A 64,173-nucleotide genomic window follows, 5' to 3' on the forward strand; every position below is an offset into this window, starting at 1 on the left:
GTTCACTAATTCTATTAGCTTACCAAATGCACATATATATACATAAATCACAAAGTCACACAACATTTTAAGTCACTTATTACCATAGTAACTCCATCAATGGCTCATCGCAAGCCAGTGTTTTCTCGATAACATAAATACAAATTAAATTTGCACTCACCTGGTGTCCTTAGCTTGTAAACCTTACTAGCACTTCATATTACGTCCTTAAGCTTCTCCTTAGCTTTAACATTGTTTGATCTTGATTTCAATCATAATCTAAATGAACACCATTTACAAATCATATACATTTCAAACCATATTTTAGAATCTTACTAACGTACGCACACAATAAAAATAAATTCCTAAAAACCTTTTGATTCTCATTCTATAAGAATTTCATATCACATCATCAATGTTGACCTTAACACTTCAAATTGACCAATAAATCCCATTTTATCCAAATTCACCCAAACTTCACATAACATTCGTCAACTTTCCATTTTAACTACCATTTATGAATTCTTTTAGAATTCATATCAACTTTCCATTTTATTCCAAATAATTCTTTGCCTTTTAGCTTCAATTCAAGTTTCAAACAACTTAATTAAATTTCCATCATCTAATTTTCATCCCAATACCTCAACAACTCCACTATTACCACTTAAGTCGCTATCTTTCTCAATATTTGTCATTTAGTACTCAAACTTTGCTAACTTTCCAAAATAGTCAAATTTCACATTCTAACATCAAATTCAATATTCTAACTTCAAATTCTAGCATAGTAAATCATCTTTCTAACATTTGTACATAAACCCCATAATTTTCCATAATTATCAAATAGGTCCCCCCAACTTTCATAAATTTATAAAATGGTCCAGTTAAAGCTTGTCTTTCAAACATCATTTCTAAGCCTAGGGAAATGTTTTACAATTTTTCTCCAATTAATTCCTTAGGGTTGAATATCATAGTTATTAGGGTTCTTGATTTTCACTTGATTCAAGCATGGATTCCACCTTTAAACAACATTTCAAAGCTTATACAATCAAATCTCTAACATAATTTAACCAAATCACAATTTTCTAAAAAACCTTGGTCATGAACAAATGGTATTCCACCCAATTTCAAGTAGTTTTAATCATCATAAAAGCTTTAGAATTAATCTCCAACATCCAAAACATAAAAAACTTTCATCAAATCCTATATAAACCAATTTCCAAACTCATCATATAAGCATGATCTCCATGTAATATTCATACCCAATGATAGAGAATTTCAAAGGGGGTTAATTCTCTATCTAATAGCTTAATCCAAAAATCAATCAAATAAGCTTAAAAATTAAATTGAATTAATAGCCATGATGGTTCATGTTTCGGGCTGGAAGAAGCTGAAATTTTCTGATTTTTTTTCTTCAATTAAAACGTAATACACTTGGATTAATCTAATATAAATGAATTTAAAATTCTATTAATGTGAAATTATCATTTTAACCTTAATAAAATATCATAATTTCAACTTTCCATTGGAATATATTCCATTTTAATATTCCAAGGTCAAATATAAACAAATAAAAATCTACTTTCCACCTTTGCCCTTGCAAATTTTAAAAAAAAAAACACGCAATTTAGTCACTAAATTTTCTAATTTCATCTAAATATGTAAAATTGACTTCAACTCCATTGATCCACTTTAAATTTCATTGTTCTAAAATTTGGAAATAATATTTCCAATCTTTATCTATCATCCTTCAAATTTTTGTAAAAATTTGGTTCGATCTGATTATCCGATTTTCTTTCGGACTTTACTTCTTTATAGCTTTTAACATAAATTCCGGATCAAAATTTTGATTCCCATGAAAATGTAATTCTTGAGGTTTAACTATTCATTCATGAGGTCAAAATACCTAACTTTTAAAAATTACTCTTTTGGTCCTTAAACTTTTCTAACCCTCCACTTTGACTACTAAACTTTCAAATTTTATGTTTTGGTCACTAACCAAAATTTGGGGTATTACATGAGGCATGCCTATATTTTTTATGACCATATTTATTGCTTAAGAATATTATTTATGTTGACTAATATATTTGGCAAGCTTGATCTTATATATATATATATCTTGAACTCGTTTTGATTTAACAAAAACGGGATGAGATGTTAAAGTATGGGGGAGTAATTATTTTCAAGAAAATCTTAAAATTTTTAGGAGGTTTTGTTATATCAAAAAGGGGGATATTGTTGAAACATGCTTTGTATTTTGATATACCAAAAATGAATATATTTAAAGAAATTTTAAGATTATTTGCAATTCGATTTTCAAGTTTATATTCGATTAAATCGTTCGAATATTGAAATTATTTTCAAGGTCAAATACTAATTTTTTACTCCTTACTTGTTTTGAAAATTAAAGTCATATACTGGAAATAATTTTCAAACAATTTTACAAAGGTTTCAAACTTTATTTAAGTCAAAAATTGATTTTAAACCCTGCAGTACTGATACTGAAAGAATATGGATGGGGTATCGATACTCCCTTTGTGGTTTTGACAAAAATCGATTCCAGTATACCATTTTTGCACCGATACTCTCTGAGTATCGATACTCCTCTCTTCCAATGGTCAAATTTTTGTAATTAATGCAGGCAATACCGATACTCCAAGCCCAGGTATCGATACTCAAGGTGTCTAGGCGGCATTTATTGTAGGAAACTTCATCCCAACGGCTCAGCTCTATTAACTCCCATAATAACCCAAACGGCTAGAATTGAATAAGGAGGTATAAAAACAAGATTTCAAGTCATATGTGAAGATAAGAAATAAAAAAGAAATCCAAAGCAACCACATTGAGCCAAAATCAAAGTCAACATTCTTCAATATTATTTTTGCTTTCAAAGAACACTATTGTACTCATTTGTTCTATTTGTTTAGTGTTCTTTTTGTTCTTAAATTGTGCAAACAATTTCCTTGTAAGGTTATTCTAAGTTTGCAAATTTCTAATTTTCTCTTTGAGGAAGTGTTCTCAAGAATTTGGGGTATAATTTTTTAGGGAGTTGTAAGGTAACACCTTGCCCTCAAAGATTGATACAAATTAGTGAATTTGTGAAAATCTTTAGCATTGATAGCTAAGGTAGTAGATGTAGACTTTGGTTTAGAAAGTCGAACCACTCTAAAATTCTTGTGTTCATTTTCCTATTTTTCTTTCAAGCTTCCACCAAAATTTTTATTTGTCAATTCAACCCCTCTTGGCTATTTCATCCTCTTGATTGACTCAACAGTAACTACTAGCTTGATCGAAGCTTAACCCTAAAATTCTTGAATACAATCGAGAGAGTATCCCAATAAAACAATTGTAAATAGTAAATAGTTCAAAGATTCCATAAATTAGACATTTATATTTTCAGTAAAAATATGTAATCATAGAGCATGTATCGGCAAGCATAGTTTATAAACAGTAAATCAGGAATCAATATATCAATAAGATAAAACATTCATAAATTAAATCATGTATACAAACATATTTCAACAGATAAAACAGTCATGTAACACACAATGAACACACCTCAAATGGATCAGTATGGATTGTCTACTAAGCACTGACTACCACACTCTATAGCAATGCTCAAACCTAAACCATAATGAATATGGGATACTATGGAAGTAATGTTTAACACTAAATATTTATAGAATTTACAAAACTATATGAGTAATCACATGTTCACGAGGTCGAACAGATCGGGAGCAGTTGGGTCGAGCTCATAAGCAGTCGGGAGAATCACGAGTAGCTTCAATAAAATGCATTATAAATCACCCCTTGTTCTTAACATAAACGCACTTAAATAAAAAAAAATTAAACACATATACATGCTCGGGATTTAATGTTCAATTCAGATGCTTTCGTATTAGAATTTGACAAAATGGACTGCAAAACCGAACTTCTAACGTCGATAAACATAAAACATGACTTTTCATAAAAATCAACTTTTGGTCACAATCAACCCTAGTCAAAGTCAAAGTCAACTTTGAACAAAGTCAACGGTCTTAGTTAAAGTCAACGGTTCGATCCAAGTCAACATGTCAGACCAGTTTGAGTTGACTCAGTGCGAGTTAACTTGTTTGACCCAGTTCGAAAATAAACCGTTTGGTCTAAGACAAATCGGATTGGCTCGGTCCGATCTAATCTGATCGATTCTAGAAGATTTATGAACCGGTTTAACAACCTCACGTGTAGAGGCGACGCGTAAGATTATGAGGAAGATGACTACAGTTGTCTGAATGCACCTTGAATACAAACTTGCCAAAATTCACTCAAATATCATGCCAAACATCAGTGAAATAAATGAAAAATGCTTGTTGAAAGTTGACCCCTGACGGAATGCGGGGGGCAACAACAGCAAGGGTTACAACCACTTGTATTTTGATCAAAATTGTATGGGGAGTACAGTGGTGAGGGAAGTGTAGTCATTGAACCTCGAAATTGGCCTAAATCGAAGAAAATCATGGCGGGGGCTTAGAACTCCGGTAAAGCTTTGGAAGTTTTTCAACGGCAAACGTTGATGATTCACGATAAGCCAACGATAGGGTTTTGATCGGAAGGCGACGGGACCCTTTGGTGGCGACAATGTGCTTCACGACGGTCAGAGATGGATTCGACAGTGAAGGGATGATGGGAAAGACTTAAAGACTTCTGATTTTATGAAAATATGGTTTGAATCGAATGGAAATGATTTGAGGGTATTAAAATCTCAACCAAAAAGTTTAAAAAAATTCCAATTAAATTATAAATAGCCTCTAGTCCAGTGGTTAATGCATAGCACACCATACTTTTGATGTGGGTTCAATCCTAAGTACATCTTCTCCATTTTTTTTCTTGAATGTTAGGGGTTGGGCAAATTCGGGGTTAGGTCCCTAAATTGCCTAAAAGTTTGTAGAATGATCATACATTTTCAAATTTTAGCAAATATCCCCATAAATTAAAATAACTAAATTTAAATTAAAAATAAATAAAAATAGGGGTGTCACATTATCAAGCTGCTTGATTAGTTGGTTCGTGAAAAAAAAAACTAATGTGGTGCAAAAATAAAAAACATTAAGGAATAATCTCTTTACTCTTTTTTATCTCACCGTCATAATTATAATTAAATCCAAGAATATATCTTATTACTACTATTTTCTCATCTCCTTATTATAATAATTAATCTTATTGTCACTATTATTTTTACCTTATCGAGACAATTCAAACTCACCGTGGATCTACACTTGGCTCATATACAATTATAAGAAAAAAATATTTGTTTTGATTTAAACTTTTAATTTTATAGGTTATATAGGGAAAATATTATTATTTTCCTTTAAAATTTTAAAATTATTTAAAATAATATATATTAAAATTATTCATATTTATATTTATTATTAAAGCCAGTGGCTGTTTGAGTTGGTGTCATACGTAAGCTAGACACCTAATTTTAAAATTATTATAATATTTTTATTTGAAAGATAATATTATTATGAGAGTATTTTTTTTATTAATTTGGGATAAGTATAAGGTAATATATTTTTAAATATAACTCTTAACTATTTGACATTGAACGTTTATACTCCTAGCATCCCTGGTGCTCGAACATGAAACCTCAAAAAATAATAATAATTTATTTATCACTGAAATCGCTCAGTTTGTGCATTATAAGATTACTTAATATCATCATAAGAGTACTTTTTTCTATCTCTGTATCTTCTTATTTAATTTTTAAATAAAACAATTAAATATTAATATTTAAAAATCAAATACAAAACTCATAGATTCATATTATTTTTTCATTACTACATTGAATTAATTGATTATACATATAATATTATTATTCATCCACATTGTAAATATAATATATATATATATATATATTTCAATTTTACTCCACCAAACGAGTTGCAACTTGCAACTATTTTTTACTCTTTTTATTATTTAAATAATAATTGTTAATGTAAATATTTTAGATTTTAATCCAATTGTTATAAATAAAATTATGAGATTTCTTTTATAATAAGTTTGTGTTGCAAAGAGAGCCACTACACTAGCAGTGGGTTACTAGTGATGACATAAATAATTGCAGTGTAGAGAGAATTAGATAAGAAATATAAGTAAACCTTAATCCTACACTGTAAACTTTATACAGTAGAAACTCTTTAAATTAATACTTGGTAAATTAATAAACTCTCTAAAATAATAAATTTGTCCGATCCCGACTTGGGCCAATGTAAAAAATTGAAAAACTCGATAAAATAATAAGATAATAATTTTTCGTGAGATTCCTTTATAATTTTCGGTCCCAAAAAAATCATAAATTAATAATTCATAGAAACTGAAAAAATATATTACACTCTATTGAAATATGATTCAATAGTTGTCTGTTTTCCTTTAAAGTTCAAGTCTATTTGGAGCTCATTATTAATTTAACTCATCTCTTGCAACGTAATTCTAAGAGTCATAGACTAATTTGCCTTTTTGTTTGGTATGTACAGTATAATTACTTAAAAACTCTTTAAATTAATAATTATTAATTTATCGATAAATTAATAACTCTCTAAATTAATAAATTTCTCCGGTCCTGAAATTATTAATTTATAGAGTTTTATCTGTATACATATATGTGTTTGTGTATATATAGTTATACACATGAAGTTAGAAGTCATAATGATAAAAAAAATACCCTTAACATTTTACTAAATAGTCACTCTGGTCTTATTATTTTTTTTAGAGCATTTTGGCTCTCATTGTTTCATTTTTGGGACAAAAAGAGTCCTCAATGGTTGAAAATCATTAATCAACAAGCGGTTAACCCTCTAAAATAGGGGCATTTTTCCCTAAAATGAAATGTTGAGGGCCAAAATGCACCTAAAAGAGAACAAGGGCTAAAGTGACTATTTAATCCAACATTAGGAGACTTTTTGCCCTAAAATATAATGTTTGGGGCCAAAGTAACCATATAATCAAACGTTAGGGGCATTTTTGGGTATTACACCATGTTAGAATTAGATGAAAGGTTGCAGTCTATTTATAATGGAACTAGTGGATAATTGTATTTTGTTCACACAGACGGGTAATATTTGGTTATTGAATGAATATGGTGAAATAATTGGTTGGTGTGGTCCTTCTATAGAAGGGCTCTTGTCAAAAAGATGAATAGCCATCCAGATACCGACTTTGATAAAGTTTCTAGAAATGTTTTAGGTAAATCACCTTGCTGTTCTATATGTAGGAGATCACACTTCTATAATAATTGGTTGCTGTTCTTAATACATTCCATTCATTCTTATACATTTATTAGGTCTTGTAGCATATAATCCCTAACACTGAACCTGGGTTCTGTTATTCTAGGTCCGGGTCTTTTTCTCTGTACCTGAGAGTGTAGCTGCAAAAATCGAGCTACCGAGTTCTTTCTATAACCTATCATCTGAAGAGGTGAAGAGAGAAGCTGAGATGAGAAAGAAAAAGATTGCAGAATCCGAGCTTTTAATCCCTAAATCTTACAAGGAAAAGCAGGCGGAGGCTGCTAGGAGAAGGTATAGAAGGAGAATCATCCGCATTCAGTTCCCTGATGGAGTGGTGCTTCAAGGTGAATTTGCTCCTTGGGAGCCAACTAGTGCTCTGTACGAGGTTAGTCCTTTTTGTCTAGTCCTTCATATTACTCCCTATATGTTACTTTAATATAGCAAGAATGTCGTTCGTATTGCTCCGATGGAGTCGTTCATGCTGAATGTCTGTCGCGGTTATGATCTTGTTCATTAGTATTCCATTACTATCCTAGTTAGAATGTGAAATGAGTTGTGCTCTTTATGGTATTCAGTTTGTGAGCTCAGCACTGAAAGAACCCTGCTTGGAGTTCGAGCTGTTAGATCCAATACTGGTTAGACGGCGGGTGATCCCTTCGTGAAAGGCAGGACGCATGAGGAAGAGGATCTGGTTCCCTCGGCGCTTATCAAGTTCAAGCCTGTCGAAACAGATTCCATTGTTTTCACAGGGCTTTGTAATGAGCTCCTGGAAATCAGTGAACCCCTTGTATTCTGTTTCTTGGGAAAATAGAATATTGCTTAAATTATATAAATTGGTTCTAAAGCTGTTATTTCTTCATTTCTATATATATTTTTTCAATAAACCCTTGATTTTTTCCCACTTTGTACATCTGATTCTGTTAAAAAAAATTGTTGATTGCCCTTGTGTTGCAATCATGAATTGCAATTCCCAATATTGTGTTTAACTTTGTGAAGATATAGTTTTGGTTATATCAATAATAGGCTCTGAAAGATTGTATTTGTCAATTGGTGTTCTTATATACTGCTATTTATAATAGGGATAAAAGCTCAATATATCGTATAATTTTGATGTAATGTATCATTTGATACATGAATTTTGATTTGATGTAATTAGATGTATATATAAAAAATTTATGATGATTCAAATGTATATATAAAACCTTAATCTTGATTCAATTATATACATTTAATGAATTATGTATCTTTATTTATTTTTAATAAATATAATTATTATTTACCAAAAAATAAAAATAATTATTTGTATATATAATATTAAACGTTAAACGATATTATTTCAATAATTTATGAAATTTTAATAAAAAAAAATTATATATAAAATATACAAAATTAAAGATTATATATAATACTACATATTTTATCAAAAACTCGTATAATTTTAATATTCATCTCTTTGCTTCATATTTGTATATCAACATTTTACGAGTTATATTTAACAAACAAAGCTAGAAAATAACAGGCAGTTATTTTCAGCTTTCCTAGCCAATTAATTCCTGACCAAAAATAAAATCCATAGCAAATTACTGTTGACTTCTACTTTATTGCTCATTTACCACTCATCCTGCCATTTTTGTTTCTAAACATATTCCTCAAATTTTATACTTTAAATAAATTTCAACTTTTTTTTGAACAGCTATATACCTTTCTTTTCTTTCCTTTAAACAAAGAAAGCCGCTACCAAAGAAAACAATATTAAATTCCAATCTAAATTTGGATATATATATATATATATATAAACCAAGCTACACGATTAAGGGAATCATTATTATTCTCAGAAATCCAAGGGTTCAAGCACCAACGCATAATATTTGAGCGTTCGTTATCAAATGATTGAAAGTCTCTATAACGGATATCTCTAGAACAGATATCACGACTTGTAATCAAGTTTAATAAAAAAAACTAAACTAAAATCAATGTTTAACTCGTTCTTTTCTTCTAAATTAGTATTAAGAATGTTCGCCCATTCGATGGAACAAGAAAATATTTGTATATCCAACCACACGAGGCTCATTTCTAGTTACAAAATCTACATAAACAAATCAAAACCTAACCCACTCTTCAAATTTTACATGCATTTTTATCCATACATTTCAATAAACTCTCTATATCCACTACCTGTGATTGCAACTCAGGTGGATGGATTCTGAACCAACTTCGGATGCGTAGCAGCATATATCGAAGAGTTAATGTCGGGTTTCAAGTGTGATAGAAGATGTTGTACGTCGGAGCGTAGACTTTCAGCAGCTCTCCCACAAATAGCCAACACCTCCGGCCTTGGCTTGCTGCTTGCTTGCACTGGGCCTCCTTGTCCTTCATAGTGGATAATATGGTGACTGCAACATTATACGTTATCAAAGATCAATGTTTTTAACTACTTTTCTTATGGAAAAAACAAATGGCCTGATCGAACCGGGCAAAATACTTACAGGTAGTCGATGAGATCCGATATTTCTGATGCTTCAACTGGGACCGGTGGTTGAATGTTTTTCCCAAATACATCCACCAGTGTATTCAATAGTAATGACAGAATCTGGAATTAAATTAATGAAAATTAAGCATACAACAACTAATCATGCATTGTTAAATTTTTGTAAACCTTGTATCACCCAATGTTTTCACCTTTCCCTTGATTTTTGAGGTAAACATGCTATACAATCTCTAATAGCAATATACCAACCATGTCAACATCCTACTGCATGTTTTCTTTACAACATATACCTATTGCTAAAATCATCTTTGTCACTTTGCTGTAACACCAAAATCAACCTCTTTTCGGTCGATGCCGCAGATCAGAGCACTCCCCTCCCAATTCTATATGCATTTTGTTATCAGATTAATAATATTATCATATCTGTCTACATGCCAAACTCCTAACTGCCACCCAATTAGATTAAATAATTGCCATTTGTACAATTCAGATCAACCCAATAAGGACTAGACATGAAACAGGTAGATGCTATTATATGCTGCAACAGTGTAACCATGTCGATTTACCATCTAAAGAACAAGTTGCTAACTTATGATCTCCGAAGTGAACAACTGAGCATCACACTATATGTGACGTGATGTTACTTTCATATCAAAGAACCAAAAGTTTATTAAATATTGGGGAGTAAAAAACAAAAAGAAACCTCCAGTTAAACAAAAATCTGACTCGCCATCTAGAGCAAAGCATTCTATTAGAATTAAAGAAGTAAATGACTGCTATACCTTGTTGAAAAGATTGTGAGCATTGACAAGTCGTGGTAGTAAAGGGCCCATTATCCGGAATGCTATTCTCAACATGGCAACTGATGTTACCGGCCGGAGATGTTGAATAATGACATGTGTTCCCTCTAGCCATTCTTGGGGGAGATTATTGAAGAAAGAATGAAGCAATGCGACTATATTACCTGGTACAACAATGGAATAATCACATTAGAGTGAAGATCAGTTGAGAATATATCACTGTTTTGGCACTGGCCTAGGCATTATTACAAAATACTGAAAGAAACTTGCCTTAGTAATTCTTTAAAATTTGAAATACTAAATGAACACTATAAAAAATGCATATAAGAACTAACAAAACGGATGCCTAATATTTGACCCCTCACAATAAGCATGAATTAATTTAGCCAGGCAAGGAATCAGTATCATTTTTCCTTTCCTCAGTTAAGTTACTCATGAGAAATTCAAGTTAGTTATGCACCCTAACCTTGAAAACAATTAAATGATAGAAAATCCATAACCTTAGAGGCACTTTTGTGTATTCTGTAATCTTAAAAACAGTTTCATACTTGCATTATAGCGCATCATGAAATCCTTAGGTCAACTATGGAATATAACAAACATGAAATTGAGTTGATGCTAATATTCTCAAGTTGAAAAAACTGGCGAGGTCAATTAAAATGATACAATACCTATGGCCGTAGAGGTATTATCTTGGGAAGCCCATGTCGGATCCAGCAAAGCATAGCAAACAGCAGAGTCTAGTTCGTTCAGTGATCTCTTCCCATCTGTTAGCCACCAACTTTCTTTAATTATTCGTGATGCCTCCATGTAAAGTTGTAAGTGAAACTCAGGAGGGAGTTGGGCCAACAACAAACCACAAGCTTGGATAAATAAGCATGAAAGCTGTTGGCAAGTATAACCACTTCGGGAAACAAAACTAGAGGTGTTGATCCCTGACACTGAAGGAGTTGATCTGCCTGCACTATCTGTACTACCTCCTGAGGGGGATGTTGGTAAAACTGAACCTTGCACGCCACTATTAGAAGCTCCATGCAGTCCATTGCTGGATTGAATCAGTGTTGGTTGTATGTTGACAACAATTTGAACTAGAGATGACACAATCTGAGAAGCAGAAATGGGAAGAGAGAGGATCTCTATAACAGCTGTTTCCAGAACCAGTTGAGTATATGTCCCTGGATCCTGAATTTGATAGAATGCCTTTTGACCCTCGGAAGCATTTGCTGGCCCAGACTGAGGTGTTGCAGGAGTTTTGTTATGAGGACCACGCACTGAATTATTAGAAGCATCTCCCATTGACCCACTTTTTGAGTTACTGTTTAATGGGGGTATCACATTATTCACAAGAGCCAATAAAAGAGTAGCAAAATATTCTAGAGGAGGGCATATTGCAGGATTTGATGAACCAATGTGCTGAGGGAATGACTCGGAAAAAGGAATCTGAAACACATTTGAAGCCAATAAGTTTTGACAAGAGAATTGTTTGAGAAAAACAAGTGTAATTGAGAAGAGATGGGAACAATAAGTGTATTACCTTGCTGAGATCCAGTACATTCAATATTCGAACAATTAACTTTCCAGGTAGATGACCATAGAAATATGCAAGAATATCACGAACAAATGTAAATCTCAAAGGGTGGTAAGCTAAAAATACAGAGTACATTGCCAAAATCCTGTCAGCTGATTCTATGGCATCATTCTCAATAAGTCTGTAAACAATTAAGGGGATGACAGGGAGCAAACGTGCCACAATATCATCAAAGAATGTAGGATACCTGTAAATCTTAGAAAGAGCATTGTCAACAATAATGATAAACATAAATAATTAACAAAGCATAAAACATATAGCAACAACTTTACTAAAAATCTTTCCCAACAAGGCACATAGAATATTCCTCTCTAAAACATACATAATTACATATCAATTTAACCACAAAGCACTACTATCACCGGATAAATTAAATTTCAGCTTTAATTGGACTCATTCAATTGAAAAAAAGGGGGAAACTTGCCTCTCCTTCCATGAGAGATGATTACCAAGGGCCTTTTGCAAGTCATTCCGCTTAAATATTCCAGTGTAAAGCCAATGCTCAGGGGGACCACGATTCATACAGTACAATTTCACCCTTTGTTGAAGCTCTTGCCTTTCAAGTAAGCTTATCTGCAAGTTTTAATTATATTATCTGAGCATCAATGCCATTACAAATCACGATAACAAGTCAACAGTTTACCTTAAAATAGAATTAGTAGGCATTTTATACATTAAACTTCATAAATTCTAGATAAACTCAAGCAAGACAATAGTTACATTTTTCAAAAAAAAAATATATCCAAGATGATATCAAATATACCCTAAACCCTTAACACTAGATCCTAAGGAAATATGAGAAAGAAAACAATAACAATAAATAAAAGAAAATAATGAATGAAATATATATTAAACTATAGTAATTTAGTACATAGAGAAATTAGAAGGATACATTAAGTGAGAATAGTGGCACAATATTTCACAGGAGCATACCACAATACGCAGGGCATGAGGATCATCATCCCGGTCAATGAGTGCCAGAAGTAATATATCCAAAGGAATAAGCTCATGGGTCCAAACAAAAAAGGCCAGGTTTGCACAAGTTTTCAATAAAAGGTCCTGAGAAAGGTAAACCATATGAAATTCTCAACAAAGGAAACAATGTAGTTTAAGGAAACTACAAAGAAGATGGCTACAAAACCTGCAAGGAATGCCCATGTTGAAGCTCCTTATGAATATGATGAAGTAATACGTCCACCATCGTATAAATATTGGCTGTCACCTCTTCAGGTGAAACTTCTCTGAAGACCCGTGCCTGATTAAATTTTAGCCAAAGAATGTTATATAACATTGTAATGCAATATTTAGGAGAAAAAGAAACTGCAGGGTAGCTATCAGAAAAGTAACAACACGATTCTATTCAAGCGGTCTTTCCAGAAAAGTCAAGAACATACCAAGTTCCCACTGTTAAGGTTTTCAGGGTGCCCTTGCATCAGAATCCATGCACCGGCACATAGATATTTACGGTGTTGAAGGAAACTGTGATTGAGATAAGTCATAACATAATTTGGCTCAGCAGATGATGAAAGAAGTTGTGTGCACTGGTTAATCACTGTTGTTTCTGACTGTAAAAAGATAAGGAATAAGTTCCACTATTAGCTGCTGCCAGAAATCTAGGCAGGCAAGAAAACAAGGAGAATAACAAGATGAAAACAATTATTATTAATAATAACATGATTTGAAAATTGAAACAACACAAAATATTTCAAGAGTGATGAATAACTGCATGGAACAAGAAATTTCAGGTTCATATAAATTCATGAGAAACACATTATATATATATATATATATATATATATATATATATATATATATCAACATCCCCTTGTCTTATATTATCCATTCACTCTCAAGGTATGTGATAGAAGCAGAATTTCGAAAGAAAATGATGAACAGAACAATAATTTTTAGTAGATGTAGCCTAGAAAATCCTAGGATATTTATAAGATACAGCCTAGACTATTAGTTAGCTAAAATCCCATAAAATAGGGGATAATGGAAACATGGCAGAACTGAAGTTATGGAGGCATGGAGGACAATTCAGCGAAGACTTCTAACTTCTCTTTAGTATCATGTAGATCATGGAAATTGTGTAGGCCAAGTAGTTGACACTTTGCTGGGTAGTGGAACCGTATCAGTATGACTGAAAATAAGCACTCAACAATGGAGTTGAATAAATGTAGCTCTAAAAATATTTTCTCATCATGTTAGATTTCTCTTTTTATCTAACAAGCCCTTTCATGAACATTCTAGACATCTGAAGCTTGAGGCATTAACTGTTTCTTCCTTTTCTTCTTACACTTATCCTGCATGTGTGCTAAGCAAGTGCCACGTAATAATATTGGCATCACTTAATCTCATAAAACATATCAAACAAAATGGGAAAAAAATGAGAAACATCAATTGAACCTGTTGCCAATCTTGAATTGCCATTCCTCTTTTGTCTGTCCGCGACATTAAAATATCACGAAGAAGTGAGGGAAAATATCGTAGTGTTTTCTCTGACCACGTATGTTGGCTAGTTGCCAATACTTGTTCCAACATAGTTTGAAGGTAAAGTTGGTGATCAGCTTCTGCAATTCCACGGGTCTTAATAGTGATGGCAAGAGTGATAATGGTTATCCGATTTAAAGTTTCTGTGAATTCAGTGGGCCCCTGAAAAAATCAGTCTCAAACTTTACCAATTAAACAAGGGGAGAGAACAGAAGTTTTTGGTTGGAAATATCAGTGTTTACCTTCCCTTCCCTTTTCACCGAGAAAAAGTCTCTCAATGACAAAATCAGATTTATGCACAAGTTCTCAGCTAATCTAAATACACGATGATCTCTCCGTTTTCCTTTTAATGCAGAAATTATTTTTGTAACATCATACATCAGAGGCTTGCATTTTCCTTGGTACCTATAAAGATTGATGGAAAATCTCATATACGGTATCATCAAATTGCAAATAAGAAAAAATCCCTAGGTTTTGAAGCTGGCAGAGTCCTAAGAGTAAGAGACTAATCTTGAGCATTTATAACTTATTTAGTGCCAGAAGTATAAGAGTAAGATGAAAGCAAACAATGATGTAGAACACAGAAACCCTTGGGAATCAGAAAGCTCAATCTGAAAATGCAAGGTTCATTCTAAACATTATCACCAGTGGAGGGGAGAGGGATATCTTTGCTGTGTGAACCGGGCAGAAGATCACCTGTAGAGTGGAAGCAGGCGATAGTTCACAATTTCAAGAACCAAAAGTGTCACCGCAGGCTTGCTCAATAAAGAAGCATTCCTCTGTGCCAAATGCTGCAAAGATAACAGCTTTTTAGAAATCATATTATTATATTAGAAAGCGACAATATTTTCAAAACCGTTAAGACGAGAATAAGGTATATAGACTTTATCTTTGGTCTAAACTGGAAAAATTCAGCAGTCAACAACTATGCATTTTCCAATATATGGAGTAATATCATAAATCACCATGGGGCACTCTATAAGTTGCCAATGTATATAGTTTAATGGGTTCTGAAAGAAAATTCCAAAATAGGTGCAATTTTTCTAAATAAAATGATTTAATAAAGGTGAATTGTTTCAATCGGCCGGTTAGTTGGTTCACATGAAAGGCGGTCAATGATCTGGGAACAGATGTCAAGGAAATCTGAAAAGCACAAATTATATTGAAAAATGGAATCATTCTAAACTCAAATTTTGTTTTTCTAAATTAGTATGATGGCCAATTTACTTTCAGCAGCAATGAGAATGAGGTTAAAGAAAATATATTAAAAGTGGCAATAACCTATTAAGGCTTCCATTAAAAATGATAAGAAAAAAAATTTCCAATAGACAACAAATTATGCCACAGATCTAAATGAGAAGAGCAAGACACTATTCCTCTACTAAGAAATCTTCTAAAAGAAAACAAATAATAACTGCAGAAGGAAAGCAAATTACACTGAAGTGTGAACGGAATAATGAATGAGGTGCAATGAGCAACAATCTGGTGTATGTTTCAACCATTGCTATACTAGGAACAACCTGCATCAAAAGAATCAAATACCAAGCAATTAGAAACAGTTAGAAAATCAATGGCGATCCAACTGTACAATACCTAATAAAAATCATTAACCCTAAAACAAAAAGAGGTCAACTTTGAATTAGATTACATGATTCTATTTAGGATCATACCTGCCCAGCAAATAAAGATTCTTCCATTTGCAAGACCAACTTCAAATAAAGATTCATTGAAAAGCCAGATAACAGTGATATTGGCAACGGACTAACTTCCCGCATCACCATGAATCTCTCATTGGGCTGTACATTTGCTCCAGGTAACAACTCTGTAACTCCACCAGAAGATAACCAATTCATGACCGTTTCACAAGCAGGCTGTGCCATGGTGTAGGAGACAACCCAAAACATCCCAATTGATTTATCATCCATATTCATATAATCCATCATGTGTTCCCCTAAATAAAACATAACATTTTAAAACTGTAAAACATGAGCTATATATTAAGGTTCATTCAGACATTATGATGCAGGCTTTGATGACTTCTATGAGCAGTAGGAAGATCAGACTTGAGAATGGAATGTGATCATGTTAATGATAAATGGATTGTAGGTTGGAAATGAACAAGAAACACAAAGCAATAAACTGTGCATATAGGACAAAATTGTATTTAGCTTCACCATGAAACGTGCAATAATGGCTGCATATTAAATTTACTCAACCTACAATAGCAATTGCATGGTATGTACCTTTGCTCACTTGTTTCCACCACTCATCTATTTGCTTCCCTTTCTGCAACTGTTCATTATTCAAATATTCTCTAGTTGATGTATTCAATGACCAAATCCGTAAGTTTTGACAACTGCTAATGAAATCAAGCAGGATGCTTTGGGGATTATTAGGATCAGAGCTCCTATCTTCTCTGTGAAATGATAGAATCTTCCTTGTTGTCTCCACCTACCAGCAGAATTGCAAAGCCTAAGTTGAAGCGATTCATCTAATTTACTCAATCACCACCAAGTAGATATGGCAGTATTAGACACAATATGTTCACGCGACGGGAAAACGATTGGAAAAAATAACTAAAATTTGAGACGATGCCCAAAAAAACACAGACAAAACATGAATATGTGAATGTCTCCGGATCTATATAATATAAATTTATAAGGTATCAAATTTTATATGAATATAATATACCTTGAACATGATGATAGCAGCACAAAATAAACAATGCAACATGAATTACCATATCTACTACCAAGTAATCATTGCAGAAAATTAGAAGTCGGATGAAAGATACTAATAATCATGAGACTATGACCGAGTGTCCTAATATATGAAGAAGACCAAAAATTTCATTGAGACAAACCAAACTGAATAGAAGAAAGACAAAGAAATTTTCCATTTAAAAACAACCTTTCTGGAATCAGTATTCAAAGCAGTCATGACATGTTCAACTCGAATAATTTGTGCAAGAAGCCAGGTAACATGATTTGTATTAAGTATGTGGTGATCACTTGCTGTAAGGCGTGAGCCCAACTTATCAATAAAATCAACAAAATCTATGCATCCACTTTTCATGAAAAAGAAGAATATATCTGAGAAGACAAGCCACTCCTGCCAGCAATTTATCTCTGCAATGTATAAAAAAACAGAAGTTAAAAATCAGCAATATTGAAAATTTCAACTCCTCCATATTCCCATTGCTATTTTGGAAACTGTCACAGTTAAAAGGATAAATTTTGAAAAACAACCAGCATTAAAAAGATGCATTATACCTCATGCAAGAGTTATAAAATAACAATAATTGACTAGGAATTACAAATGGACAGATAACGACTACAGACTTTTTTTAATTAGAGAAAAATCAAATGAACAAAAAGTAAATCATTAGAGAAGAATTTATTGCCTGCATTTGTCAACTTCAAAAGCTCAACAATTCTATCAATTGTTGCCTCGCAGATCATATCGCAGGTAAAAACAGCACCAGGAGTTGGCACTGAACCTCGATAAAAAGGTGCCACGACAAGAACACGTTTCCACCAATCAGGAGAAGGAGTAGAGCGTATAGCATGCCTTATACAACGTAAGGCTCTCTCCCAGTCCAAACTACCTCTCTGTATAGAAGCTGCAAGATCCTACACAAATATAAGCAACTATTAAAAGAAACCAACTTGACAACACTTGGTCCATGGAACCCAATATGTATGTGTGAGAATGTATCATTCTTTTTCTCTCTAACCCTCTCTGATTTTCACACAACAGATTTACAAGTCATAAATAAAGAAAAATAGTAAAAGATTATATATAGATATATAGGTACACGTACACATAACATAACTACATTTTTTTATAAGAATTGGAGGTCTCGTTAAAAACCCCCTTCATAATTACTAGAACACCGGAAGGTATTCCAATAAAAAGCGGAAGGGAGAAAAGAGTGCCTCATATTTTATTAAAATATAAAGGAAGATTACAAAATTTTATTATAAACAAATTACATATCGAAAACAGACAACTTAATCCCTAACACAAAGAAATCACCCAAATCATAACAAAGCTTTCTCCTAACCAATTCCTGTCTTAGCTAGTGCATCTGCTTCCATATTAGATGATCTAGGAATCCAACGAAGAATACCCTCTATGCTGCTGATTCTATCCTTTAACTCCTTACAAATTGAAGCATAAATAACATAACTGAATTTAACTGATAAATATATTCTATGATTGCCACAAAACTGTTATAAGCATACATGCAAGAAAAAATGTTTTTTTTAACTGGAAGCGGAATATATCAACCAGAAGCAAACTAAAAAGTTCAGGAAACACTGAGAGAATGACAGCTTCTCACCATTTTGTGGTAGAGATTTAGCACGAATCAAACTCAACACTGAAATAGCACACTTTAACATTTACTCTTGAGCTATATAAAATCTCACTAGTTTATATCAAAGAACGATTCATAGAAGGGGACAAAGGATATACAGGCATTAGGCAAGAAGACACCAAGAAAAACCAATTAGAATGTTTCAAATCAATTGATTTCAAGAAGGATTTAACAAAAAATTACATCAGAATAAAACAACTCCAAAGGATCACAACTGGCATTTCTTAAAGCAACATAGAGGTTTTCTGAACTCTGATCACAAATTATAAGAAACATAGATTTGCCAAGGGATTGTATTCTCTCCTCCCCTTCCCATCAATTCTATACTCCACTAAGATAATATATCAGAAAGGTTGGCTCTTGGATGTTCCAAAGTTTGCCTAAAAGGAGTAAGGCATATGAAGTAATTGTCTCTTTTGCGCTGATTCTACTACCCATTGACCAAGAGAGCAGATGCAGCAGCTTCACAGCCAGCTCCTTTCTTTTGTACTACAAGTCTAGCACTTTCCTTGGGTGTGTCAGTCTGTCAGAATAGGCAGGTAAAAGCTCAACGGCTCCTATCTCAATAGGTAGCTAGAAGAATTGCAATCAAAAGAGTAGATAACAAAGAACCTCTAACATGTAACATTGAATCACACTATTACTTAAACAGTTGTATTATAGACTAATATCTTTTTAACAAAGCTGTCAAAAGCCATGTTACTCAAACATAGGGATGAATGTCATGTATCTATCTGTATATTCATTTTTCCCCCCTAAGTTTTGTCAACAAATGTTGAGGATCATATCCCCACCCCTCTGTTTTTCGGACATGTACTTCAAGGAAAATTAACAGTCAGAGTAGCATGGATCAAAAGAAACTACAAGAAACTTGGCATCATTTCAGTTTCATGAAAGTAGATGTATTTAGATATATATAATAAGTTTGTAATAGTCATCACCTCTCCATGAAGCGGTTCTCCAAGCACACTTGGATAGGTAATTGGTGAATACCGTAAGTTTGCCACACCTTCAACAGCAATGTTAGGAATTGTCTGTGGCAATATCCGATGAGTTCCAAATGTTGGGCAGTGAAGATGCTGGTCTAACATTTGCATATGCATAGCCATCATATCTCTCCTCCTATGTATTTCCAAGATAAGTGTAAACAAGGCTTCATCATCAGGAATGTTTTCTATAAACTGCAATCCACTTCTAAGTAATTCATAGAAAGGCACTCTGCATTTATCTTCCTCAACCAGCAACCAAATTACATCCAAACAACTGTGCAGCCATTCAATTAGAGCCTTGTTCAGTCTCCAGGACTTCCCATCACATTCCTCATTCCCCTGTTGCCTTTGATCCCAATTAACCAGCCAATTCAGCATATGGTAGAAAATTTCAGCTTGAGTCACTGGTTTCAAATTACACTCTAGCCCAGTTAAAATGATCTTGCAGCATAACTGACGTAAATTGCTTATAGCGTTATGTCTTATAGATGGATCTATCCTAGTTGTAGATGGTTGACCATTGCAGGCTATATCAGATAATTTTACAGGGGATAAAGTGGCAACCGAAGATGATTCAATTGTAGATTGTGCTGGAGACCCAATAACATGAACTGGATTTAACGTAGATGCAGGATTCGAAGACTGAAAATTAGAAGTGTTAGCAGTTACACTAGTAGATGGCATCATTCCAGACTGTGATAAACTTGTTGATGAAACTGAAGGCACTCCCTGACTCCCTTGACTCACTGGCACTTCTGCAGAGGCAACTGAAGAGAGAAGGGATGGCAAAAGGGTATCCCAATTAATGTATCCTATACTGCACAAGCTACGTAAAGCAAAAAGAAGAAATTCAGCCCGTGGTGCATGACTACAACACTGAATAACCAAAGATATTAGAACAGATTCTGTCACAGACTGCAACTGATCTTGGTCCTGACAAGAACGGTATAGAATCAAAACAAAAAAATAGTTTAGAAACAGCATCTCAAAACTGATTATGAAATATTAATTGAGTTGCCATTTGATTGTTACTATTACTACTTGCTTGCTGCTTCTACATTTTGGATAGAAAAGTAGGAGAGTAGATTAAAAATGCAAATTCTTTTCTATAAAACAATTTGCAATTTTACTTTAATATAGGGAAGGATTTTACAAACATGTTCCAGAGGAAGAGGAAACTCTTTAAGATTATTATATGTTGTAATTTTTACTAAAATCAATGAAAAAGGTTGTTACCTCGTTGAGAAAATTTCCTCCTCAAGTGTGTATAATTAGTTGTAGGGAGCTTGTTAATGTAATAATAAATCAAGTTGGCCTCACAATTTTTTCTTTGGTTAAAATTATCATCTTATGGTCTGCTTTTTCTCTACAGCAAGTAGAAAATGTAACAACTAGGCAGTTTAAAAATAAACATCAAACAAGAAAGAAAAAGGTAACATCGATGCTTTAAAAATGGGAAAACTTACACCAAACTGAGTCTGAAGTTGCTCAAAATCTATGAGGAACTGCTCATTTCGCGGAGGAAGCTCCCTATTAAGAGCGAGCACACGCTTATGGGTTTTGTTCCTGAAAATTTTTTAAGTTAATTTTTTTTTCTTTAGAATAATCAATTAAACCTCAATCAAGATTCAAAAAGAAGTGACTTACGGTGGTTCTCGAACAGAATCGTCAGCTTTTTGGCGGCTACTTCTCTGCAAAGAAAATTGAAAAGAATAAACATGTTCCGGAGAAGAAAATTATTGAAAGAAAATGAAGAAAAAAGAAGGAAGCGAAAGAAATTACTACTCCTAAGTAAAGATTGAAGAGATCGGAAATGGCAGCTCGCGCGGGGTGGAATTGATAGGCACGGGAATTTGCAGCTGCTGCCACTGATCTCTGCTTCTGATCCATGTTTTCTTTTTCCTATCTTCGCTAGGTTTCTGAAATTTTGGAATTGGTAATACTGATTTTATCGACTTTGCCAGCACAACTGATTCCACTCATAGAAGACGAGCCAAGGAAGTCGAGGCAGATTCGTCAAACCATTACACTAGTCCGTTCGGGTAATGAACCGGGTATTCGGATCGGGTACAACTCCCTTTCGGCTTGAAAATAGTTTCCTCGAATAATGGATTTACTTCTTATTTTTTTTAATTTCTATGTTTTTTATCAAAATATATTTTTATTTTATATTTTATATTTTATATTTTAAGATTAAATTTTTTGAGTTAAACAAATACATCGTAATTAATCGACCATACACCTCCCAACGAACTCAAGGCGCTGCTGATGGCAGAAGGGCATAACCCGAGTTATTAAATTAGGCAGTTTTATCTCTTTGTTATCCCAAAAAAAAAATACATCGTAATTAATTTGATTTATCTTTTAGTTATATAATTTTATTTACATTTGATTAAATAATATTTTTATATTTGAATATAATTCAAATTACACGCAATAATACTTTTATATAAAGTACGAAATCTATTTAAATGAGTATTTATTTAGATGTGAAAAATGGGTCATTCGGATCAGATTTGTGTCGGGTCATTTTCGCTCGATATTATATTTGGTTTAATTTTATTTGGTTAGAATCGGATTTGATTCGGAATGGTAAATCGTATCAGGTCGGGTCAATTTTTGGGTGGGTCGATTTTTTGGTCAGGTGATTATCGAATCGATTGTTTTTTGGTTAAGATCAATATCAGATCAATTGATTTTTGAGTCGGGTCAATATCGGATCGGGTTGGCTAAATATTAGATCGATTGATTTTTTGATTGAGTCAATATCAGATCGGTTGATTTTCGATTTTGGTCAACTTACGATTAGGTCAATTTTGATTGTGTTGGTTATGAGTCTAATCAAGTATATATAAAATCATTAATATATTCTTATAAAAAAAATATGTCTTATTATTTGTTAATATTATCATTTAGACTTAATTAAAAATTTTAACCGTCCAATATTTTAAATTAAACCATCATTTAGAGATAATAATTTGACACAAATATGATCATATAACGCATGTTACAACTTTTACCGAAATTTTATATTAATCTTGTACGATAAGTTTATAATGAGAATTATTTTATAAAGAAAAAATATTTTTATTAAAAAATTTATTTTCAATCAAATATTTTTATTAAAAAATATTTTTTATTAAATTTTATTAAATTTAAGAAAAAAAACATACATAATTTTATTTGTTACTTTTTAGTTGTAACATAAGTAAACTTTCTATTATTTTCATTATAAATCTAATATTAATATATTATTTCCTTTGTTTTAGTTGTTTCCTATTTATTTTCATAATAAATCTAATATTTTTATTATAAGTAACATAAGTAAATTTTACTTGTTACTGTTTTCATTCTCACTGTTATAGTGCTATTCCTCCTATTATTGTTATTCTTTTTATGTAATATAAGCAAACTTTTTATTATTTCTACTATAAATCTAATATATTTTTTAATTTTATAACTTTATTTAAATTAATTTATTATTTAAAATAATTTTCATCATTTTAATTAAACTATTATCAAAAGTTGATATTGATATTCATTAAACTATTACCAAAATTTGATAGTTAACTAGGAGTATAATTCAAAAAGAGAATAAAACAGGCATTATTTAAGTATTCATCATGTTGTTAATATAATATAATATATATATATATATAATAGCAATAAATCCTTTATTCACTTTTACTCATTTATCAAGTTAAAAAATCGGGTCAATGTTCGGTTCAGATCGAATTTGGATAAATTAAAATTGGGTTATTTTCGGTTTGGGTGATTTCTGTTCGAGTTATTTTCGGTTCGAATTAATTTCGATTTGGGTTACTTTCGGATTTGGTTAAATTTGGTTCAAATTGCTTTTGGTTCAAATTGCTTTCGGTTCGGGTTTCTTTCAGTTCAGTCGGTTCGGGTTATTTTCGGTTTGGGTTGTTTTTTGTTCGGGTTATTTTCGGTTCGAATCAAATTGGATATGAGTCCATATTTAGTCAACTAATTTTAAGATCGGGTATGGTTCGGGTTTCGGATCAAATTTGATCATCATGTTCGGGTTAATTTCTGGTATAAGTTTAGATAATCGGGTTTGAGCCAGGTTTGTCAGGTCTAGTATCTATCAAGGATAGATTAAGAGATAGTGTGAACAGTCATACTCTTAAAAAATTCAAATTCTCATATAATTTAAATATTTTTTATATTTTATATCGATAATCTAACTTTACACTCTCAAGAATTTTATTATTTCACATATTTAATTTTTTTATATAAAAGATTTACACTCCATATATAAAAAAATGTGTTTATCTCTACCTATTATAATTTTATAATTAAGATATAAGTATGATAACTTATAATTAAATGATCTTAAATATCTTAACTTTAAGCATTATTGCAAGCATTGATGAAGTGGATACCCGATGAATGAAAGGTCAAAATATAGAATCAACTAAATTCAAAGCGGACAAAGAGATTGGGTCAAATATTACATATATGCTATATGCTTTCATTACGATTTAACCTCCCCGTATTGTTCGTCATTGATTTATTTTTCTTGGGTAAATATAAAATCAACTAAATTCAGAGGCAGGCAAAGAGATTGGGTCAAAATACTCTTTCTTTTTTCTAAGAAAAATGGATCAAAATATTCGTTTTTGTGTTTAATGCATCTTGATATGATTGTAGTGATTCTTTTATCAAGAATTATACGTATCACCATCTTATTGAAAATGCTCGTGTAAATGAAATAAAAAAGTGGTCGAACATTAGAATGGAAATGTAATAATAGCCCACAAACCTAAAAACAATTACAAATTCTCCTACTTGGTTTATATTGTCCATAAATACTTAAAGTTGAAACATAATACACAAATTATGACAATATTCTTCTTTTGGAATTTGAATAGAGCTTCTATATATCTCAACATATCATGTTTCAACGTTTAAACATAAATTTTTTTTATGAATAAAAGTATTGTTTACTCCAACTCCAAACTTTAATGAAATTTTTAGGCTTAAGGGTCACTTTTGCCCATGTAATATATCAAATTTATATTTTTGTTCCTATCATATTTTCGCATTAATTTAGCCCTCAAAGTTATTTAATTGCATCATGTTATACCTTTCCCCTAACTAAAACCCTTAATTATAAATCCTAAGTTAGTGCTTAAGGTTTAGAGGTAATGGGGTAAGGTTTAAGGTTTTAAGTTAGGGGTAAGGTATAGAATGATGCAATTGAGTAACTTCGGGGGCTAAATTATTCAGACCCGACATTAAACATAAATATATAATATGATGTTAATTTATATGAATAAACATAATTAAATCAGAATAACCAATCACCCCTATATTATACGATTGTTAGTATACAATCATATCCCTTTAAGATATCTCAAAACATAAATTATTCATATTTTATGTGATTGTTATACTTTAAAGTTTTTTTTTTGATCTAAAAATTAAAAATATATCAATAACTATCGATAACGTTGTCAAAATTAATATCAGTTATTAACAACTTTATCTTATATTATAAAAAGGGTAAACTACACATATGACCACTTTCGTTTGAGTTTTATAAATATATAGTCAATGAATTCAAAAAAAATATAATAAATTGTAACTTTCCTTTCGTTTTAATTAAGATGCGGTCATTGAGACGTTAACTTATGTTAGTTTGATGATGTAGCACGTTAGTAAAAGGGTTTAATTTTTACTTTAACCCTTGGAATTTAAATAAAATACTAATTAGGGAATTTTTTTATAAATTCAAAGTAGTTTTGTAACACCCTAATTCGATACTATACAAAGTCAGCCAATTAGAATACCACATGGGACCATAAAGTCGAAAAAAATGTGCTATTTATAGATGATCGTTTTTGTTCGAAGGCTTCGTATCTAGTACACGAGAAAAATTTGGACCATTGGGAGCCCAAATCAGCACAAAACAGTAGTGTTAATTCCAGCCTCCAGTCAACGTGAAGTCCTGCAAAACAAGAACGGTTAGAAAGCAGAAAAGAGGGGACAAGTAGTGTTTGATCGTGGGAGGGATATGGAGCACTCAGGAAACTGTAAGAATCGGTTTTAATTGAGGGAACACACACAACATACGAAAAAAGGGAATCAACCGAGGGAACGAGAAGAACCATAGACCACAGACAGAAACGAAAAAAGAACTAGAGAGATATCAGTAATTCATCACCATTACGAGAAAGACGAGAGACCATTTTATTTGTTTTTTTACACAATAGAGAAGGAACTTAAAAAACAGTGTGTGAGATATTTCTTTGCCACATATTCAAAGATCAATCGGTGTAACAAAGGATTCAGCTTTCTCTTCCGAAAAGCAATATAAGCAATACAAGCAGATTATCTTCTTTATACTTTAGAAATACTAAGTGTGCATGCTTATCGCTTTTTATTCGAATCAAGTAGAAATATTAAGTTAGTCTCGATTTACCTGTTATGCTTGGGGTCTAGATTGGAATTTGTTTCAGGCGTGGCTCGTCTGGTCGTAGTTTCATGGCACAGTAGCGTCGATCAAGAGCGTAAGTGTGGGCTTGAGAGATTAAAAATCAGAATACTAAAAAATAATTTTAAACTTTCAAAGATTTTTCAAAGTTATTAGCAAACTGTGGATTTTCTTTTGGAGTACAAAATAAAAGGAAGAGTTGAGTGTTTTACCTGACAGTCGGTCCCTTTGTAGGTGTAGAATGGTCCACCGGTGGCCCTTTGGTCGTGCATGTAGGGGTTAGGTGGTCGTGGTAAGGGTTCGGTTTAGGTTCAGAAGTCTCGTTTGTTGGGGTCTAAGGTGAAAGGAGTGGAGGTGTTTTTTTGGTTATGGGTCTCAGCTGTGTGGGTTTAGAAAGAAGACGATGAGAGTGGAGAGGGGCTTGAGCAGTTGTGTTCTTTAGTTTTAGCAAATTACTTAGGTTTTTTTCCTTAAGTTATATAGTAAAGTTTTTTGGTTAAATTAGGATTTAGTCACTGTAATAGTTTGGGTTAATTAACTTTTAGCCACTGAGACTTTAGGGTAAATTTGGTCTTTAGTCCTTATAGTTTAACGTTTTTTGCACCTTTGTCACTTTCAGTATTGTTTTCAAATTTAGCCTTTTGTTTGTCCTAATTTTGTTATTTTTGAGATTTAGGTTTTAATTTTTTTTTTGAGTTATTTAGGTTTAAGTCCCTTATTTTTATGCGTGTTCTTTATTTAAGTCCTTGGTTTAATTTTCGATTTGTATGTTTAATTTTATGTTCATTTAAATTTAGTCACTATTTTAATATGTATATACATACTTTTTAAAATATATAGTTTAGCATGTCATGTTTTTTTAATATTTAAGTCAAGTGTGTACATTATATGTTAATATTCATGGTTTATAATTTTTAATTAAAAAATGTATGTATATGATTTTTGTATTAGAATGGCACATTGCATGATATTTTTAATTCTAATATTTATTTAATTAATTTTTGCATGACATCCTTTTTGTATAATTTTGTATGTTATCCTCATGTGCATAACTTGGCCTAAATACATAATCGGACTAAGGGTAATACCCTTTTAATTTAAAATTGTCTTGAGTGGCATGTCTTAACTCATTAGAGGGTCATTTTGACGATTTTAAATTAAAGGTGTATCTCGGAAGTTAAACCTAAAAAATTGATTCGTCACCTTAAAATTTAGGAATGAAAGAAAAGAAAATGTTTGGTTATTTAAATTTTTCGAGAAAAGATTGTTACAACTCATCTAAGATCTGGTCTCGATATTTTTAAATAATCGAACATTCTTTATCTTTCTAAAATGACTCGGTAATTTTAATTTAATTTATTTTGGTGATTTTGAATATTATTAAATTAACGTCTTTGTTCTATGAGATCAAAAATCAAATTAAGTTTGAATTTGTAAATTTCATTGCAAAGACATTAATTAATCGACTAGGTACCGATTTAGGGCGTTGTGGGGGTGCTAATACTTCCCCACACATAATCGACTCCCGAACTCATTTTTCTGGTAACACAGACTAAATTTGTTGTTTTAATTAAAATTATTATTTTATTTAAAATAGCAATACATTTTTTGGGTGACCAATCATACCCTAATCCAGGATTGATGGCGACTCTTCGAACCATATGTTTTATTTTTAAAAGGAATTCCAAATTTTTCGAAACAAGAGGTTTTTAATCATTTACTTTTTAATTAAAAATCAATCATAAATATATAATTAAAAATGGTGTTGGTTTTTAAAATCTCACTTTTAAGAAAAAAAATCGTTTCAACACTATTGTCTCTGGTTGAATATTAAGTTTTAATTAGTACTATGTACTACAATAAATTTTATTTTTTAGGGGTTTATATTATAGTCATATTGTACATAGACATCATTTAATTAATCAATATAATGTATATATTTTTTCATGAAGAATAATATAAGTTTGATGAATAAGAAAAAATCTCTTTAGATTAATAAATTATTAATTTATCAATAAATTAATACCTCTTTAAACTAATAAAATTATGGGTAAAGTATAGTAATGGTCATTGAACTTTTCTAAAGCTATCATTTAGGTCCCTCAACTTTTAAAACTTGCAATACAGTCCTCCAACATTTAGTCCGTTTACAATATGGTCACCGACGTAACCGACCGTTTGACGCCGTTACACTGCCGTTAGTATGTTTGCAATATGATCACTGAACTTTTCAGAAGCTTGCATTTAGATTCCCCAACTTTTAAAACTTGCAACACATTCATCAATTTTATTATAAACCCCAAATTCATTTTCGATCTCAATTTTTCTTTTTCACTTCTCTCTTCTTATTTCCAGCGTAACTTTTCAGTCGGGGATGCATGGGAAATTCTAATCTAACTTTGAATTATGTGGAGGTGTTAACTTGAATAAGGGTCCATTGAGAGAAGACTCGACCAAGGGACTATCGGGACCATCAACGATTCAAGGTGTAATGTTAGATACAGGTCATCTCAGGTGAAACATAGATGTTCGATGAAATGCTTGTGAGAAAAAAATGGGTTAGAAATACAGAGTTGACAAATACTACTAAGATGAACTAAATATCATTGTTGAAAGTCACCAACAAAGCTGAAATTATTTTATATAAATGGCATATAATAATTTCTTCGTTTAATCCTTGTGGTTAAAGATTTTCCAATAGATGATCAAATATAATGAAATCCCAAATAGTGCATTCACCTCTTAGTCTCTTTCGTAACTCGAAAGGCATCATGACAGGGTCAAGTAGCTGCTCCAAATATAATACCCTGTCATGATGCCTTTCGAGTTGCGTGTATGCATAATTGTCTTCTAAAGCTATAATTTGATACAATTCAACTGTAAAATTTCCAAAACATGTAAAAAATCCAATTCGTTCACGATATATCAGTCCCATAATCAACATGAACTTATTAAAAAGAATACGAGCTCACAGGATGCCGAAAACCATAGGTCAAATCAATACAATTCCCAGTAAACTAGTACCAGCAGTCTCTTGGATTGAGCATGGCGATTTCACTATGTCGATACTCATAACTAATTCCCTGATTTAAAGAAAAACCAACAAGAAGATAAAAAAATTTTAGCCTAGGATCCTCTTTCACTTCTATTCTGATGGATTGAATATCTTTCATAAGGAGTACTAAAAATTTTGATTAAGAAGAAAGAAAGAAAATTAGGTGGTTTTGGTTCAAAACTAACACTGAATATCCAGATCATTGACATGCAGTTTCAGAAACATAAAAATTTCAACAAAAAAACACAATACGAGCTTAAAATGGGAAAGTGTGAAAGATGAAAACCTTACTTCTAGATAGCCCAAAAGAGAAAATAAATACCTTCTTGCAAGTGAGAGGAGAGACTAAGAAATAAATGCAATCGGTGTCGTGTTCCAGCAATTCTTCTTCCATTTTTTCTTTGGAAATAAAAAGATGAAAGACAGAGCACTGCTTGAGTTTACAATTTTATATGGCGAAAAATTGAAGAACAAAAATCAAACGAGAGTGCATGTGAGCGAAAGAGATTGAGAGGTGAATGCGCTGTTTGGGATTTCATTATATTTGATCATCTATTGGAAAATCTTTAACCACAAGGATTAATTGAAGAAATTATTATATGCCATTTATACAAAATAATTCCAGCTTTGTTGGTGACTTTCAACAATAATACTTAGTTCATCTTAGTAGTATTTGTCAACTCTGCATTTCTAACCCTATTTTTTTCTCACAAGCATTTCATCGAACATCTATGATTCACCTGAGATGACATGTATGTAACATTACATCTTCAATCGTTGATAGTCCCGATAGTCCCTTGTTCGAGTCTTCTCTCAATGGACCCTCATTCAAGTCAACACATCCACATAATTCTAAGATATATTAGAATTACCCATGCATCCCCGACTGAAAAATTACGCTGGAAATGAGAAGAGAGAAGCAAAAAAGGAAATTCGAGATCAAAAAGAAATTTGGGGTTTAGAATGAAATTGAGGAATGTGATGCAAGTTTTAAAAGTCGGGGGACCTAAATGCAACCGTCTGAAAAGTTCAATGACCATATTGAAAACGTAATAACGACATTGTAACAACGTCAAATGACTGGTTACATCAGAGACCATATTGCAAACGGACTAAATGTTGGAGGTCTGTTCATCAGGAAAATAAATTACGTTGACTAACCAGTTTTCCTCCAACCAAACATTAAAAAATATTTTCTAGAAAATAAATTACGTAAAACAAACATAAAAAAATATTTTTCGAAAAATGAATTACATGAAACAAACACGAGATTTCGGAAAAAACCAATTCCATAATTCATGGCAAACAAACATATCCTAAATCCCACCTCTCGTTACAGTAAGAGTTCACCACTTCGTATTATTTATACTTCAAAAGGAGCTCCCTTTCCCGTTTCCTTTTTTCCCTTTGGGGTGTCTCCTATGTCTGTGGGTTCTTTTTGAGGTTGGACTCAATAGATTTGCATTACTCTCCAAAGATCGAAGCTTTTACTTCCTCAAATGGTTGCTTTCCTGCTGCTTTTGCTCTTGCTTGTATCTGCCGTTTCTGGTGATGAAGGTGAGTTTCGTTGAAGCCACTTACTCAACTTTGACTTTAGCTTCATTGCTTTTGTGGGTGATTTTGATTATCTCTGTTAATAAACCATTTTTGTCTTTTTTGTTTATATCCAATTCATTGCTGTTTCAGTGATGGGTTTTGTCTATTTGTCTGTACTCTTCGTTTAGTACTTTCTTACTTCATAGGCATCGATATGTTTTTATGTAAACTTGTCTCTGCAATTTCTGGTTACTAACCATTTGATTGAATGGTCAAGAGAAGCTTCGATTTAAAAAAAAACTGAAATCACAATGTTACTTTACAGAGAAAGAGAACAGTCTTTCTCATTGTTGGAAACTCTTCTGAACTTTCCATCTTTGATGGGAGTCTCTAAATGCGTTCCAGCTCATGTGGCGTTGCATTACCCGTCTGAAACTGCATTTTTTTTCCAGAGAATATGCTGTAGGACCAAAATGACTATTATGGAAGGGCTATAAATGTTGAATGTATTGGCATCGTGGGGAGTGTACTGTTTACATTGGAGGGTAGTCTTGTCATCTTAAGTGTTGAAAGATGACATTCTTGAGCAATTGGTCCATTATATTTTTATGTATGTAGAAGCTGATCACCTCTCTGAAATGTTTCTTATGATGATTGAATTGAATATATTCCTCCCAAAAGAAGAAAACTTTAATATATTATCTTGGATATAGATCCAACCGTCAGCTGAGTTATGAATTCATGTGCTTTACTATCTGATAATTAACATCCATTGTTGAAGATAATCATGTAAATGGTTATATCATTGAAGGGTTGAACTGCAGTTTTCTGTGGTTAATTGAGTTCGTGATTTTCATACTGTGACTTGGTTGTTTGATTCATATTTGTATGTGGGATCTCTCTTTGCAGATTCCTTTATTGGTGTGAACATCGGCACGGACATTTCGGACATGCCCAGCCCTACTGAAGTGGTTGCCATTCTCAAGGCTCAGGGTATAAGACATGTCAGGCTTTATCATGCTGACCGAGCCATTCTCCTCGCGCTTGCCAACACAGGCATCCGGGTGACTGTCCCTGTCCCCAATGACCAACTCCTCGGTATCGGTCAGTCAAATGCCACTGCAGCTATTTGGGTGGCTCGTAATATTGTTTCCCTTGCCCCTGCCACCAACATCACAGCAATAGCTGTTGGATCGGAAGTTCTAAATGCACTCCCCAATGCTGGTCCCATCCTAGTTTCTGCCTTGAAGTTCATCCATTCTGCTCTTGTTTCTTCTAATCTCGACAGTCAAATCAAACTCTACTCCGCATTTTTTGTCGATTATTCTGGACTCTTTTCCACTTTCTCAAGCCTTTTTTAACCGATCATGGGATCTGGTCATGGTTCCCTACTAAAATTTTTGCAGTCTACAGGATCGTACCTCATGCTCAATGTGTATCCGTATTATGATTACATGCAATCAAATGGCAAGATCCCATTGGACTATGCCCTTTTCCGTCCTCTTCCTCCTAACAAAGAAGCTGTTGATGCTAACACTCTCCTGCATTATACTAATGTTTTTGATGCTGTTGTCGATGCAGCTTATTTTGCAATGTCTTATTTAAACTTCACCGATATTCCGCTTGTAGTAATGGAGTCCGGTTGGCCCTCTAAGGGTGATTCATCTGAGCCCGATGCTATAGTTGACAATGCCAATACATACAACAGTAACTTGATCAAGCTTGTTCTTAACAAGACCGGGACTCCTAAACACCCTAGGATTGCAGTTAGTACATACATCGATGAGCTTTACAATGAAGATTTGAGAACTGGATCAGACCCGGAAAAGAACTGGGGGCTATTCGATGCCAATGGAATACCAGTTTATACCATGCACTTAACGGGTGCAGGTACTGTTTTCGCTAATGACACTACAAACATTTTGTGTTGCGAAGAGGGGTGCTAATCCAAAGATGTTACAAGCAGCTCTTGATTGGGCTTGTGGACCAGGGGAAGTTGACTGTTCACCATTGTTGCGGGGGCATCCGTGTTATGATACTGATAACGTGGTTTCCCACTCAGCTTATGCTTTCAATACATATTGCCAGAGGATGGCCAAGTATCCTGGGACATGTGATTTGAAGGGGGTGGCTAGCATCGCTACAACTGATCCAAGTATGTGTCTGAGATATTGGTTCTTATAAAATAAGACCACAGATATCATAATATTCATTTTGTTACGAGAATTGACGAGCTGACGGTTAACATTGTCCATTAGTGCAGGTCATGGTTCGTGTAGATTTCCTGGAAGGTATGCACTAATGCTTCTAAATGTTATTAATTTTCTTCAAGCTAGGTTATGATGGCCGTGAAGCAATCTGATTATATGACTTCAATTTTCACTGTAGTTTCAGGAAAAAGGGTACTTTATTTAATGGTACATCACTGGCTCCGTCGTTGAACAATACGAGTTCCGCATGCCCACAACAATACCATGGGAGTGGTTATTTCACCACCTCTGTGATAATAGGTGTTTTGCTCATGAGCATTGTTTTCTCGTAGAACTTATATCTGTTTTGACAACATCAAAATATATTGAAAAAACCGGTTCTCTGTCTCCGTTGGAACACTCGCAGCGTATCCAATTTTGTTTGTCTTAGGTGTTTGGGTTGCACGACGGAAAATTTGACAGAAACATTTGGCCAGAAAGGTAATTTTAGAGATGAGTTATTCTAGATTGTTGAGGTGTTGGTCTCTTATAACAGTGAGCAGTGGGTTGTATTCTTTGGATTTGTTCGAGGTTCATATTATGTCTTTCATCATATTTGTTAGGTCAGCCTAAGGCTTCTTATTTTTATAAATTTTAGTTCATGTTCAACACATTTTTAAAGGATCTTAATCTAAACAAAGACGATATTTTATCCCTTCTCTTGTTCAACGGCTCACCCTCCTTCCATGGCCGGTGGGATCGAAGTCATCTGCACTTCTCGTCTCCAGTCAGAGAAGCAGTCGCGGAGGCCTGATCATCAAGGGACTCTAGTTTTAGTCTTAACAAGAGTGTCGGTCGTTTGAGAAATGGTGGAAGGACGAGTAGGCCAATGTCTAGGAAGGGAAGTGGGAATTGGAAGGCATGGATTCTTAAGTCCCTTAGTATTAAGATCTCTTCCCATTAAAATTCTATTTTATGAACTTTTACTTATTATTGATGACCATGGTAGCATGTTTTGGTTATGTTTTTATTGTATTTATGAATTATGACCTGGCCTGTAAAGAATACTTATAATCAAATGGACTCTAAATATTTATAATCATGTGATCAATCAAAATCATGGTTTTCAGAACTGGACCGATCAGCGAACTGGACTGGTTAGCGAACCGATCGTGCTACGGTTCATTGGTTCAACTGGTCGAATCGGTCAGATCGATCGGACAGATTGATCGGAAAAATCGGACGATGTCATAATTAATTAATTATTTAAAAAATTAAATAAAAATACCAAAAACATTTAATAAAAAATAGTTTTTTATATCACAAGTCATATTCAAAACAAGTCATAATATATATAAGTTAAAAACCATAAAATCAAGTGAAACAAAATGATTTAAATCAATTACAACATAATATTTAAGGTAAAACATATTAAATAATAAATATAATTATATAACTATAATCAAAAAATAAATTTGGGATTAAAAAAATCATAACAAACGATGTCGTTTGGTTTAATTTTAAAAAATCTCACATGGCTAAGAAACATAGAAGAGCATTACAAATGTCTAAAGAGTAAAAATATGAAAACAAAATAATCTCACATGACTAAGAAACATAGAAGAGCTTCCCAACTGACTTCTATAAATAATAGAGGTAATTTGACATTCAAAATCATGGAGCCTTTTGGTGAGCACAAAGCGAATTATTCTTTCGCTTCAATTGTGCTCGAATTTCAGGCTTCAATCGAGCTTTTAATTTTTTTTTTTGAGTTTGAGCCTTTTTGAGTTCAAGTTTCAATATTATATTTCGAGTTCGAGTTGAACTTGATAATTTTTAGCTCGTGAGTTTTTTAGTCGAGTTGAGCTTACTTTAAAGTTTTCGAGTTTGAGTCGAGCTCAGCAATACTCGAGTTTGACTCGGCTCGTTTAACAAACGCAATCGTTTGATTTAATTTTTTTTAGAGCCAGTTCTATCGGTTTTCAATCGGTTCACAGTTCGGTCCGGTTTGAACGGTTTACAGTCGATTCAACGGTTCCTTCCGGTTCACTAGTAGCGGTTTAACCGGTGTAGAATGAACCGGACCAGGCAGCAATTTCCGATTGAACCAGTTGAACCGGCCGATCCGGTCCGATTTTCAAAACACTGATCAATATCTTAAGCATAAGTATCGAAGTAAAACTTGACTCAACTCAACTCGAAAATAATTAAATTTTTTGACTCGATTATAAAAACAAAATTGATTCAACTTATAATTTCATAAACTTGATTTGACTTGAAAAAAGATAAATAAAGTTTCAGCATATCGCGGCGTTTAACGATGAGTGAGGGATTTGTTATAAATCAATAATATTAATGACCAAATCTTTATTTTTGAAACATCAATGAAAAAAAGAGAAACTTACTCAAACAATAATGTTCATTTATATAATTTATCCCATAATATAGATGATATAATCAGTATGTTGAGATATAATATCGTATAATTGTATATTCTAAGTGTTTCTACAGTGTCACCTTTGTTATAAAATTATTAATAAAAAAAATTGGTGAAATAAATATGACAGTTGGACTTTAATCTAATACAAAAATGTGTCTTTGCTCATCCTCTTGTACCTTGTTTATTAAACAAATCGCAAGTCCCTAGGTGTTGATTTTTCGTTTTTAATCGAATTAACTGATCGAATTGATTTAGTTTGGTCGGCTATCGAATTAATTCGGTCGGCTATCGAATTAGTTCGGTCGAGGAATGATTAATATTTTTTTCATATTCGGATAAAGGTTAATTCGGTTCGAAATCGATTAATTAACCGAATTAATTGAAATTATTAAATATGAAATATTATATATATATATATATATATATATATATATAAATACATATTTTAAGCTCAAACTCATTAAGAATTAAGACTCAATTACTAAACTCATTAAATTATCAATACCTAATTAAAATTTGAAAAAATAACTTGAGTGACCAAAAATGCCTTATAATATACGATTTAACCAATTTTTTTTTTATTTGCAAAAATAACCAACGAATTCGCAACTCAATTTCGAATTTGCAACACGAAAGTCAATTTTGCAACACAATTTCCGAATTTGCAACACATAATTTGGAATTCGCAACACAGAAGTCTAATTCGCAACTCGAATTTGACAATTTCGCAACACGAATTTCTTTTTCGCAACTCGATTTTTAAATTCGCAACACTACTTTCTTTTTCGCAAAAAGATTTTCTAATTCGCAATGCTAGTTTCAATTTCGCAAAACGAATTTCGTTTTCGCAACTCAACTTTTAATTTCGTAACTCAACTTTTAATTTCGCAACACAAATGTTTTGGGTATATAAACTACACAGCATCAACAACTCATAACCTAAACCTCTAAATCGCAACTCAGTCCATCTCCATCTCTCACTCTCTCCGGTGACATCAGTCCCCATCTCCGACGACATCCGTCCCCATCTCCGACGACATCCGTCCCCATCTCTAATCTTTTCAACATAATTTTATTTCTATATAATTTTCAATGATTTCTCTCCCAAATTATCAAGTATCAACTTAATAAAGGTATATTTTTCTCTAAGTTAGTGATTGTCGAAACGATTTTTGTACCGGACGGGGCGAGGGCGAGATTTTGGAAACCGCATCATTTTTAATTACTATCTTTTCAATTGAATTTTTAATTAAAAACAGTGCGATTTTAGAAAACCTCTCGTTTTGAAAAATTGGAAATTCCTTTACGATAAAAATATAAGGTTCGAGGAGTCGCCACCAATCTTTGATTAGGGTGTGATTGGGCACCAAAAACATTGTCATTTTAAATAAAAATTAATTTTAATTAAAACGACAAATTTACGGTCTACGTTACCAAAATCCAAGTTCGTGAGTCGGTTACGCGTGGGGAAGGATTAGCACCCCCACAACGCCCTAAATCGGTACCTAGTTGATTAATTAATTTCTTTGCAACGAATTTCGCAAGTTCAAATTTAATTTGATTAATGATCCCTTTAAACAACAAACATGCAAATTTGCAACATTCAAAGCAACAAAATAGATTTAATTTAAAATTACCAAGTCATTAGAAAGATAAAGAATATTCGATTATTTAAAAATATCGAGACCAAATCTTTAGTTCAGTTCTAACGATCTTTTCTCAAATAATTTAAATAGCCGAATATTTCTTTTTCTTTCATTCCCAAATTTTAAAGTGAAGAAATCGAATTTTTGATGTCACTGATGGGATACACTTGTAATTTAAAATCGTCAAGAACAACTTTCCTGTAAGTTAAGAAAAGCCATTCTGACGGTTTTAAATTAAAAGGGTATTACCCTTAATCCGATTATGTAATTAGGTCAAGTTGCATATGAGGACAACATGCATAAATTATACAAAGTGATGTTAATGCAAAAAATAATTGAATATGCGATTAAAGTGAATGAATTCAAACATGCTCATAAAAATAAATTACACCTACGTGCGTATGAACAACATGCTTGAAATAATATATACATGCATATATTTAAAATAAATCTAAATTAACCTAACAATCATGCATAAAATATTAAAAGGACTAAAACATAAAAAAATAAATAACAACAACCTTTTTCATAACATTTTCATTTCTGGGTACTGCAAACATAATATAACCAAAATATTGCATAGGATCAAATTGAAAGCTTCTCAAATTACATATCCAATGCAAAAAATGGAAAGAAAATGGCCATAACATGATACGGGACCAAAATAAAACACTCTGGAAACCAGGAGGTAAGATTAAAATTCCCACAAAGCTCGGCTTAAGGATCAAAACGAAATGAAACAAAAATGGGATGGCCACGCTCACAATTAACCCCTCCCTAGCAAAACGCGGGCGTTTTTGGATCTGCACAAAACTACGCCGTTTCACGGCCACCTAAACGACATCGTTTTGGCGTACGGGATATCATGGTAACACTCCTAACCCTAGCTCCAATTTCTTCTCAACCTAAACTAGCAAACCCCTCGCCGTTTCACTCTCCCTCTCTACCCATCTCCTTTTTCTTCTTCGACCGAGACTTCGCCCTCACCACAGACAAGCCCCGATAAAGGACTTTAATCTCTCATACCTTGGATCTAACCAAAACAGAAACCCCTACCAAATACCCCTAAACCCGAGACCTAACTTAAACTACCCTCACAAAATCCATTCCCAAAATCTGAAACCTAAACCGGGCTCGTCCTCGAAATCCCACGAACCCACGGCCTTAATCAGACATGCATGACTCGAGAGCAACAGGTGACTATGGGTTTTACCTTCTCACCGTAGGGTATGGGTTCCTAGCAAAGGCGATGAAAGCTTTTGGATCCGGGAAGGTGAGTCTTTCCTTTGGTTGTTGTTTTTCTGCCTTTTGGGTATCGTCGTGTTTTTCGTATATCTCTCATTTTTTGGTTGCTGATGGACGGTTTTTTTGCTTGGTGTTGACTGATTTTTTGTTGTTGTTGGTTCCTAAATGGCTCTCCCTTTGTTCGTCCTCTGATTCCTGAACCGAGAGCCCTCTGAGCTTTTTTCCTCCCCCCTTTTTTTCTGGTTCCTCTTATCTGGTGATATATGGTTGCAGTTTTGCCCTCTGTCTCGTGTTTTATTTCTTGTCATGTGTGTATGCAGGTCACGGGAATGAGCAAGTCACAGGCGGCAGTAGTGGGGAGCCGAGCCTTGGTGTTGCTCGGTTGTGGTGCTGGCAGCAGCTTCACATGGGAGCTGTTGGGTTGTGGTGCTCGATCAGAGTGTTGTCTCAGTGCTCGGGAGTGGCGTGCTCATGGAGCGTGTGCTGCCTCGGGTTCCTCTGGTGGATCCTGCAGCTGGCTCGGGAATCTGGTGAAGGCTGTGAGCCGTTGGATCGTGAAGCCAGATCCAACGGGCTTCCTGTTGCGGCGCTGAGACAAGATAGAGGCTAGGGTTTTTCCAACCCTAGCAGTGTGGGCTGCCAGTTCCGGGTTGGGTTCAAGCCTGTTGTAATCTATTTTTTCATTTGGGTCTGTAATCATAAAAACGTTTATTTAGTGCAATTTTATTAAACATATCATAGATATATATATATATATGTATATTTGTTAAACACCCTACATAATTAAACATACATGGTAATAAACTAAAAACAACCTAAATGGATAAACACATGCAAAACATGGTAATGATACTAATTAGTAGTATATAAATAAACTGGAGTAAAAACTCGAACGAGAACCCTGGACAAAACGAGTGTCTACAGCTGCCCCTCTTTGCGCATTCTTGTGTTAACAAGAATAGTGTAAAGATAAAAAAGATAGCACGTTTTTGTCCAATTTCATCCTCGATTGGGAACTTGGTAAGGGATCTGCTCCAATCTTTCTTCACGGTAAGTGAGATTTGAAAAATCTTCGGCCAACGGGTTCACTTTCTCTTTCTTTAGGGAGTAGAACTCGAACATTCTTCTTCCTACGGGCTCGCTCTCTATTTTCTTCAAGGAGTAGAACTCGAACAATCATCTTCCTACGAGTCCGCTCTCTTTTTCTTCAAGGAGTAGAACTCGAACAATAATCTTCCTACGGGTCCACTCTCTATTTATTCAGGGAGTAGAACTCAAACAATAATCTTCCTACGGGTCCGCTCTCTTTTTCTTCAGGGAGTAAGAACTCGAACAATAATCTTCCTACGGGTCCGCTCTCTATTTCTTCAGGGAGTAGAACTCGAACAATAATCTTCCTACAGGTCCGCTCTCTTTTTCTTCAGGGAGTAAGAACTCGAACAATAATCTTCCTACGGGTCCGCTCTCTATTTCTTCAGGGAGTAGAACTCGAACAATAATCTTCCTACGGGTCCGCTCTCTTTTTCTTCAGGGAGTAAGAACTCGAACAATAATCTTCCTACGGGTCCGCTCTCTTTTTCTTCAGGGAGTAGAACTCGAACAATAATCTTCCTACGGGTCCGCTCTCTATTTCTTCAGGGAGTAGAACTCGAACAATCTTCTGTTGCTTCACTACCTCCTTGTGAAGGCTTATAGATGATTTACTTCACTACTCTTTCATAAAGGCTTGAGTTTGATTCGCTTCGAAGGTTGAACCTGAAGATCAAACACTATCAATCATTAATGTATGCTCGAAAATATCCAACTCAAAAATTCTGAGTTCGAGAAATTTTCTGAAAATTCATCTTCATCGTGAAAACTTGTCTGGAAGCCCTTAGATATGTGAATCTACTTTGGCTCAATTATTGTCATCATTCTTTTTAGGATTTTAAAACTAGTCATCCTCATCTTGATGCTTCAATATATTCAATCCTCCACTATCATGGGGAAACCTGTAGACATTTAAGTCATCATGCAATGTCATGATCCTATTCATGCCTAAAATGTATGCAATTATTCAATTCAACACATTTTCTTCTTCGAAGGAACATCGTCTCCTTTGATTTTGATGGACCTCGATTTTATCTTGGGCACCGCACATTTGACCAGTTCACCCCAGTTAACAATCTCAAAATCGTATCTCTCGGCTTGACATAACTTTGACTTCTCTCATTCTTGAAGCCTGCCATTACCCATGACCAACTTCTTGATGAATGACATTCTCTTTGGGCCACCTATTAATGGCTGGAATTTTCTATGAATCCCAAGGTTTCTGCTTCCCATAACCATACAAACATACATGCTAAAACCAATGTTAGTTTCAGAATACCTGTCTTTTCAACATCTTTTGCATAACAATACTAAATGATCTCATGTACCACAAGCTAAGCTATATGTTTTAACTTTTTCAAAATCACATGCTTGTAAAGGGGAATTGAAAAGGAAAAATATTACTTTATTTATAAATGCAAATAATTTTTAGCAACTATATGGCAAACTTTTAACTGGAAAAAGAACAGAAGGATAGGCGTATTCAAATATCAATAACACAAATGCCTTTGAACTGGCACGCCGTTAGAATAACCCGAGCGTAGCTTCTATCAAAAGGAACTTCAAAATTGTGATGACACCTAAGAGTGCAAAGATACTTCTGAACCCCAAAATCTCCCATTATTGGATGCCGTAAACCAGTATTGAATCTCATGTGCATTCAATTTCTCTTCTGGTTGCTTTCATAGAGACTCATTAATCTTTAGTCTCAATCCTGATCACCAACCGTCGTTGTTACTACTCACGTCATAAGCTCTTTCTTCTTCCAAAAATAATTCAGAACCTCCACCGTGCACGAATTCTGAATTTAAAACTCAAGCCGCCCTCTACGGGTTTTCAACTTGACCTCCTTTGGTTTCAAGATGTCTTTTTCAAGTTTGCATCTTGAACCCCCCTTTTATTTGTTTTTGTTTTATTTTTTTTCATTTTCTTCATTTTCTTCATTTTCTTCATTTTTTTTCATTTTTTTTCATTTTTCATTTTTTTCTTTTTTTCATCTTCAAGCAAAATCCTTCTTAGCTGCGTTCGGAGTTCACTGAATAAGGTAATTCGAACTCATCCATCTCAATCAAGACTAGGGCTCCCCAAAAAAGGTTTTCTTGACAACATAGGGTATTTTCCACTTGGGCATCCAATTCCCTCGGAAATCTTTTGGAACGAGCAATATCCTCCTGAGCATCAGATCCCTTTCGTGGACTTCTCGAGGGCAAACTTTCTTACCATGTGCTCGTATCATCCGCTTCTGGTACATCTGACCATGGCAAATAGCTTTCAATCTCTTTTCTTCAATCAAATCCAATTGGTCATATCTGGCCTGTACCCACTCTGCCTCATTTAGCTTCACTTCTGACAAAACCCGAAGTGAGGGAGTTTCCACTTCAAATAGGGAGGATAGTTTCCATCCCATAAACTAGAGAAAAAAACGGAGTTGCCCCAGTTGACGTCCGTACAGAAGTCCGATAGGCAAACAGAGCAAATGGCAACTTCTCATGCCAATCTTTATAAGTTTCAGTCATCTTCTCTATAAGCCTCTTAATGTTCATATTAGCCGCCTCCACTGCCCCATTCATCTTTAGGCGATAGATAGTGGAATTATGATGCTTTATCTTGAATTGCTCATAGACATAGTCCATTATCTTGTTGTTTAAGTTCAAGGCATTGTCAGAGTCCATCATCCATACCCCACATAGCCAACGACCACAGAATTGTCATTATATGCAACTGATGAGGAGGGGTGTGCATTATATCTCCATAAATTCATTAGCGTGGGTACCACATACTCCTTCATGAATTTCTTCAAGAATGGTCTTAGCTTCTTTAGAGTCCACACACCTTAATAGGATCTGATCCATGCTTCTTCGGGGTCTCAACATTGAACACATACCCTGCTGTCATTCTTCTAATGGCTCTTTTGTCATTCTCGGTCGCCTGTTTGGGGTAACTTTGATACCTTATATATTGCAAGATATCATAGTATTGAGTCTCCCATCTTCCTTTTCTTCAACGTTAAAGCAGTGGGGCTGGATAATCATAAGCCTTCATCTCAATAGGCATCATATTTGCATGTATGTTCATCTTAAAGGCTGCTGTCAGAGTAGCCAAAGCATCTGTCATTTGATTTTCTTCTCTGGGGAGGTAATTGAAAGTCATTTCTCCAAATTCTTCAATAAGTTCCAAGACTAATTTACGATATTCCACCGGTTTGGGACATTTCGTTTCCCATTCTCCTCTGGGTTGGTAGATTACGAGAGCTGAATCGCCATATACCTTGGGCATTTTTACCTTGAGTTCAGTGGCAGCTCTAAGGCCCATGACACAAGCTTCATACTCACCATATTGTTTGTACAATCAAAATTGAGCCGACTGGTAAAATGATAATGCTCTTCATATAGTGAGACCAAGATTGTCACAATCCCATGCCCCAAGGCGTTTGAAGCCATCAAAGTCCATCTTCTAGTATCTCCCGGTGGATGCAATTGTTTCTTCCACCAAGATAGCCATTAAATCATCAGTCGGGAAATCAAAATTCAACGGTTCATATTCTTCGGAAGCCCTAATTGCAATGAATTCTACTATGGCGCTCCCTCCAACCGCTTTCTGGCTTACATACTGGATATCAAATTCGGACAACAGGATTTTCCAACTGGCTAATCTTTCAGACAATGCAGGTACTCCCATTAGTGACAAGCATCGTTCATATCTTCAGAGTGCACTTTAATTTGATTGTGGCTAGAGAAACCATCCATAAATGAGAACAAAGAATTTCCAGCAGTATCATCCACTAAAGTGTCTATATGTGGCAAAGGAAAATTATCCTTTGGACTTGCTCTGTAGAGATCTCTGTAGTCGACACACATTCAAACTTTCTCATCCCTCTTTGGCACTAGGAAAATATTCGGCACCCACTCAGGATATTTGGCTACTGTGAGAAACCCGACATCAAATTATTTCTTCACTTCTTCTTTTATTTTGAGCAGCATCTCTGGTCTCATTCTTCTCAGCTTCCGTTGTACAGGCTTACAATCAGGCTTCATCGTAGTTTATGGACCACCAATTTTGTGTCCAGACATGACATATCCGTGTACGACTAAGCAAATACATCCTTGAATTCTAGAAGTAATTCTATCAAGCTCTGCCTTCATTCTGCACACAGGGTGGTACCAATCTTTACTTCTTTTATCCTCATCCGTACCCAAATTCCAGATCCCTATAAGCTCTTCGTGAGGCAAAATCTGTTTATCTTCTTGTTCCACCCTCTTATGTAATTCCGAAGGTAGTTCACATCACTCATCGTCATCACAACCTTCGATTTCTCCTTGACATATGGGCATCTCGAAATCAATCTCCGGGTCAGAGTCATTAGCATTTGTATCATTGATATCTGAGTTCCTGAAAGAATAACGGAAGCGAAGATATATATACATATATATATGGAAGAATCTTTTCCCATACAAATAAATAGAAAGAAATAATACATACATTATACAACCAAAAATGAAATGCATGGGAGAGTGTTTGCCATTTTGGACCAATGAAATGCATCCTTTATTGAAAGCAAGTAAAAACACACAGCTTAACCCTTTACATCAGATCCCCTATTGCACCAGGGTACGAACAATAGGGAAAAGTTCTAGTGCGCTACTCTGCAAAAGATTTGTAAACTAAGGGCGATTCATCCATAGTCCAGTTGTTCAACACAAAGCCTGGGGGTGCAGGATATACACCTATAGCTCTCATTCCTTCAAACTCCTCATTGGTTACAACATTAATGCCAAAATCCTCCAAGGCATTCTCAATCATCACTTTATCACTTCTTGAAGTCCTTTGAAACACATGCCCTGCTGATGTGAAAATGTTGCTCAATGGCGGGAAGGTCCTGGGTCCTCAACTTGGGTCTTCACCAGTCAATCTTGCCTCTCCTAATTCCTGATTCCTGTTGATGCCCCTCTGTTTTTCCTTCAAAGTTGGTCGATACCCTAAACCAAACCTGTCTCTTTTAGCAATAGGGTAATTTGGCCCAACTGGTCCTTGCAACTGACGTCCTAGCCCTTGGCTACCTTTGGTCCCTCTTCCAAGGGTCAGTTTGTGCCCCGTTTTGGTGTAGTATGATGATCTAGGCTCTGAGATTTTCTTGCCTTCGGCCACAAACGTGGCATTGTCAAACGATTTGAAAGGACATTCAACAGCTTGTTCTTCCACTTCAACATATGGGGCTGCAGGAACTGAAGCAATAATGTCTTCTTCCGCATGAATGCATACCAGTCTTCCATCAAATACGAACTTTAGCCTCTGGTGTAAAGTTGATGAAACTGCCCCAGCCTGATGAATCCAATGTCTTCCCAATAAGCAGTTGTATGTAGGCTTGATGTCCATCACAAGAAACTCCACTTCAAATGTTGCTGGACCAATAGTCAAAGGAATATCAATCTTGCCTAACACTTCGCTTTCTGTTCCATCAAAAGATCGAACCATGCCTTGACAATTCCTCATCAGGGTACTGTCCACTGGCAGCTTTTTTAGAGTCACCAAGGGGATTACATTTAACGCTGAACCATCGCTTATAAGTACTCTGGATAAAACGTGTCCTTTGCACCTAACTGTAATGTGTAGAGCCTTATGATTGTCAATCATCCCCGAAGGGATCTCATCCTTTGAAAAAGATACAATGTTATCAGCCTGCATTTTGGCAACTAGTCGCTCCAGCTTTTCTGTGGGTAACTCCTTCGAGACAAAGGTCTGGTCCAAAACTTTTATCAAGACGTTGCGATGAGCCTCTGAACTCAAAAGAAGTGATAGGATAGAAATACTGGCAGACAGCTTGTGCAATTGTTCCACAACACCGAACTCACTATGTTTTAAAATTTTTAAGAATTCCATTGTTTCATCCTTCGACCCCAGTTCATTGATAATGAGTTTGTCTTCTTTTATCTGAACATCAACATTCTTTCCTTTTTCAGCAGCAATCTTCTTCTCTGGCTCTTTGAAAAAAAACCTACCACTTCTGGTCAAGTGCCCTACTTCATTTATTTCTTCTTGTTGTTTTGCCCCCTCTCTCATTTGACAATCATACCTCCAGGGCACTTGTTTACTATCTTTGTATGGGAACGGAGTTGAAGGAGCTACCCTTTCATTCACTTGATTCTTGGGAGTAATGACGATGGGACAACCAACACTGTGTATCCCTTTGGATGATCCTTCAGAAGCGCAAATCTCTGCTTTTTCTTTTTTAGTCACTTCTTTGAAGAATTCGATTTCTTTCTTGTCCATCAACCCTTGTACGAATTTTAAGAAATCAGGACACTGTTGTATATTGTGTCCTGCGCAATTATGGTAGTGGCACACCTCTTCACTGCTATACTGGTCACATGATAGACTAGGCTTCAACAATCCCACTTTAACCATTTGGCACCATACCCAAAGCATGGGTGATTCCACCTCACTAACATCCATAACAATTCTCTTTCCTTTCTCTTCAACGACTGTGTTAATCCCGGCTCCAGCATGGTTTGGCAATGGATTTTGGGCTACCTTTTGTTGTTCACTGTCACCAAAATTGATAACATTCCTCCTTCTCAAAGCTTGAACTACCTTTTTGAATGCAGTGCAATTTTCAATGGAATGTCCAGGATTCCCACCATGGTAATCACACTTAACATTAGCATCATACCATTTGGGATAAGGAGGTTGTATAGGTACCACATGATAAGGAGAGACTAGATGTCGATCGTATAAATCGTGAAATAATTCCTTATAGGTTACAGGAATTGGATCAAATTGAGGCCTCCCTCTCCTTGGGTCCCTTGCCCCTTGTCTATTGTCATTTTGAGGTGGTGCCACCGTTCCCTGAGATCGGGACATTGTGATGTTACTGGAATCGTACTAGCTCACCTGGGTGACTTCGTTTTCTTTTTTCTTTATCGGCGGTTTGTTGCTGGACTCTCCTCCCTCGAGCTTCCCGCTTTTAATCGCCATTTCGATCATTTCTCCTGTCGTAACTATATCAGCGAAACTTCGAGAAGGAATACCGATAAGGTGTGAGAGAAAAGGAGCCTTCAAAGTACAAATGAAAAGCATATTTGTTTCCCCCTCTTCCAATGGTGGATGCACTTGCACTGCTACCTCCCTCCATCTCTGAGCATATTGTCTGAAACTTTCACTGTGCTTCTTCTCCATTCCTTGCAACACCAATCTGTTAGGCCTGACATCTTTCACATGTTCATACTGGTCGAGAAAGGATTTAGCAAGGTCTTTCCATGACCTAATATCAGCCTTTTTTAGTTGGTTATACCATCGCAATGTTGAGCCTGTCAAGCTTTCTTGGAAACAATGGATCAACAGCTGATCGTCCCTTATGTACCCAGTCATTTTCCTGCAGAACATTGTAATATGGGCGGAAGGGCATCTAGTACCGTCGAATTTCTCGAAGTTGGGAGTTTTGAATTTTGGAGGCAGGACCAAATCAGGAACTAGACTAAATTCTTTAGCGTCCAGTCGATACATACTGGTGTCTTCCTTCATAACCTGGACTTCACTTGCTAATTGTTCGAATTGTTCCCGAAAGTGTTTGTTTTTATTCTTTTTGGCTACTTCATCAAGGTCCGGGACTTGGTGACAGAGACTTTCTTCGGGTGCGAACTAGGTCCTGGTTGAAGATTCACAACAACGCCGACAGGATCTATGTGCACTTTGGTAGGAACAGACGTTCCTTGGACATTTTGAGACTGTACCGAGGTAAACCCTGGAGGATAAAGTGGTTCTCCAGTCATTTGCTCAGGGGCCTTTCCATGTTCCAGGTTTCTCCCTTCCAACAAACTTGCCAACTTAGACAGCATATCTTCTTGAGCCTTAAGCATGTCCTCTTGCATTTTCCTTAGATCATCTTGCAATTGCAGTTGAATTTTTTCAATTTGAGTAATCCTATCTTCCATGGTTCTCTCCATTGTATTATAATGATGCTTGGACTTCCCCAGTATTTCTCTGTCACAGTTCCTTTACGAGTTACTCTCATGTTTTCATGATTGGTGCATGTAAAAAATGCTTAAATTAAAGCGATGCAAATGCAAATGTGGATGCAAAATGCAAATGCAAAAGGTGTTAATTCAAAAGTGACCACTTATAGAACAACCGTTCACTTAGACAACAAGAATTCAGTAAGTACACCATGTAGTCAAAATACAAATATAATTCTTCATCTCTTTATTTTCTCGAGTCGTACTCTTCCTGGGATCTGGAATTGCACCTCCAAAATTGCCGACGTATTTCATCACCTTTGATGACGTTAGATGTCTTTAAATTGAATCTTGGGATCTCCATCTTCACTTTAACGCAAAACAGTCTTCGTGTCTTTGTGAAAGATCTTCTCGTCCTTGGTATGATTGTATCTATCTCTTGAGTCAACATCTCGTCCTTTACAGCTTTAAAGGAATTCTTCAATCAGCTTCAGATATCGTCATTCATCGGGTGTCATTCTTCATGGATCACTTGAACATCTCTGGATCTCCCGATTTTGACTACATAGTGGAGAATTTATTGCCTCAATATGGTCAGCCTTCTTGTTAGTCAATCACTTGCGAATTAACACCCCTTGATGACATGAGGATGCGAATGCAATAAAAGCACAATAAAATCGACATAGAACAAAAATGGGTTAGTACACATAAGATAAACAACAAGATAGTAAGTACCGTGAACATCGAATAAAACCTACCCTCACATGCTGACTACCCAATCATGTTTTAGTAGATCCTACCCGACACGATATCTACCCACATGCTTTGTTGTTCACAAAAAATCCTAACCGCATGGTATCTAATTCACATGCTTGCTCAAAAAATAAACCTACCCACATGATCTCTAGTTCGCATACTTTTTGCAAAAATAAATTCGAGGAAAAGGTTAGAATGAGTTTCTCCCTCTGCGACTTTTGAAGAAAAATGGGCAGAGGTTCGATATAAAACAGGCAGAATTCTAACAGGGCCCTCGAATTGTCCTTTGTTGGTGCCCCCTTGGGCTTGCCAGACCCTCGATTCTCACCCATTATGGGCTTAAAACGAATCAAGTTCAATTCGAGAGGATACATATCCCCATATCCATGCGAGGAAACTCAATGTTTTCTCGTAGACATAAGGCATGTACCCCAGAGGTTACTAGCTAAAGCCCGTGCGGAGAAAAATAATTTTTCTCACATAAGCGTAGCTTTCACCCCTACTTAATTGGACAGAGCACAGTTAGAAGGCTTTGAATATTGAAGGTTTAGCAACAGTAGGGAAACTCATAATCCTTTGCCTCGATCCAAGAAACTCAACAAACTAAAGGTTAGAAAACTAAAACATGTAGATTACACGTTAGTACAACTATTTATTTGTAAACCAAATCACAAATAAAAATGAAAACAAGAAATTCAACACAACAAGGGATCAAAAACCAAATTAAAACGAACTTATAACTTTCGTTTGAAAAGACAATTAATTAATCGACTATCGGCCTAACTCTCTAAAAAAAAGTCCCCAGCGGAGTCGCCAAGCTGTCGAAATGATTTTTGTACCGGACGGGGCGAGGGCGAGATTTTGGAAACCGCGTCATTTTTAATTACTATCTTTTCAATTGAATTTTTAATTAAAAACAGTGCGATTTTAGAAAACCTCTCGTTTCGAAAAATTGGAAATTCCTTTACGATAAAAATATAAGGTTCGAGGAGTCGCCACCAATCTTTGATTAGGGTGTGATTGGGCACCCAAAAACATTGTCATTTTAAATAAAAATTAATTTTAATTAAAACGACAAATTTACGGTCTACGTTACCAAAATCCAAGTTCGGGAGTCGGTTACGCGTGGGGAAGGATTAACACCCCCACAATGCCCTAAATCGGTACCTAGTTGATTAATTAATTTCTTTGCAACGAATTTCGCAAGTTCAAATTTAATTTGATTAATGATCCCTTTAAACAACAAACATGCAAATTTGCAACATTCAAAGCAACAAAATAGATTTAATTTAAAATTACCAAGTCATTAGAAAGATAAAGAATATTCGATTATTTAAAAATATCGAGACCAAATCTTTAGTTCAGTTCTAACGATCTTTTCTCAAATAATTTAAATAGCCGAATATTTCTTTTTCTTTCATTCCCAAATTTTAAAGTGAAGAAATCGAATTTTTGATGTCACTGATGGGATACACTTGTAATTTAAAATCGTCAAGAACAACTTTCCTGTAAGTTAAGAAAAGCCATTCTGACGGTTTTAAATTAAAAGGGTATTACCCTTAATCCGATTATGTAATTAGGTCAAGTTGCATATGAGGACAACATGCATAAATTATACAAAGTGATGTTAATGCAAAAAATAATTAAATATGCGATTAAAGTGAATGAATTCAAACATGCTCATAAAAATAAATTACACCTACGTGCGTATGAACAACATGCTTGAAATAATATATACATGCATATATTTAAAATAAATCTAAATTAACCTAACAATCATGCATAAAATATTAAAAGGACTAAAACATAAAAAATAAATAACAACAACCTTTTTCATAACATTTTCATTTCTGGGTACTGCAAACATAATATAACCAAAATATTGCATAGGATCAAATTGAAAGCTTCTCAAATTACATATCCAATGCAAAAAACGGAAAGAAAATGGCCATAACATGATACGGGCCAAAATAAAACACTCTGGAAACCAGGAGGTAAGATTAAAATTCCCACAAAGCTCGGCTTAAGGATCAAAACGAAATGAAACAAAAATAGGATGGCCACGCTCACAATTAACCCCTCCCCAGCAAAACGCGGGCGTTTTTGGATCTGCACAAAACTACGCCGTTTCACGGCCACCTAAACGACATCGTTTTGGCGTACGGGATATCAGAGTAACACTCCTAACCCTAGCTCCAATTTCTTCTCAACCTAAACTAATAAACCCCTCACCTTTTCACTCTCCCTCTCTACCCATCTCCTTCTTCTTCTTCGACCGAGACTTCGACCTCACCACAGACAAGCCCCGATAAAGGACCTTAATCTCTCATACCTTGGATCTAACCAAAACAGAAACCCCTACCAAATACCCCTAAACCCGAGACCTAACTTAAACTACCCTCACAAAATCCATTCCCAAAATCTGAAACCTAAATCGGGCTCGTCCTCGAAATCACACGAACCCACGGCCTTAATCAGACATGCATGACTCGAGAGCAACAGGTGACTATGGGTTTTACCTTCTTACCGTAGGGTATGGGTTCCTAGCAAAGGCGATGAAAGCTTTTGGATCCGGGAAGGTGAGTCTTTCCTTTGGTTGTTGTTTTTCTGCCTTTTGGGTATCGTCGTGTTTTTCGTATATCTCTCATTTTTTGGTTGCTGATGGATGGTTTTTTTGCTTGGTGTTGACTGATTTTTTTTTGTTGTTGGTTCCTAAATGGCTCTCCCTTTGTTCGTCCTCTGATTCCTGAACCGAGAGCCCTCTGAGCTTTTTTCCTCCCCCCTTTTTTTCTGGTTCCTCTTCTCTGGTGATATATGGTTGCAGTTTTGCCCTCTGTCTCGTGTTTTGTTTCTTGTCATATGTGTATGCAGGTCACGGGAACGAGCAAGTCACAGGCGGCAGCAGTGGGGAGCCGAGCCTTGGTGTTGCTCGGTTGTGGTGCTGGCAGCAGCTTCACGTGGGAGCTGTTGGATTGTGGTGCTCGATCAGAGTGTTGTCTCAGTGCTCGGGAGTGGCATGCTCGTGGAGCGTGTGCTGCCTCGGGTTCCTCTGGTGGATCCTGTAGCTGGCTCGGGAATCTGGTGAAGGCTGTGAGCCTTTGGATCGTGAAGCCAGATCCAACGGGCTTCCTGTTACGGCGCTGAGACAAGATAGAGGCTAGGGTTTTTCCAACCCTAGCAGTGTGGGCTGCCAGTTCCGGGTTGGGTTCAAGCCTGTTGTAATCTATTTTTTTCATTTGGGTCTGTAATCATAAAAACATTTATTTAGTGCAATTTTATTAAACATATCATAGATATATATATATGTATATTTATTAAACACCCTACATAATTAAACATACATGGTAATAAACTAAAAACAACCTAAATGGATAAACACATGCAAAACATGGTAATGATACTAATTAGTAGTATATAAATAAACTGGAGTAAAAACTCGAACGAGAACCCTGGACAAAACGAGTGTCTACAGTGATGATATCTAGTTTATAGCTCGTTTGTTTAGTAAATTACTTTATTTACAGTTTGTAGAATGAAATCATCTAATGTTGATCATGTTAGGATAGATTTGTGTTATGGAGGGTCATGGGAGAATATTAATGGTGTTTTACAATATATGCCTTTACCTATGAATCTTCAACTAAAACTGTTATTAAAAAAGTTAACTTATGAAAATCTAATGTTACGTGTTTCAAAGAAAGTGAGTTTAGAGCCTCTAACTGGATTTAGGCTATCTTATCAGAGAAAGGGTAAAGTTTATTTGTTAACCGAAAATGAAGATATTGAACGATTCATTGCTTATATTAGTGTTTCGCAAGATGATGTTACATTGTATGTTGTTGAACCTAGAAGTAGTGAAGTTGGGCCAGTAACGGGTAGTAATCAACTAAGTTCTTCAGCCCCAGTTAATGGTTCTCTCAATGTACAACGTTGTTATCAACCTCAAAATTTCATGGTTCCACCACAATTTCATCACCAAGAAACTTTTATTTCACCACATTTCGAATACCAAACACAATATCAAACACTATCTCAAAATCCACAACTTTTCCCTAATCCAAATCCCAATCAATTTACAGACCCAAATTCCGGTTTTCGTATTGACCAATTAGACGATGATGTGCCAACAGATAAAAATGTGAGTACTAGTCAGTATTTGAAATTTAATCTTGGTCAATACCCAGACTTTGATCTTGGTCAATACTCAGATTTTGATGATGTTTCAGATCAGATTTGGGGTAAAAGTAAAGAAGAAGAAACATACCCTGCTTATTACAATAATGATTTTGATATTGGTTAATACCCGGATTTTGATGATGATTCAGATCAGATTTGGGGTAAAAGTCAAGAAGATGATGAAATATTTGCTGTCGAGGAAGATGTGGTTGATGATAATGAGGAAGAAGTTACGGTTGTGAAAGAACATGTTGAACATCCATTCTGTAATTCATAAAACCCTGAAGAAGAAAAAGAAGAAGAAGAAGAAAAAGTCCCCGAAGAAAAGAAAAAGAAAATTCATGGCAATATAAAGGTTGTTAAGAAAGAGCCACGGGAGTATAATTGGAATATGCTAGAATTACTTCCGATACCAGAAGAAGAGTTTGTAAAGATAGAAGTTGATTATTACACAAAAGTTATTCGTACCAAGAAATATTATTGTTTTGATACAAAGGAAGACTTGAAGATAGCTTTGTATATGAAATGTGTGGAAGATGGCTATCAACTAAAAGTTAACAAATCAAGCAAAGATCATTTCGAAACAAAGTGTAGGATTGACAAAAATTGTACGTGACATATGATTGCAAAGAGGATAAAAGATTGCTAAATATTTCAAGTTAGGACTTTTATTGATAAACATATATGTTAAAGAACCCAAGTTTTTCCTCACCATAGACAGACAAACAAAAAGGTGTTTGGTGGTTTTCTGGCTGAGTTGATTTTTTTGAATGACAGGGTATATCAGGGTCATGAAATTATGACTGACCTGAATGCTCGGTTCAAGATTAGTATCTCATATTCTCAAGCTTGGAGAGCTAAATGTTATGCCTTGGAATTGTTGAGGGGATCTCCAGAAGCATCGTTTGCCCAACTACCGGCTTATTGTCACAATTTAAAGCTGAAAAATCTTGGGACGGTAACTCATATCAAAACAAATAGAGATGGACGTTTTGATTTGTTGCTTATCGCCATTGGTTCTACGGTTAGTAAATCAATATAATTTTGTTGACTCATTTTTGTTAGTTACATGTATTTCACATTTAAATGATTATATTTTTTGTGTATATTATTTTGTAGATTTGTTCGTCTGTTACTTGCATGCGCCCATTTATTATAGTTGACAGAGCACATTTGAAAGGTCGATACCTTGGAACAAACTTATTAGCAGTAGCCATGAATGCTAACAATGGGATACTGCCAATAACTTACGGGGTTGGTAAATCTGAAACCTCTGATCCATGGATATGGTTTATGGGGCATCTTAGGGATTGCATAGGTCCTATTAGGAATATGACAATCATATCCGATAGGGCAAACTCAATTAATAACGCTATTAGAAGGTGTTTCCCAGATGCTTTTCATGGGCTTTGTGGTGTTCATTTGTATAGAAATCTAAAATCAAGGTCTGCTAGTATAAAAAAATCACAAATGGACATACTGAAATACTGTAAAAGCTTATCGGGAAGTAGATTTAATAAGCATATAAATTGTTTAAGACGTGTTTTTCCTCAATGTGGTCAAACACTAGAAGATTTTGGGCTTGAAAGATGGTCAAGTGTACATCAACTTGGAGCAAGATATGGTTTCATGACGTCTAATAGTGCATAATCAATCAACGCTCTAAGTCGTCATTCCCGAAAATTACCCATTACTATGTTAATGGAGTTTTTTCGAGGCTCTATTCAACAGTGGTACTATAAGAGAAGAAACCATGCATGTATTATTTCTTTAAATTCGTAACTTATCATATTTAATAGATTTTACTAAGTATTATTTATTTAAAATTACAGAAACATTGGAACGTCGTGTTACACCATGGATTGAAAAAAAGATAACGAAATGTGTTGTGAAGTCAATGCCATTTTCATCACGTAAAACACCTACCTCATCACGTAAAGCACCTACCTTATCACAAAAAGCACCGACCTCATCACGTAAAACACATACCTCATCACGTAAAGCACCTAACTCATCCTGTGGAGGTGGAAAACAGGGAGATAAATATCGTGGCATCTTTGTCGGTCGCCTAACATAAGGTGATGGTGGAGAAGAGGCTCGATGATGTGATGAAATAGGTGATGGATCTCGGTGTCGAGGTGTAGAGTTGGCTAGAGGTGATGGATCTCGGTGTCGAGGTGTAGAATCGGCTCGATGAGGTGATAGATCTCGGTGTCGAAGTGGAGAATGGACTTGATGAGGTGATGGATCTCGGTGTTGAAGTAGAGAATCGACTCGATGAGGTGATGGATCTCGGTGTCGAAGTGGAGAATCGACTCGATGAAAAAGTTGGGGGTGCTCATCATCCGTCCCATCAAAAAAACGCCTACTAGCTTGCCACCAATCAGTGACAACCTCAGCCTCTGTGGGTATCAATGTTTGTAATGGATAGTTTGCCTCCTAACAATATAAAAGCCCAAATAAAGTCAAACGTCAACTAGTAATAAATTGTTTATATGTGTGTGTGTGTGTGTGTACACCAATAGCCACTAATTTAAATAAGTATTTGTGTTTACTTACATCATCGATCGTCATATATGGTAGTATCTCATCCCAATCCAACTGTCGGATCCTCTTCCAAGTAATAACCCTAGGAATATCATTTGAATTCTTGATGGCATAAGTACGCATGCTGGGAAATGCCTCAAATATCCAAATCTAAAATATAATACACAAACATTAATTTTAGTAATTGTTAAATAATTAATTTTGGAAACATTATTTATTTCTTATCTTAAAGGCCCAAATAAAGCCTACCAAAGTGTATTTGGAACCATGCCCATGTAAACTAGGACGGTCCTCAAAGGCAGACGACAATTTTTTCCAAGTAGCTTTCCATATATATGAACCACACAGAAACACGTTCCATGCATCTAGGTCATCTACCAATAATACTAAATCCTTACAAATAGGCTGTCTGCACTTTTTTGCTAAGAAGTCGACATACAAAAGTAACAAAAGGCATACTCGGACAATATCAAGGTCATCCATCCGAGTAAAACTATCTTTAAGAAGTAATATGCTCAAATCGTCGACGTGTAAAGTGGCCATCACCTTTTCCAGGTCAGGAAAAACCCGAAATAACCATGATGGGGTGGCGATATGACTAATGTACGGACCTAATTTATCATGTCATCCGATACGTAGACCAGTGACCAAGCGAAACTCCTCCAGCCCAAAACGAGTATACACCGGTGGAAAATGAAACCATATCTCCTCATCGCCACGTGGTATCCCCTCGGGTAGATCGTTAGTCATGGTCTGTAGAAACAAATAAGTCAACAAAGCATTTCCACTTGGATGTTGTACTTTCAGCCATGGCCCGAAACAAGTATTCTCAAACAAATTTCTTTGGACATGTGTAAGTGTCGACGCAATTGTAGTGGCTAGGCTTAATTTATTCCTTAAAGTCAATGCAGCCGAAAAAAATTCCTAACAAAAACAATAAAAATAATAAGTTAGATATACTAATAATATACCAAAAACTACAAATTATACACAATAATAACCCCACTTACATACCATAATATACCTAAACAATGTATTCATATATGTATACAACAAATACACGTAAAAGTTATACTTATTAACCATCACAACTCATTATACTAATTCACCCAAAAACTATAAATTATACACAATAATAATCCCAAACCATAATATATATACTCTACAAATTATACGAAATTAATACAACTATTTTACAAATTTATTAGCAAGTATACGAATTATATAACAAATTATATACTACAAATTCACAATGTATAGATGACGATTTTATAACTTTTAATAGTTGAAATACTTAATAAAATAATACCCTTTGTGTACTTTACCCTAAGAAACAAAATGAAGTAAAATAGGGCAAAGATGGACATAATGAGATTGCATAAAGCAAGCAAAGAGCATGGGGTCAAAAGGGATGGATCCTTTGATAGTGCAATTTGGAAATGTAAATTGACCAACAAGGTTCCCCACACGCCTTTATTTTCCCTCCTCCTTCAAATTGAACCCTTGTCTTAAAGCTTCCCATACATAATTTTAAATATAAAAAAAATGCTATCTACAGAAAATATGTCAATGTGAACGAACACTCAAAAGACATAGTTTCGAATTATACATTTTTATCATGTGGAGAATCTATAGAAGGTCATATTGTCCTATGCGGCTATGCCTAAGTCCGGATATGCATCACACACGGGTATTGGACACGGTCATTCAGGTAAAATGAATAGTCGGAGTAATATAGGCTACTAGGTTTTTGGTGCTCCAGCTTTGATTTTTCCCAACTGTGATTTGATTTTTATTTGAATTTATGCAGGTGTAGGGAAGAGTTGTCTGCTTTTACGCTTTTCTGATGGTTCCTTTACAACTAGTTTCATAACAACTATTGGGTTTGTACCTCTTAAAAATCAAATGATATAATTATTTTGCTATATTTTCATTTTTGAAATGTGAATCTATATTGCTTTGACTTATTATTTATTGAGAAACCGTGTCTAATAACAGTATCCACTCATGGGTTGGGGACAAATATATCAAGAAACTTAGAAAATATTGAACATAACCATATTTGGCACTCGCACTTGAGTCTGAATACCATACGTGTGAATGTGGAGAGGAGCACTTGCAGTGTATCATTCATTCAAGGAGAGAATTGGGGATGAATTGCATCATTTGGTTTAACTTCCTCTAATGTAACAATGTATGGATGAAATGGAGTTTACAGTACCATAATCTCAGTTTCTCTTTGATTTGTCTTAGACAACCGTTTTAAAGAATAGAATATAAAGATGCAAGACAAAGAAGATGCTGTCGAGTAATCTAACACTATAAGCTAGCATGCACTAAACCTCTTTGCTTTTTCATGGTCCACAAAAAATATTGAACAAAGCTTTCAAAAAAAAAAACATCATAGCTTCATGCATTTTGAAAAATCTAATGTCCCTTCTTATTATTTTTCTTTTAATGTGACACTTCAATTCAAAAATAAAAATTAAGAAAACTAACCATCGGTGGTTGATTTTCCATTCGTGGATGTGAGAGATGCAGATGGAGGGGTCGTCGGAGATGGGGACGGATGTCGTCAGAGATGGGGACGGATGTCGTCGGAGATGGGGATGGATGTCGCCAGAGAGAGTGAGAGACGAAGATGGAATGAGTTGCGATTTAGGGGTTTAGGTTATGAGTTGCGATTTAGCCGGTAATACCCAAAACATTTGTGTTGCGAAACTAAAAGTTGAGTTGCGAATTCGAAAATCGAGTTGCGAAAACGAAATTCGTGTTGCGAATTAGAAAATCGAGTTGCGAAAACGAAAATCGTGTTGCGAATTTAAAAATCGAGTTGCGAAACAGAAATTTGTGTTGCGAAAATGTTAAATATGAGTTGCGAATTCCAAATTCGAGTTGCGAATTCGGAAACTGTGTTGCGAAATTGACTTTCGTGCTGCGAATTCGAATTTGAGTTGCGAATTCGTTGGTTATTTTTGCAAATATAAAAAAAGTTGGTTAAAATCATATATTATAAGACATTTTCGGTCACTCAAGTTATTTTCTCTTAAAATTTTAACTCAAATAAAAAAATACTGTTATTATATTCAAATTAATCTAATTGAATAAATTATAGATAATTCGGTTAATTCGGTTAACTTGCCGAAATAACCGAACTTTGTTTGGTTTGATTAATATTTTCAAAAAAACGTTCAACTAATTCGATTAATGAAAATTTAGCTCGGTCGGTGACCGAATTAACTGTTTGAACACTCCCTATAAATCCCTACTTCATAAAAGAAGTATTCTCTCTTAAATATTTCCAAAACATCATAAACAAATCTATCACCAAATTTTTTTGAGGCAGACCTTATTTATAGTTTAAAGAACATTTGTAAAATTATAAAAAAAAGTTTATAGTTTGATGAACATATGGGAGGTAATGATGAGAAGGGAGGCAGTAGTTATTTACCAACGACACCGTTATTTTGTGCTGATGTGGTACGTTAAACAAGCAAACATCCTTTTTTTCTCTCAATCTGGTCCTCCAACTCAAGAAAATAACTCAATCTGACCCTCCTATTTTTTCTCTTCTATTTTGGTCACTAAACTATAAAATTTTTCAATTTAATCACTCAACTTTATGTATGATGTGACATTTATTATTATTATTTTATTAATAATATGATTAAAATAATATTAATTAAATTAAAATTTTAAAATTATACTGAAACACAAAAAAATATTCCCAAAATTATAATTAAATTAAAAAATATTCCCTCTCTTTTATAAATTTCTAAATCTTCACTCTCCTCCTTTATCCTCTATTTCATTTTTCTTCCTTTTCAACCAAAGATTTCTTTTTTTTCCCTTTCATTACCCGATCAAGTAGCTCATCCCCAATTTGTTCATTTTTTTTACAAGTTGTTTCACTGATTCTTGTAATGAAAAAAGAAATATTTGGTTGAAACGAAAAAATGCCACATAATACATAAATATTAATAAAATAAATCATGTTGATTAAAATAAGGTCAATTCAAAAGTTGAGTGATTAAATAGAAATTTTTTAAAATTTAGTAACCAAAATAGAAGAGAAAAAATAGGAGGTCCATATTGAGTTATTTTCTTGAGTTGGAGAGTCATATTGAGAGAAACAATAGGATGTTAGAGTGCTTAAGGTTCCACGTCGAAAATACTAACGGCCCTGTCGGTCAATGATGGAAAAAGTTGATCAAATGATAATATTAAGTTTTTTTCTGACTTGGAGGGCCACATTAAGTGCCAAAAAAAAAAAAAAAAAAGTGGAGGGCCACATTGATTTGTTTTTAACTTCTAGGGCATGTGGTACCCTTTTGCTTTAAAAAATAAATTTATAAAATTTTAGAAAAATAAAAATAAATTTTCAATAATATATATATATATATTTAAAATATATATAATTTTAAAATTTTAAAGGATGAGTGTTCATACTCGTCTATTTCAGTCCGTTTATGGTACGGTAGTAATGCAATATTTATATATTTTAAATATTTTAAAATATATGATGGTAATGTAAAATGTATAAGAATTTTAAATATTTACATGGAAGCATAAGAGTTAATAATAGACTGATATTGGAAATAACATGAATGGCCACCATTTTACATAAAGAGCAATATTTAGCGGTCCATATCACATTGGGTAGGTCGGGTCGTAAAAAAGTATGTGATGATTTTTAAAAGAAATATGTGATATAAATGATTTTATATATTAAAAAAATTTAAAAATAAATTAAATTAAATTGAGTGACCAAAATATAATGAAAATGCAAATTTAACTATGTTTCTTACACATTTAAGCCTATTGTACAATATAAGTGTTTCTTCTATGTCAACTTTATTATAAAATTATTAATAAGAAATGGAGGAAGAAGCGTTGTTGGCGAAGAAGCAAGGGAGGATATGGGAGGTAACGACGAGAAGAGAGGTGGTGGTGGAAGATGTTAAGAAAGTGAGCTCCGCTACGGTGGCGCAGTACCTAGTTCAGGCCGTACGTGGCGATGATGATGGCGGGTCATCTTGGTGAACTCTCACTCTCGGGTGTTCAATAGCCACCTCTTTCTGCAATGTCGCCGGCTTTAGCCGCCTGGTAAGTTTTCACTTCCTTCAACCTCTTAACCATTATGAGTTCACTGCAACATTATTTTTATTTGAGTAAACTATACCATTCTGCTAGTATAAACAGTACTTCAGCTGGATTCAACCACTGACATTGAGCTTCCATTATCAATGACTTCACTATTATTATGATTAGGGATTTAGATAACGGTTTGTGGTTGCAGTTTTAATTGTATTGTGTATATCTCCAATGTGATAATAGTAGCATTCTTATGATCATTGCAGGTATCACGGTCGCACAATAATAGTTCAAATGACACTTTTATTTAATAATAAAAAAAGATTGTTATTCTAATAGTGGATCACTATTTAAATCATTTATTACTATGACTAATATAAATTAAAGAGAAACAACTTTGGATTGGGAAAAAGGGTCTCTCTCGTAGATTGAAATTGTGGTTGCAGTCGCGCTTTCGACCATATTGCGTTTATTGTGGTTGCGGATATTACGAATGCTATGGTAGTAATTGCAGATATCGCCGTTGTGCTTTTTTCTAAATGAGATGATTTTTTTAAAAATATTTTATAAAAAATAAAATAGCGGAAAAAGTAGCAGAATAACGGTATGATATTGCCGTGATTGGCAGCAACTCGTTAATTTGCAGCCGTGACCCACTGGTATTGGTGTTATTTTGCTTCACATCGTTATTTCCCGCGATAGTTATTTCAGATACTACCGCGACAGCTATTTCAGATACTACCGCGCCTCGATATAACAATTACTATACCGCTATTCGACGGTTATATGAATCCCTATCTCTCTCTTCTTCTTCATCTCGACTCTGGACTCTCTTTGGCTATTCTCCTTTATCTCTTTATAGCTAATATTTCAAAGCAAGGCTAGAGGGGTGGAAGGGAAATTTACTATCGTATGGAGGCGGATTAACATTGATAAAACCGGTGCTTACTAATTTACTTGTGTACGTACTATATTTCTTTATTTCAGGTACCGATCAACATTGCCAAGAAACTTAATAGCATCATAGCGAACTTCCTATGGGGTTCATTTAGTGGGAGACATATCCATTAGCTAAGTTGGGATAAGATATGCAGGCCTAAATCATAAGGTGGTCTTGGAATTATGGACATAAACATGCGAAATCGATCACTCCTAAACAAGTGGGTGTGGAGGTTCGGAACTGAGACTGACAACTTGTGGAGGAAAGTCATGATAGCAAAATATACAACGATGATTGTTTAATTCCCAGTGCTCTTCCTACGAGAATTTCTCATTGGTGTGGAGAAAATTTTAAATCCACCAGGAGGGCCTGAGAACATGTTTAGCAAGAACCTTAGAGTTTTGCTTGGCAATGGTAAGCACACTGATTTTTGGAATGATTATTGGACGGAGTTTCCCTCACTTAAAGAGGTATTCCCAAGGATATTCAGATTAGCCATTAGAAAAGATGGGAAGGTAGCCGACTTTGGGAGACAAAATGGAAGGTGGGAATGGAATATAGAATGCAGACGTCCTTTGTTGTCATGGGAAATCCATAGATGGGATACTTTCATTTCTGTTCTGGATAATGCGACTCAAGGTCAACATAAAGAAGATCATATAGACCAAGAGATTACTTTCATAGAGTGACCCACGCATGTATACAAGCTTATACATGTGTTGTGTGAGTTCTAGAAGTCAGTTCTAGAATAGTTTGTTAGCTCCTTGTTACGAGCAGTTAAGTTGTTAAGCTTCTTGTTAACATCAGTTACCTTTCTCTTTGCTTGTATAAATAGCTACTCTCTAACTCAAGAGAGATTAGCTTCTTGTTAATAAAGATTACAGAATATTTTCATTTTCTTTCTTACTTTCTTAGATAGCTCAAGTGCTATCTTATCATGGTATCTTTCGCCAATACCTGGGTTTTTTTCTTCCGCTGTTTCTATTTCTTTCCAGTAGCTTCACGAGATTAAGTTCTCACATCGCCTATTCTTGGCATCATGGTTGATCGTCCTCAATGCCAGTTGTGTGGTCGATTTGGACATGTGGTCCAAAAGTGTTATCATCGTTTTGATAGAGACTACACTGGTGTGTCTGGGTTTGAGTCCATGTCTTCTCATTCAAACTTTGTTCCCACTCCAGTTTACTTTCCTTCCCCGAATGCTCATGGATATTACTCCTTTCCTGGCCTTTCTCTAGGTTTTTCCTCGAATGCTTCTTGTGGTCATCATGATACATCTCCCTCCTTTTTGACACCTAGTTCGGCAGCATATGCGTCCACTGTTCCAATGAACTCCGGGTCTAGTTTTTCAGCATCAACTGACTTGTTGTGGTATCCTGACACTGGTGCTACACATCATGTCACAAATAATATGTCTGAGTTCCAATCAGGTACTCTTTATACGGGTGGTAATTCTTTGCTCATGGGTAATGGTGATGGTATTCCAATTACACATGTTGGTCAAGGTTTTTCGAGCTCAAATAGGAAGCCTTTAATTTAACAAAATATGATGTACGTACCTAACATAAAGAAAAAGTTGTTGTCTATTTCTCAGTTCACACATGACAATGGTGTCCTCATGGAATTTCACCCCTCTGAATGTCTTGTGAAGGATGCTCGGACTCGAGTAATTCTGCTTCGAGGGAGGCTCACGGATGACGGGTTGTATCAGCTACTGTCTTGTGAGGATCATAGGTCACCTTGCTTGGAGAATAATGTCTCGAAGTCACCTGTATATTTGAAGTTGTGGCATCAGCGTCTTGGCCATCCATCTCTTGATACTGTTCAGCGTGTTTTGAAATCGTGTAGTCTTGTTTTCAATAAAACTGAAGCAGTGAATGTGTGTCCTGCTTATATGCAAGGGAAATCTCACAAGTTGCCCTTTTGTAAATCATTGACTGAATATAATGAGCCTTTTCAACGTATTGTCTCTGATGTCTGGGGACCAGCTCCTATATGCTCCACTGAGGAATTTCTTTATTATGTCTCATTTGTTGATGTTTGTAGTCGTTATACCTGGGTGTATCTCTTGAAACGTAAATCTGAGGTGGCTCAATGCTTTCTTGATTTTGCAAAATTTGTTGAAGTACAGTTTGGATATAAAATTAAAGCACTGCAGAGTGATGGTGGTGGGGAGTATCAACCACTTCGAAAATGGTTATGTACCAATGGAGTGCAGCATCGTCTCTCGTGCCCTGGTACCTCGGAGCAGAATGGTAAGGCTGAGAGGAAGCATAGGCACATTGTTGAAATGGGACTGACCATGTTGGCCCAGGCTTTTTTACCTCAGAAATTTTGGAGCTATGCTTTTGCTTCTGCTGTTTATCTTATTAATCGGTTACCCACACATATTTTGCATGGAAAGTCTCCATTTGAAGCTTCGCATTGAGTTTTGCCTGATTATTCTTTTCTCAGGGTGTTTGGTTGTGCTTGCTATCCTTGCTTGCGTTTATTTAATCATCATAAGTTGGATTTCAGGTCAAAGAAGTGCGTGTTTCTGGGATATAGCACTGCTCACAAGGGATATAAGTGTCTCGATGATTCTGGCAGAATAATAATTTCGAGGAACGTTGTGTTTGATGAAAGTATTTTTCCTTATGAAGTGTGTAATGTTTCAAGTGTTGCTGCAGATACTGGTGTATCCACGAGGTTTATTCCTCTTGTCTCTCCTGTACAGACAACGCATGTTCCATTAACACGTGCTTCGACAAATTCTCCACCAATGCATGTTTCAACATTGCATGTTCCACCAACAATGTGTGATGCTCCATGTGCTCCAACGTTGATTATTTCACTAACAATACGTGGTCCAACATTGCAAGCTTCATTAAGAGAAAACAACTCACGTGGACCTATACATAGTGCTCCTCTAAGTTCAACGCATAGTGCTCCGTATAGTGCTCCTCCAAGTTCAACGCATGGTCCAGAGAATTCAATGCATGCGCGTGATTTTTTAAATACAAACATCCCACGTGGTCCCGCACAATCCCATGTCATTGTGGAGCCTATGCATGCTTTTCCCATTTTTGTTTGTA

At 34.8% G+C, this 64,173-nt stretch overlaps 2 protein-coding genes and 2 pseudogenes across 2 annotated transcripts; 2 read left to right on the top strand and 2 right to left on the bottom strand.

The window, feature by feature from the left end:
- Window positions 1-7,145: 7,145 nt before the first annotated feature.
- Window positions 7,146-8,049, top strand: LOC120178980 (annotated as a pseudogene).
- Window positions 8,050-9,211: 1,162 nt separating this feature from the next.
- LOC120178914 (mediator of RNA polymerase II transcription subunit 23-like) lies at window positions 9,212-21,923 on the bottom strand. Its single transcript, XM_039184680.1, has 21 exons — window positions 21,763-21,923; window positions 21,625-21,668; window positions 21,444-21,543; window positions 19,930-20,910; window positions 18,011-18,239; window positions 17,518-17,735; window positions 16,851-17,058; window positions 16,278-16,558; window positions 16,044-16,127; window positions 15,304-15,398; window positions 14,850-15,012; window positions 14,524-14,769; window positions 13,509-13,679; window positions 13,256-13,369; window positions 13,048-13,173; window positions 12,539-12,687; window positions 12,061-12,301; window positions 11,198-11,966; window positions 10,509-10,690; window positions 9,725-9,828; window positions 9,212-9,631 (listed from the first exon to the last, which is right to left on the bottom strand). The coding sequence occupies exons 1-21, from the start codon at window positions 21,865-21,867 to the stop codon at window positions 9,427-9,429; spliced, it is 4,815 nt and encodes a 1,604-aa protein (XP_039040611.1). The 5' UTR covers window positions 21,868-21,923; the 3' UTR covers window positions 9,212-9,426.
- A 9,027-nt stretch (window positions 21,924-30,950) lies between these two features.
- On the top strand, window positions 30,951-33,570 carry LOC120178981 (annotated as a pseudogene).
- A 10,951-nt stretch (window positions 33,571-44,521) lies between these two features.
- Window positions 44,522-47,490, bottom strand: LOC120178982. The gene is made up of 4 exons (XM_039184723.1): window positions 47,257-47,490; window positions 46,926-47,006; window positions 45,077-46,480; window positions 44,522-44,956 (listed from the first exon to the last, which is right to left on the bottom strand). Exons 1-4 carry the CDS (start codon window positions 47,488-47,490, stop codon window positions 44,522-44,524), a joined length of 2,154 nt encoding a protein of 717 aa, XP_039040654.1.
- Between the last annotated feature and the right edge of the window lie 16,683 nt (window positions 47,491-64,173).

This window comes from Hibiscus syriacus, unplaced genomic scaffold, assembly GCF_006381635.1.
Source record: "Hibiscus syriacus cultivar Baekdansim isolate YM2019G1 unplaced genomic scaffold, ASM638163v2 tig00112383_pilon, whole genome shotgun sequence".
Lineage (NCBI taxonomy): Eukaryota > Viridiplantae > Streptophyta > Magnoliopsida > Malvales > Malvaceae > Hibiscus > Hibiscus syriacus.

Coding starts and splice junctions, on each gene's coding strand:
- LOC120178914 (XM_039184680.1), bottom strand. CDS start 21,867: ATGGATCAGAAGCAGAGATCAGTGGCAGCAGCTGCAAATTCCCGTGCC. Junction 21,544..21,624: donor GATTCTGTTCGAGAACCACC/GTAAGTCACTTC, acceptor AAAAATTTTCAG/GAACAAAACCCATAAGCGTG. Junction 16,128..16,277: donor AATCTTTATTTGCTGGGCAG/GTATGATCCTAA, acceptor CTTTTGATGCAG/GTTGTTCCTAGTATAGCAAT.
- LOC120178982 (XM_039184723.1), bottom strand. CDS start 47,490: ATGCTTAAGGCTCAAGAAGATATGCTGTCTAAGTTGGCAAGTTTGTTG. Junction 46,481..46,925: donor ACAGGCTCAACATTGCGATG/GTATAACCAACT, acceptor TCCCGATCTCAG/GGAACGGTGGCACCACCTCA. Junction 44,957..45,076: donor TTGATGGAACAGAAAGCGAA/GTGTTAGGCAAG, acceptor TGGATTCATCAG/GCTGGGGCAGTTTCATCAAC.